This window comes from Megascapheus bottae, chromosome 4 (genome assembly GCF_031878675.1).
Source record: "Megascapheus bottae isolate mThoBot1 chromosome 4, mThoBot2.hap1, whole genome shotgun sequence".
NCBI lineage: Eukaryota > Metazoa > Chordata > Mammalia > Rodentia > Geomyidae > Megascapheus > Megascapheus bottae.
Genome location: NC_143512.1, coordinates 32,881,643 through 32,942,590, shown reverse-complemented (window position 1 = coordinate 32,942,590; position 60,948 = coordinate 32,881,643). Strand labels below are relative to the sequence as shown.

Here is a 60,948-nt window from a genome sequence, read left to right as displayed (position 1 = left end):
TAGGAGAAGGTGGGCACTGGGAAGCTAGCCAATAGGAAGAGGGCCTCTGTGCTACCACTAAGGGTCTGGGTGGGGCTTTCAGGTACTGGGCAGGACAGGTGCAGGAAAGCTCGCAAGACTTTCGCTGCTGCGAGACCCGCGAAACTGCGAGGGGTTCAATCGAGTCACGTACACAGAGATGCCTTAAGAGAGGTATGCAAAAGACCAAATGCCTGGACAAAGCCCTTCAATTGCAGCTGAGCCAGAATCAGGCCTCAGAGATGGAGGTCAGGCCCCAACAGATACCCTTTCTCATGTCTTGGTCCCCATTCCCCCCTCCCCCACTCCCACCCTCATCTTGCTTTCCCCCCTTTCCTATCCAGTTTCAAATAAGCAAATACGCATATATCCAATATATCAGATAACAAAGTGAAATACTGTAACAATATGAGATAACCAAGGGAAAGCAAAAGAGTTGAGAGATAACATAGTACATTAAGGACAACAATCACTCATTATATGGCTTTTGTTTCTAGATCCTAGAGGTCCTTTCATTTAGCGTCATACTGTATGGCCTTATGTAGCTAGGTTTTGCTCTATTGCAAATCTCTGCTAGAAGTGTCCACGGTTTCTACTGATTATGGCAAATGAGGGAAACCATTGAGTCTTTGTTCCTTTGAGTCTGGCTTACTTCACTTAATATGATTTTTTCTAAATCTTTCCATTTCCTTACAAATGGGCGATGTCGTTCTTTCTTACCCCAGCATGGAATTCCATTGTGTATAAATACCACATCTTGTTGATCCACTCATCAACTGAGGGACATCTGGGTTGGTTCCATATCTGTGCTATGGTAATACTAAATCCTCTGTCTTACTTCTTAATTGGCAATGGAGACTCCTAAATCGTGACTGAAGTCACTTAGGAAAGACAGGTATTGGGTTCATATCATTTGGGAATGTTAGAGATTGTTGGGAGCCAGAGTGGAATCAAACTGTACTTTGATTTGCATCAGATAATTGCTTGATTGTCTTATTGTTTTTTGGCCTTCTCCTGTTCAATTGATCTGAGATTTACCATATGAATGTAACCCCCAACAGTTCCCTGATTAACCATCTGGATGTAACACCTGGCAGTGCCCTGGTCTCAAGAAGGGATATAAGCTTTGAGTTGAGAATAAATGGCACGGCAGTTTTTGCCTGGGCTGCAGACCTCCCGGACCCGATGTGTTTGTCTCTTTTCTATTTTTTCCAGTCCCTGCCCCCTATTTCAGGAACTCCAATTTGCTGCCGGTAAGCCCCGGCAAGAGATAGTGATAGTCATTGTTTACATCCACACACTGCATAGAAATTGCAAAAAAAGTAATATAATAATTCAATTTCTGCTTTATTTATTAGCAGATATACTTTTATCGAGATAAACTAACTTTTTCACTTTGAGTTCCAATTTACAAAAGAAAGTCAAGAGAAATGCCTAATTTGCTTCATTTATTAATGTATGGCTTCTTAGGATTCTCAAATGTAACCAGTAATTTTTTTTTTAGGATATGGAAACAAGAGGTTTATCTTGTGTGATGGTTGTTCTTAGTGTACTATGATATTTTTCTTCTCTTTTGTTGCCTTAATGGTTAATCTCATATTGTTACTGTATCTGACTTTGTCACCTGGTATATTGTATATATGTTTATTTGAAGGGAAGTGAGGAAAACAAGATGATTGGGAGGGATTGGGGGAGGGAAATGGGGACAAAAACATGAGAAGGGGTATTAATGGGTGAGAAGTTATGCACCCACTACCTGACAAATGTAACTATAACCCCCTCTATACATTATCCCAACAATAACAAAAACACACAAAAAAAGTCAGCTAAGGACTAGAGGTTATACTTGCAATCTAGCTACTTGGTAAGTGCGGATTTGTAGGATCATTGTTTGAAGTCATATAAACAGAAAGTTTGCAAGAGTCTATCTCAACTAGGGCACAGAAAATCATCCTGTCTTGCCAGCTAAATGTGGGGAAGATCAAGGCTCCAATAACCTGGGCGAAAGAATTGTAGAGATCTCATAGCAACAGCCACAGCTGGGCATGGTGGCATGCTATATGGGAAGCATATAAATAAAGACAAATACAATGCAACCTAACTTCAGAAGATAGGTTGAGGTCCTATCTCAAAAATAACCAAGAGACCTGATCAAGGAGTAGTACATGTGCCTAGCAAGTGGGAGGCCTTTAAAAATGTCATTTCAAATATTGATGCATTTCAATCCACTGCAATTCTTTTTTTCATATATTTTTATTGTAATTAATAGAAAGGTTACATTATATTTGCCAGATAGAAAGTACATTAATTCACGTACATTGATACCCTTTCTCATGTCTTGGTCCCCATTTCCCTCACCTTCCACTGCAATTCTTAAGTTCATGGATGTTCAACTTTTCTCTGTTTTGTTACTTAATTTAATCAATTAGATTTTATGTGTTTTTGAAAGAATCTCACAGTTTAAAGCTTAATTAATATGAAAAAGTCTACCAGGACTATCTTGAATAATTCCCTTCTAAATCTGTAAACAGGCAATATTTTAAACAAGTTTTGATCTTTGGTCTTGAAATATTGTTTATAATCACATTTCTGAACTTACTTGAACTTTTGATATGGGCATGCTTCTTAATCTAGATGCCTTCAGAGAAAATAAAGCTAGAATATATGTCCATTATTTTGGAAGACCAAATGCATCAGAAACAATACATCCTTAAGGCATACTCAGGCTAACAGGTTTTAGTTTAATCACACAAACCTTATTTCTGTACATTATTTCCTCCAAACTGACAACTCCAGTTCTTAACGATATTAGCATACTTATATGCTTTACATTGGTCCTTATCTCTGATTACTAAGACAATGAACATGAGTAGACTTGTGTATCTTTTGTGTATGCCTGTGTACAAACTTTTTCCTCATAAAGGGAATTTTGAAACTATCACCTAGGATTGTTCCTTTAATGTAATTATGTGACCAGTTGTATATGCAGTTATATTTGTTTTGCTCTTTAGGTCTTCAGTTGGTAAAAATTAAAATGTTAAGACTAGAGAAGCATATAATTAAGGCAAAATTATTTCCCACCATTGAGATTTTATCTAATAACAATAAAAGTTCTGAAAAATGTCCATTCTGACAGATGAGGAAAAAGTATATTACCAGCAGCGTGGTCATGCCAGGAACTCCTCATTCTGTAGTCCTTTCAAAAGTTTCTTTCTCTAGCTTGGTAGTTTCTTTATGTATCTATATCCATCTCTATACCTTTATAGAGAGATAGATATAGATCTAAGCATACATTCACATACACACACATATATGCATGTATGTATGCATGGATGCATGCATGTCTAGAACAGTGAATGCACTGCAAAATTCCCAAAGGGACTTTGCAGATATCAGGGACTCTCTCCTGCAAGCTTTAATCATTTTAATCTGCCACAATTTCAGCTCTGGCCTTAACTCAAAGACTTTGCCTTTCTTCAGTGAGTGGCCCTTCCGATTGCACTGTTACCAACATGGATTAGCTAACCTTTTTCTCTGACTTCTTGAGAAATAGCCTTTGTAGCCCGATGCCAGCAGCTCAGACCTGTCATCCTAGCTAATCAGGAGACCACCCCAGGTAGGAAAATCTTCAGGACTCTTATTTTCATTAACAACCAAAAAAAGCTGGAAGTAGAACTTTGGTTCAAGAAATGGAGTATCAGCATTGAGTGAAAAAATCTAAGGGACAATACTCAGACCCTAAATTCAAGTTTCAGAAATAAAATAATAATCATAATAGTGACAATAATAAAAATAAAATAATAATATAATAATGACAATAAAAATAAAAAATAAGAAGAAGGATTGGAACTGGAATTTGTGAAAATGAACGCATAGGTTCAATGTGATATATTGTATTGTCACTTCTTACTGCATCTTGTTTAAATTTGTTGACAGATTGTCAAGTAATTGTAGTTTCTTCAAGTTATAAAGTATTTTTTGTAGAAACTTAGTAGAAAGTATATTATTTCAGAATGCTGGGAGAAGTCTGTATTTTACTTTTGTTGATATTAGAAGGCACTGGAAAAAACTACTCACCATGGATTTATGCTCTTGTCAAATTTTGACAACTTTGGAGTCTTAAAATTTTTATTAGATTGTTTCTAAATTTCATAAAGCCATAAATACGTGAGATTATAACATGTAGTTACAAGTATTTTCTCTCTCTCTCTGTCTCTCTCTTTCTCTCTCTGTCTCTCTTTCTGTCTCTGTCTCTGTCTCTATCTCTCTCTCTCTCTCACTCTCTCTCTCTCTCTCTCATCTTTTCTCCTCTTAATGTCAGGGAAAATTTCTGAGGGATTCTATTGGGCTGAGAAGGATTCCATATCCTTCTACTGTGCTACTGGAATATTCTAGAAGAAATTCTTGAGGGTTTTAAACTGCTCTGAGTCTCTCTGAAAGAGGATTGCAATATGTGATCATAGGCAACTTTAGTGTGTAGCTTTTACTTTGTGCTAAACAATGTAAATCTACTTTGTGGAATTCTCCATTTAACTTTGTCTTCTGACTCTATTTACTTATTTTAACTGATGGTACCGGGAACCATTTTTAAAACTTTGGTACTTGAATTTCTTTTAATATAATTTTACTGTCAAGGAGATGTACAGGGAGTTACAGTTACATATGGAAGGTAGTTGAGTACATTCCTTGCCAAACAAATTTTCCCTACCCCTTAATCTCTCTCCCCCAAGTTGTAAATAACTTTCATTCCCAACATACTGACTTCTGAGAAGTTTTTCTTTGTGGTTGTTGTTTTTAGTGTACTATGTGAAGTTACTTCTTTTTTCTTTTGTCCCCCTCCCCCCATGTTTCATTCCCTGTTGTCACTGTATTTGATTTTGGTAACCTGTGTATTGTTTATACCTTTATCTAAATTAAGGAAGGGAAGGAGAACAGCAAAAGGTGATATAAAGGACAAAAGGCAAACCAATGCAACATTGTAACTACAATTTTTACAGATTATTATTGGCTAATCATTAGACTGTTTTTTTTTTTTTTGGCCATTCCAGAGCTTGAGCCCAGGGCCTGAGCACTGTCCTTGGACTTTCTCAAGGCTAGAGCTCTACCCCTTGAGCCACAGCACCACTTCTGGCTTTTTTTCTATGTATGTGGTACTGAGGAATTGAACCTGGGTCTTCGTGCATGCTAGGCAAGCACTCTACCACTAGGCCAAATTCCCAGCCCAGATTGTTCTTTTTTTTTTTTTTTTTTTTTTGCCAGTCCTGGGCTTGAGCTCAGGGCTTGAGCACTGTCCTTGGACTTTCTCAAGGCTAGAGCTCTACCACTTGAGCCTCACCACCACTTCCGGCTTTTTTCTATGTATGTGGTACCAAGGAATCAAACCCGGGTCTTCGTGCATGCTAGGCAGGCACTTTAACCACTAGGCCAAACTCCCGGTCCCAGATTGTTCTTTTTTTTTTTAAATTGTGTTCACTACTTTCTACTTTAAATTTGACTTTTGTGAATTACAACTGTTTTGTTTGCTTTTATTCTTATGCTGGGGCTAGAACTCAGGGCCATGTACTCTTTTTTATATTTTTTAATTTAATTTTTTTTTATTATTGTCATATGGTGATGTTTGGAGGGGTTACCGTTGCATAAGTCAGGTAATAAGTACATATTGTATTTGACAGTTCTGGGCTTGATCTCAGGGCCTGAGCACTGTCTTTGGAAATTCTCAAGGCCAGAGCTCTACCACTTGAGTCTCAGCATCATTTCTGGCTTTTTTCTATGTGTTGGTACCTGAGGAATCGAACCCAGGTCTTTGTGCATGCTAGGCAAGCACTCTGCCACTAGGCCAAACTCCCAGCCAATAAGTACAATTGTCTTAGAACAGTGTCACCTCTTGTTTCTTCCCAGTTTTTCCCTCCGAGCCTCTCCTGTCCCCCAGTTATATAATTCATTTTCAACATAGTGTCTAGTGTGTATCATTACTTCATTTGGTCACTCAGTGTTCCACCATATTTGTGCCCTCCCCCAAACAGATAAATTTACATATAAGACAAAAGGTACAGGGGCCGGGAGTTTGGCCTAGTGGTAGAGTGCTTGCCTAGCATGCACGACGACCCGGGTTCGATTCCTCAGTACCACATGCATAGAAAAAAGCCAGAACTAGTGCTGAGGCTCAAGTGGTAGAGCTCTAGCCTTGAGAAAGTGCAAGGTCATGGCTCAGGCCCTGAGCTCAAGCCCAGGACTGGCCAAAAAACAAAAACAAAAACGGACAAAGACAAAAGGTACAGAAAACAAAAACAGCAATAAAGAAAAAAAATAGCAAACTAACCTCTTGCATTTCTTGGTGTTCACTACAGTAAACATCATTTTTTTATGATTATATGCACATAGCTATTGAGCTTTGGGATCCTCTCTTAAGAATCTCCTCATTGGGTCTTACTGTGTGACTTTAGAGTCCTGTACATAATGTCCAAATTTAACTTTTTGTCTTCTACCATCCAGTGTGCTTATTTGTAGACTTAAAGACTAAAATAACGGAAATTATGCAACCTATGTTTCCTAGCGTCAGGCTTACTTCACTTAATATAATTTTTCAAGTTTTTCCATTTACTTATGAATGCTATAATATTAATTCTGATGGAGTCATAAAATTCTATTATGTATATATACCACATGTCCTTGATCCATTTGTCCACCTAGGGGCATCTGGGTTGATTTTATATCTTGGCTACAGTAAACAATGCTACAATGAATATGAAGAAAACTTTAATGTGGCCTTGTCTGTGATCTATTGGATAAATGTCAGGGCTGTGTAAATTGGTTGTTTGTATATTGTATCTTTGAAAACAATTCTAAGAAATCAATCCAGAGTATAATAACATTATAAATGACTTTGACTCTTTCTTGCATTATGTGTAGTTATGAAATTTATATGGCTATGGTCATTTTTGTGTCCTCTCCATTCTCTGTCCCTGTGTCTAAGAAAATTAAAGTTACTAATTTTTGAAAATTAGTAACTGTTTTTAAATTCTTATTTTTCTTGTAAGGATGAAAACCAGTCTTGAAATGTGAAATCACGTATTCTATGCTTTTCTTATTATGGATCTAGTTGATTGTCAAATAATATTATGAACAATTTTTTAGAGGAATAAGAATACAAAGGAATCAAATTATCTTTTTTAGCCTAGAAATTTTGTATTTTTAACTTTTCTAAATATGCTGAAAATACTAATTTTGAATAGGAATTATATAGCCTTCACTATGATCACTTCAGTTTATAAAGACGTAGGCAAAAGCCCTTTTTGTCCTGGTGTCTACCTGGGAAAAACTGAGCTGAATCTACCACCTGCAACCCTTCCCATTAGTTCTGGACTACACCCAGTGGAAACAGGAAGCATGTTTAGAGTCTTTCACTTTCTCTTCCTCATTGGTTACACAAAGTGTTCCAGCTACCATGACTGGACCTCACATTATTGTTTTTCTTCAAATGGAGTTTGTGTCAGTCACTGGATCTGGGAGAACATGAGCAAGCTAAGACCAGGAGCCTGTGTGACTCCATACATATAGAATTGCCCCCTTCTCTACATTCAGGGGAAGGCGTGTGCTAGGTTTCCTTGAGTCTTTGGATTCCCAGCTATGTCCTCATTCCATGTTATAGTGTTTTAAAATATAGGATTGGATCTGGTAAAGCCACATCTGGTGAATTGCTAGGATTTGGTGATAGTTACTCATACTTCTCTGCCTGATTGGATGACTTCAGAAGATCTCTTGCCATTTTGATTTTGTGCACATTTAACTCATGGAAAATGGCAGCTCTGTATTGTGATGTCAGATGTATATTATTTGATATTCATCAGGCCTCGTACAAAGGTGCTCAGAAAAATGATCCTTCTCAAGATCTGAAAGTTCACTTTCTATTTAGCTCTGTCTAATTCCAGAAAAGCATTACATTTTGAATATGTTAAAGCCAGGCCACTTTAATGAGGAGTCAAACAAAGACACATAATGAAAAATGAAATAGTAAAACTGAACTAGAATATCAAGACCCTTCCCCCAAATCTAGCATTGAGTAAAATTTTGGGCATATACTTCTTGCCAGTCACAAAGAAATAAAGGAAATGAGCAGGAGGTGGCAGTTTGTCAGGAGCTCTCAGTTTACTTAACTTTAAGACAACATGAATTGGATGGCTCTTTATGTGAAAGTCTGTGTCAGAGAATCTTAATAAAATACCAGCACTTGTTGCAGAATGTTAACCTCCGTGTCCTCACAGGGCCCTTAGACTAGCACTGACCTAGAAAAATGCAATGTGAGCCATAAACATGGTTTAAAATCTAATAGTTTTATTAAAATGTAAAATAGTTGAAAAATTAGTAACACTTGTACTTGAATTGATACACCAAAAATCATTGAATCAATACCTAATCAATATAAAACCCCTTCAAACATTTTGCATTCAATGTTATGACTCTTCAAAGTCAAGTCTATACAGTATCATTCAAGGAACACCAGTCACATTTCATGTTCTCATTTGCTGCTCTCTACTGTGAAGAATTGCTAACAGTGATGGCAGAAGATGAGAAAGGTAATTTCTTTAATCTAATGTTTGTTCTTGGACCACTTTCAGTTCCAAGTCTGCTCAGCTACAATTACCATCAGGAATCATGTAAGAAAATTCTTCACTTTTCAATATATTGTGTGGTCACTTATTCATTATCATTATTTAATGTCACCAAAACAAATTTGATGAAAAAACAAAAAGAGTAAGCTATTTTCAAGAAAACAAGTACCTTATTTGGAAAACTTTTTTTTGTTTGTTTCTTGGTTTCAATTCCCACATCACTAGTGAATGGGCAGATTGGTGTTGTCTCTGAAATTCTCCAGCTGTTTTGATGATACCTGCTTCCCTGAGTCTTCTATCTTTTCAGTGACATTTCCTCCTGAGGTTCCAGTGGGAACTAGTTTGCAATTTTTCAGTGATAGTCACAACTTTCTGCTTGATATACTGCCACTCATTAATTTCTTTGTTAGCCCCTTGTTGAGAGCTGAGATTTGTCTGCCTTCCTCTTTAGTGCCTTGCAGGGAGTTGAGTAGTCAGTAATGCTTGTTGGATGGTTATGTGCAGGTTTTCTTTTCTAGGTTAAGTTCTGTGAGGCAAAGGCATGTTTTTGACTCTTTTGGTATACTTTTAATTGCTGGTGTAATGTGGGTTAATTCAGTTGGCACACTGAATTTTTACTGATTGTGATCAAGACTTACTAGTCTCAGTACAAAACTATGGCCATCAAACTGCTATCAGAGATGAAGAGCTATATGAAGATACATATTGTATTCATAAAGTGTTCTGTTAAACAGTAACTCTTTTGTACAATTACCTAAAGGTAATATTAACAAATAAATGAGAAAACCAGGCAAAATTTCTGCCCTTAAGGAAAGTAACTTACACATTTTAAAAAGTAGCATTGTTTTCATCTGAAGGAACATATACAAACACACCTAAGAACTTAACCTTGCTGATTCCTAAATGGTTTTGTGAGAAAACAAAATAATTAATGAATGCAATGCCACACATATAACACATATTTTCTTTGTCAGAAGAAAAAGTATGACAACCATTGTACATCCTGAACTCTGATGAATGAAACTACTTTATGGATCTTTGAGTCAGTTAATTTCTTTTTTCCCCTTTTGTTATTATCATCTTTAAGTAGGTATACAAAGGAATTGCCATTTGACAAAGTAGTTTGTCAGAATCATAGATCTTGATCAATGTTAGGCGTTTCAACATTCTCACCAATCTCTCCCTCCTTCCTTCTCTCTTGTTAATTTTGTAAACTATACATTGACATCAAAAAATTGAAATTTATGAGGACATTGCTTGCACACAAAGGATTACAAACCATGTCTGACCCTCAAGTTGCTCATTTTCCTAGAAAATCAGATTATGGAAAGGCCCTTGTGAGACATTGGTAAGTTTAGATCAAGTGACTGATGGGAAGAAGTTCAGAGAAGTCCCATTTTATTATATTTTCTTGTTATGATGATGTTAGTACTTTTAGAATAAGTATTGGTTTGTTTTAAAGGCAGTTATGCTGTTGGGCATTTACTATATTTTATTTATTTCCTTGATTGATTAATTACAGTTAAATTACCTTAACATGCAAAAATGAATCTTGACACAAGATTAAGCAGCATAAAGCATAACTGTTGTTCAGTTAGTGGCATGGTGTGTGTTAAAGCATGACATTTAAACACATACTTCATTGGGATTTTTGCAGTTATAGTGAAGTAGAGAGATTCAAATACTAGAACTACTCTCACCTCCTATATTAGGGAGAGGTACAATTTTTATAATTGAGATTATTATGGAAAAATGTCCTGACATAACTGATTGACTTTAGTGATGTGCCTTGAAAGTTCAAATTCAAGGTGTGCACTTATTTTAGTCAGCTTATTCTGAATGTTTAAATATGAAATACTATTTCTGGATATTCTGAATAACTCGTTGTACATTTATTCCTAATAGTGAGCATTTGGACTAATGATGGATTACTAATGAGCATGTAAATGTACCACCTGATTACATTAATATATGATCTTTCATGACGAGGTCTGAAATGAACATTTCTAATATGTATTTCTTTTCCCCAAATGACACTGTGGTGTATACTGAGCAGGACTGAAACAAGGGTGTTTTTCTGAAGAGCCACTGATTTAGTCAATTATCAAAAATTACATTATAATAAATGCTGTTCCAAGAATTTTGATTAACCTTTAAATAAATGTTACTTTGCAAAAAAATCTGCCAAATGTGTTAATGATAAATTGTGAAGTGGTAGTAATTGTAAGTATGGCTTTAAAGATAATATAGTTAATTGACACCACCCTCTCAAAACATATATAGCATGTCAGCTGCCATGTGCCTGGAAGATAGTAATGGTGTCTGTGGCAGTTTTGATGCATTGATGATGACATGAGGAAAATGGAAAGTTAGAGTGCCCCACCAGGATCATTCTCTCATGGACATCTGATGTCCATGGCCAAGTAAATTTTTAATGACATGGAGTCACTACACACCTTTCAGCCTTTGGGAGAGGTAAGTGTACATTGATCTGTTCTAATTAGCCTTGCAGAGTACTTTAGACATCCTTGCAGAAACAGTATTATTTAATAAAATGGAAGCTTTTTTTTCCCACCAGCTCAGCACTTTCTCCTTGGATGACTATATTGTTTGCTTCTACTTTTCATTGTTTTAAACTTAAGATCTCATGTCTTGTGTTCATCCTTGTCTTTGTCTGATGATGTAGTATTAATGAAGCTGTATAAAAATGGTAAGCAAAATTAAAGAATGAGTCTGATTATGAAGATTCATCGCTATTAGAAGAAACCCATAGGGCACACATCCATTCTTTCTCTAATGCACAGGGTGCTGACTACATGAAGTATCTTGGAGAGACATTAAGTTTATACAGGCAGTTCTGTGGAGGTGTGCATGCTTTTATGATTAGAAAAGGAAGCTCTGACATATCTGCTTTGCAAAAACGAAACAAAAAATACGAAAAGTAGAAGAAACGCTTATGAATATTTGAAAATGAAGCACAGACACAGGACATCTTTTCTTTTGGAGAGTTTAGTTTTCATCTGTGTTTGGGGTGTAGAACAATAAATCTTAACTTTTCTTATCTTCCTAACAAACAAGTGGTTGTTTATAACTTGCGGGTAGATTTTTGAAGATAGAGGCATTTATAATAGAAGCTTATTTTAGTTGCAAAGTTACTCACTTCCAAATGGAAACAGACTGGATGCTGTTAAATCCTATCCTGCAAATAAAATCTCAAGCCAAACTTCTTAGACATGAATATATCTTTGGTGGCTGTGGTTCACGGGTTAATATATGTAGTTGCCCTTAAGCAAACTGGCAAGGGTAGCTGAATGATTAATAATTGATTTATTGACATTAGTCTGAAATTATGTGCTCTGTTCCATAAGCCTTAGATTCTAGATCTCAAAAGTAGGGAGATTCAGCTATTGCACATATTCCATTTAATATTTTTGATCAGGTATCACATATTGAAATAGAAATTTTTCTCTAGTGCTGACCATGGAAAAGAAGGTTTGGAGTTTGCAAATCTTGAGAAGTTTCCAAACTGTGAGAAGTCAGACATCTTTTCCTGCCATTTTTTTTCTGCCAAAATGATGTGTGTCCTCTCCACAAATTCCGCTCTACCTGCTTGCTGATACCTGAAGCTAGAGATTTAAGTCTTTGGCTTTTGCAAATGTTTCTGGAAATTTTAACATTGGGTTCATGTTACATTGGTGTGAATTGGCTTATCAGCCCTCATGAAACATTTATTTTTCTTCCTTTTTATTATTACCTTTAGATAGTTAACAGAGGAATTGCCTTTTAACAAAGCAGTTTAGGAATACAATATATCTTGATCCATGTCAACCCTTTCAACATTTCTTAAGCAATTATTCCTTGCTAAGTAGGATGGTGGCTACTGAAAGAAAAAGAGCTGCTTTCAATCTCCATTTTTTTAAATCAATATGGGATTTCTGCAAGTAGCAAAACACAACTCCAAATGGCTCTAGTCAGAATGAAATTTGTTGTTTCACTGCATTGAAAATTCAGAGGTAGAATTCATGATCATTTTCACTCTGTAATTTGACACTTGTGTTACTTGTATTATTTGCCCTTGCTGAAGATAATTCTTCCCATTGGAAGGTGGTTACCAAGTGAAAAGGAACGTTTTTTTAAAGGATTTCCAGAAAAGCTAAAAGAAGGTTCAAAGAACTCATTCATTGAATTTTTTTCAGTTCAAGAGACTGATGAAAAGGAAGTTACAGAACCTGTGGTTGTAGCTGTTTGTGAGTTTTGTGAGTTCTATGGGTAACAAGGTAACAATCCACTCCAGATTAATGAAATGGAGCACTGAGATAGAGATTTCTCACAGAGCTGCTATCAATACTGAATCCAAGAGGATGAGAAGGATTAAGGAGGGAGGAAAGTGGCAGGGGACATAGAAGGTACATTGCACAGAAGTATCTGCCTTCTTCAGCCTAACTTTCAATCCTGTAATGGCAAGAATATGGACCTGATTAGATTTCTTATAGTCATTAAAACCAGGGGAGTAGAACAACTTGAAGATTTTCTGACATGATCAACTCTTTTGAACAGAATGTTCACAAGCACAATGACATATTTCCCTACACTGTGCAATTCCCAAAACATACCGAAACTTGAAAATTTATCACAATGGTTGGATGAAGTAGCCTCAATGTCTAAGGGGACTGAGTGTTTTCTCTCAGCACATTCTTTAAAAGATCAATGCCTTTATACATAAAGCTCTAACTCAGGTTACTTTAGGAGGATTTTATCCAGTGTTATGACTTTTTTTTTTTTTTTGCCAGTCCTGGGCTTGAGCTCAGGGCCTGAGCACTGTCCTTGGACTTTCTCAAGGCTAGAGCTCTGCCACTTGAGCCTCAGCACCACTTCCGGCTTTTTTCTATATATGTGGTACCGAGGAATCGAACCCGGGTCTTCATGCATGCTAGGCAAGCACTTTAACCACTAGGCCAAACTCCCGGCCCCGAGTGTTATGACTTTTTGAAAAACTTAACTGAATAATCAATAACTGATTTCTTGACTTTAGTCCGAAGTCATCTACTCTGTTCATAAGTCTCTTAGATCCTAGATCTCAAGAGTAGGGAGATGTGGCAGATATGCACTTTCAGGTATCACATACTGAAATAAATTTGTAAAAAAGATACTTTAGTTAGAGGTACATAGGAGAGCTGCTCTTTATCTTACAGTAATGTTTTAAAACTTGATCGCCTGATACAGGGTGACAAAGAAGGATCCAGCTTTAGTTTTCTTCAGGTGCTTAACCAGTTCTGCCAGCACCACTTGTTGAAGAGGCTGTCTTTCTTCCATTCTATTTTTTGGCTCCCTTGTCAAAAATTAGGTGGCCATAGGTCTGTGGTTTAATATCTGGGTCTTCATTTCTATTTCATTGGTCTTCAGGCCTGTTCTTGTGCCAGTACCAAGCTGTTTTGATAATTATAGCTCTGTAATAGAGTCTAAAGTTTGGTATTGAAATTCTTCCTCCGCTGTTCTTTCTGCTAAGAAGTGTTTTTGCTATACAGGGTCTTTTATTATTCCATATGAAATTCTGGATTGCCTCTTCTATTTCTTTAAAGAATGACATTGGGATATTGATGGGTATTGCATTGAATTTGTAGATAGCCCTTGGCAAGATTGTCATTTTTACGATATTGATTCTTCCAATCCAGGAGCATGGGAAGCTTTTCCATTTCCTCAGTTCTGCTTTAATTTCCTTTTTTAGGGTTTTAAAGTTTTCATCAAAAAGGTCCTTTACATTCTTAGTTAAGGTAATTCCTAGGTACTTTTTTTCTTTGAGGCTATTGAAAAAGGAGTTGCTTTCTTGATTGTTGCCTCATTCCTTTCACTGTTGGCATAGAGGAAGGCAGTTGATTTTTGAGGGTTAATTTTATATCCTGCTACCCTTCCAAAGTTTTGAATCAGCTCAAGGAGCTTGGGAGTGTCACCCTGTACTAGAATTAACTCCAAATGGATCAAAGACCTGGAGGTAAAAGCTGACACACTGAAAACTCTACAGGAAGGAATAGGAGATACACTAGGCCTCCTGGGCACAGGTCGAAACTTCCTTAATAAGGACCAAGAATCACAACAAATCAGAGAAAGGCTGGATAAGTGGGACTGTATTAAACTGCAGAGCTTTTGTATGGCAAAGGACATAGCTAGTAAACTAATCAGGAAGCCTACAGCGTGGGAGAAGATCTTCACCAACCATACAACAAAGGCTTCATATCTAAAATATATCAACAGCTCAAAAACTTGAATCAATCCAAAACTAATCTCCAAAGTAACAACTAACCCATTAAAAGATGGGCCAAAGACTTAAAGAGAGTCTTCTCTGAAGAAGAAACAAAAATGGCCTATAGACACATGAAGAAATGCTGAACATCTCTGGTCATAAAAGAAATGCAAATCAAAACAACTCTAAGATTCCACCTCACTCCAGTTAGAATGGCCAGGATCAAGAAAACTAATAACAACAGATGCTGGAGGACATGTGGCCAGGAGGGATCACTACTACATTGTTGGTGGGAGCGCAAACTCGTTCAACCACTATGGAAAGAAGTATGGCAGTTCCTCAAAAGACTAAACATAGAGCTCCCCTATGACCCAGCAATTCCACTACTTGGCATTTACCCAATCATCCAGAAACAAAGACATACTAAATCCACCAGCACAACAATGTTCACTGCAGCACTATTTACCATAGCAAAGATATGGAACCAACCAAGATGTCCCTCAGTTGATGAGTGGATCAACAAGATGTGGTATTTGTACACAATGGAATTCCATGGTGCTGTCAGAAAGAATGACATTGCCCCATTTGTTAGGAAATGGAAAGACTTAGAAAAGATCATATTAAGTGAAGCAAGCCAGACTCAAAGGAACTTAGGCTCAATGGTTTCCCTCATTTGTCATAATCGGTAGAAACCTTGGGCTCTCATAGCAGAGATTTGCAATAGAGCAAAACTTTGATACAAAAGGCCATATAGTAGGAAGCTAAATGAAAGGATCTCTAGGATATAGAAACCTAAGCCATATAATGAATGATTATTGTTCTTAAGGTACTATGTTATCTCTCATCTCTTTTGCTGTCCCTTGGTTATCTCATATTGTTACAGTATCTCACTTTGTTACCTGATATATTGGATATATTTGTATTTGGTTATTTGAAATTGGATAGGGAAGGGGGGAAAACAAGATAAGGGGTGGAAGTGGGGCGGAGGGAAATGGAGACCAAGACATATGAAAGGGTATCAATGTATGGGAATTAATGCACCATCTATCTGGCAAATATCACGCAACCCTTCTATTAATTTCAATAAAAAATATATGAAAAAAACTTGATCACCTGAAACATACAACTGAAAAAATACAAGGAAGGGAGAACATACAGCAATATCTCCTGGTCTCTTATAAATTTGAAGGTACTTTGGGAGCAGTGCCATGGTTGGCTCTGTGCTTTTTCCCTCTCAGAATTATAGCTGAGTTCCCACCTGCATAATATGTCCTAAGTCTATCATTCCCAATCCTTTAAATTTATTTACTTCTGTCAGTTTTTACAATCCTTTTGACAGAGAAGCTTTTGTTTCAAGGCTTCACTTTTAGTTTATCTCACCTCTATCAGTATAAAAATGATCTTAAGGGCCAGCAGTTTAGCCTAGTAGTAGAGTGTTTGCCTAGCATGCACGAAGACCTGGGTTCAATTCCTTGGTACCACATACATAGAAAAAGCCAGAAGTGGTGCTGTGGCTCAAGTGGTAGAACACTAGCCTTGAGGAATGCCCAAGGATAGTGCTCAGGCCCTGAGTTGAGCCCCCAGGACTGGCAGAAAAATGATCTTAAGATGGAAATCATTTTCATAATCACTAAAATATTGTTTACACTATTTCTTCTTGGTTCTGAGGCTTGAACTCAGAGCCCGGGACAGTCTCTGAGCCTTTTTGCTCAAGGCTAGCACTCTATTACTTGAGCTACAGCTCCAATTCTTGCTTTAGATGGTTAACTGGAGACAAGAATCTCATGGACTTTCTTTCCCAGGCTGGTTTCAAACCTTGATCCTCAGATCTCATGAACCATTGGCACCTGGCATGATTACACTTGCTAAAGTCTCACCTGTAATGGACTTGTGACCTTTGCCATGAAAAGTATTTTATGAGTAGTTCATGTGGCATCATACAGATTATAATAAAAACATTTCTATCTCCTTGAAAAAGTTATGTATATATCTGCAAAAATGTAACCACTTAACTTTTCATTTAGTATCATCACCAAGGAAAGCATGTTTTTAAGGTTGTGATTATGTAATTGTACATGAATAAATGAAATATCTTTAGAATTAATCGATACCGTGTGTAAATTTATATTTCCCTTGTAATCATCTTACATAGTGTTTAGGAGGTATATTTCTTTAAGTGAACAAAAAAGATGAATGACTTGAACCATTGCACATTCTGTTTATTTGGAACATCTCCAGCTTTACAATCCCTGAAATGAAAAGAAGTAATCTTTATGGAGAAGCTTTTTGGAGCTTCTGCTTTTTCAAGTAGGATCATTGGGTTGTTAACAAATCATTAGAAAATATTTGGTCTAGACATCTACAAGGAAGCAGAGCTGGGCTTTGTAAAGCTGACGGATTTGCCCAGAGCCATGCATGATTAATGAGCCTGCGTGAGGTTCAGTTAGTACTAGTGTCTTCTGATTCTCAGAACTTTGGATGAAAGTGCAGCACACACAGTGATGCAGTTCTCTCAGCCTCCATGATCTGAAAGAAACTCAACCTGAAGTGAGAAGAGAACTGAATTCATTCACTACAACAAAAAATAGTGTCTTGGTTTTGCAGTTATAGAGGGTGAAAAAATATTGACTTTAATATTAAGGAGTTTAGTTGGTCTCTCAACATAGAAGGCAAAACATATTTGTAGTTTAAAGAAACAAACAACAAACTTGTACAGGAACTTCTCCTATCTAAGATCACCAAAGCCCAGGCTCCCCTCATTAAGAAAGCAGGTTGAGGCTGCTCCATCAGACTGTGCCTGGTGATTTTCTTCTCTGAGGGCTCAGGAGATTGGCATTACTCCGCAGCAGTGTCACAGCCTGCAGTTATTGAATGCTTCTTCTTGTGAGGCCAGGATTCCACGCCCAAGTGCATTTAGTAGGTCAGTACAGTAATTTTAAATGTCTTTCTTTCAATCTTTTGCCATCTTCAATTATACCTTTCCACCCTACTATTTGTGTAATTTTCTTCTGTCTGAAGTCTCTTTACTGTTGTTCTCTATTGCACAGCATGACAAATTACCCATCAAGCCATATCTTTTCAGCCCAGAAATGCGCAATAACACGGAGTCATGGCATTATCGCATGTTGTGCACTTTATTTCCTCACAGTTCATTCAAGTGTGTCACTTTATTTTCCTGGCTTCCTTTTGTCATCATGGAGATTAACCATTTTATCTTTCCTCAACTTTTAGAAACAATTAGAATTTCATTAGAGTGGGAGCTGAGAGTGAATGCTTGCTCAGTACTATATGAAATGCACTTTTTATATATCAGTGGCAAAATTAAAGCCATGAATTCTGGGTCCTTTGCGAAGGAGAAACTTCAGAGTTTATTATACAGCTGAGTAGCCCTGGCTCTGGACAAGAGAATTATACAAGGCTCTGGTCACCAAACACATTAACTCCGAGAAACCATTTAGTCTGCCAGTGAGTACCTGATTCTTGCACTTTTCTGAGAATGAGGATGCTTGGAGGCTTATGTATTCTATATATAACTCCCCACCCCCCCACACACTTTTCTTAGCTTTGGCTAAATACCAGTAGTGTGCAGTATGCAATGAGATACAATAGACATTATATCAATTGGTAGTGATGTTCTCATCAGCAGGGTTGCAGCTGGCATGTAGCCCTACCACTGGAAATGGTCATTTAGATCATATTTAAAGGCATTTAACTCCTCTACCCTGATGAACTTTTAGATCATAGCTTAGATAGATTCTTATTCTGCCAGGATACTAAATGAGTTGTATAACCACTAATACGTCTAGATTCTTCCAGATTAATTGATAAGATATTTTATGATGGGATATTTTGCATGTAAAATTTATAATTTTTAAAAATAAATTATATAATTATAGTATACAGAATAATGATTATTGTTAAAGAAAAATTCAATACTCTTTTGCCACAGGCAACTTTTTCCCTAAAGTGGATGCAAGATGAATATAAAAAAAGAAAACATAGTGAAATTAAAGGGGTATGGTTATAGCTGCACTTGATGAAGAGGTTAAGAAAACAAAGCAACTACAAGATAAAGAGAACATGATGGGAGAAAGAAAAAGAGGCTATGATTTTGAAATAATCAGTAATCAAGAAAACACAATATTGTCAAAATTATTGTATGACTCATCTCTATATAAAGCAGATTTCTTTCATTCATTCATTCATTTTTTTTTTTTTGCCAATTCTGGGGTTTGAAGTCAGGACTCTGCTGCTTTTACTTTACTTGTACTCTACTTATATGAGCCATGCTTCCAGTTCAACTTATTGCTGGTTATTTTAGAGATAGAGCCAAGAAGGATTTTTCTACCTAATCTGGGCTTGAATCTCCATCTTTCAGATCTCAAACTTCTGAGTAGATAGGATTACAGGTGTGAGCCACTGGCAACAGGTTCTGACAATAGATATTTTAAAAATGAATAGATCTAGATTTTCTAGATATGATTTTAATCAGCATTTATTAATTTAAAAACAGAAAAGTATAGAAATTTGGGGCACTAAAAGGCACTCACCACAGAAATTTTAAACATCAGAGAATATCTTCCTTCAGTGTATTTTTCTTTTTATTTTTCTTCATATATTTTTTTATTGTAATTAATAGAAGGGTTACGTTATATTCAGCAGATAGAAGGTGCATTACTTCGCATACATTGATATCCTTTCTCATGTCTTGGTCCCTATTTTCTCTGTAAATTAAAAGAAATCACACAAGAGTCAAGATCTAGCACAAAGGAAAAGGAATATAAAATGTGTCATTATAAATTTTTGATATTGATTATATTATGCCTATATGATGTATCTTTTGTGTAAAATAAAAAAATAGCATTGAAATTAACTTCAGCTTTACCTTTAAATTTTTACCCTACTTCTGTGGCTTACTGTAGCTTGCATTATATTTCTATGGTGACTCTGGACTTTCTAATGCTTTTTCCAAAAAACCAAAAGAAAAAAAATGCAGAGAACCATGTGTTATACAGCTGAAGGTATAGCATTTGGCCTATCATCGTACAAGTGTCTGCTTTGTCTATCATTTTTCAATTAAGTTAATAGAAAAGCACCAAGTATCTAGTACTTAAGAAGGTGGTTCTAGGTGTTAGGTTGAGCATATTTTTGTGGACAGAGGAAATGGCTCAGTGTGGAAGGAGTTCCCTAACTAGATGTACAGGAACAGAATCATTAAAAAAAGAAAACTCAGCTGGGCAATGTGGCTCATACCTGTAATCCTAGCTAATCAGGAGACTGAGATCTGAGGATCAAGGTTCAAAGCCAGCCTGGGCACAAAAGGACCTGAGACTCTTATCTCCAATTAACTTCTAGAAAACGGGAAGTGGGGCTTGGCTCAAGGGTAGGGCAGTAGCCTTGATCTGAAGAGCTCAGGGATAATCCAAGCTCCGTGACCCACAAAAATAATAAATAGAGAGAAAAAAGAAAACTCTCATTCAATTTTTTTTAAAGCAAATCTGTTCTTAAAGAACCATAACTCAGATATATGTGAAGAACCTGAAATTTCTTGATGAGGCTGGTGTCCTGGTAGAAAAGGCATGTTGGCATGTGCACACAGTGTGTAACTGGAGAGCGTATGCAGGTGGCTCAGCTTCACCCAGGGATACCTTGGCTGAGGATAGAGGAATGAAGCACACTGAGAAATAGCTGTATGGAAATGCAATGTACATCGGAGTAGGAATAGGAAAATGTTGAAAAGGTAATGAATCATGAGATACCTGCCATCACTTCTTAGTAGAAACACTTTAAAAAAAAACACTGATAGGCACTAGGTTAGATATAACTTAATACAGTGATTTTTTAATAAGCTTTGTAGCCTTGGACACTTAATTTTTAAGCAAAAGAATATAACTACTATTCTCACTTAGGAAATACTCTATTGATTACTGTTGAAGACTTAAGCCTGAAGAAATATATAGTTTTTACAATGGCGGTATGGCAGATTTTTCAAGATGTGAGCTAGTGTGTGTGTGTGTGTTTGTGTGTGTGTGTGTGTGGGTGTGGGTGTGGGTGTGTGTTTAGGGATACATTTGTGAGGCATTTGAAATGAAATTCGGTGATTCCAGCTCTATTTGAAATCTGTCATTTTGAAATTAATAAGTGTTTTCCTTTAATGCAGTCTGTGTAAGGAAACCTGATCCACTTCTGAACGGTTCTCCTTCCTTCCCAGATCCATGGAAATTCACTACTGTTGCTGACAAACAAAATGCCACAAGATTTGTCATACAAATCACATTAGAAGAGGTTCCAAAAACTTGACAACGTTGACAGTTGTTTTCAGCAAATGGCTGCTTTACTCTGTACTGTCAATGTTGATGTCCTTGTGCACATGTAAAAGAGCAATGTGATTAAGGCAAGCTTGTCCACGCTACATCTGAGCCAAGTTTTCCGTCTCCGCGTGGCACTGAAAGATTGCTCAGCTGTTGCAGATAAGGCAGGAATAGCTAGCAGATTTCTGCCATTTAAAAAAAAAAGACAACATTCTCTGGGCATGCATTTCTGCAGGAATTTACTAACATCTGCTGCTGACCCAAAGTTTTCTGTAGAAGTAGCATATTTAATTTATATAAGTGAATCATAATGATATTAGTCAAATCTCATTTCCTCACAAAACAATGAAGTATGTTCACTAACAGGAGAGAGGTGGAAGTCAAATAACGTTTATATTCTCTAAGTTGTCACTAGAGGAGCTTCAGGCCTCATACTTTTTGGCCCATCCTAAATTTATTTTCTGCATGTTCTTGAAAATATATTTCGCAAGAGAAACTTTTTAGAAAGAAGAATAAAGAGCTAAGAGATTTTGGCGATTCCACAGAAGGCCTACAATTCACACTTATCTTTTTTTTATAGGCTCTCTGAAAATGTTTGATTTTTGGAAGCTAATTTATTCTGGAAGAATTCTGTAGTTGAATTTCAGTGTGATTTAAAATTGTCATATGTGCTATACTTAAAAGAACATACAGAATTTAGGTATTCTTTGTTGTCAAGGTAACTGATAACCCCTCATTCTTTTGATTTTTGGACAACCGCTCAGCTTTCACTTTATTTACCACTGCCCATTTCTGAAATTTAATCTCTTCATTGCTCTTTACTTTTCTTGAAATATGTGTATTCTTCATGTAAAAATATAGTCTTAAGTACCCCAACTTGATTTGTGGAAATGTATTTGTTATTTGACTCATCTATTCTTATTCCTCATCACCTTCTACTACTACAGCTGCATGCATTAACTCTCTGACTTGCCTTTGAAAATCTTAAGCCACATTCTTGGGAACAGTTGCTTCATGTTGGTTGAAATTCTTGGTGGCACTTTTTTTCCATTCCCAGGAGCCAACAGCCTCCATAGCTGACACATAGTTTCCAAGAACTTAGTTATGGTTCAAGTTTCCTGAATCTCAAAAATTTCCTACAGGAATTGCAATACCATGTACAGCATCTGAAACCTTTATACTACAAAGTTAAAATAAAATTGGGTAAACATTACTCAACTGGTCATCAGCATGTTATTAGTAAAAATTAAGGATGAAAAGATTTGTGCAATATAAACATGGTTGCTATAAGAAAGCATCTCTACATTGCATAATCTGGATTCATCCTTTCTTGTGAACACCTTTATTTTATACTAATAATTATAGCAACTGCAAGTTAAAATTTTAGGTCTCAAATTATTGCCTTTCAGATCCATTGAGACATCTAAAATATGGGTCAAAGTAACAGTGCATAATTTGATAACGAAAAGTTGCTAATAGAAGTAAAATGAAAATTAGTGCAATTGTGATAACTTTTGACACCTGTTTTATTTCTGTTACAAAATATCATTTTAGGAAAACAAAGTCCTTATGATTTGTAACAGCTCACATGTTTATTTTCATGTACCAGAAGAAAGGAGAATTTTTTTCCATACATGGTTCAGATCCTCTTATTAAGCAAATGGCTATACAAACATGGGGAATTTATAGTGACAAGCACAGGGACAGGAAAAACAGACACACTCTTTCATATTGCTAATTTTTATTTCATCAAGTAAAAATTATTTTGTAAAGTTTCAATGGGGTTCTAATGGCAAATAACACTTTTTTCCTTTTGATTAATAAAAGGGTTACATTATATTCACCAGATAGAAGGTGCATAACTTCACAAACATTGATACCCTTTCTCATGACATGGTCCCCATTTCCCTCCCACCCTCCCCCCTTCCCTATCCAATTTCAAATAACCAATTAAGCACATATAAAATATATCTGATAACAATGTGAAATATTGTAACAATATGAGATAACCAATGGATGGCAAAAGAGATGAGAGATAACATAGTACATTTTGCACCTACTAACAGACTATTGCTTGGAAAGAAGATGATAAATGTTTCACCTCTGGGATTTTTGAAGTGATAGATGTTCTCTTAACTTTGGTATTTGTTTTATTTTCAATGTCAGAAGTTTATAAACAGTATAGAACTCCATCTGGACAAAAGTAAAGAGAATGAGGAAAATAAAGCCAGTATCTGTGTATATAGTTTTAAAAGAAAAGCCCCTTTCCAAAGATCCACTTATATTAATCATGTTCTTCAATGGTGAAAAAGCAGAATGAGTAAGCTGTCACTTATGAACTTCTTTTAAATACCAGAAACATAACATAGACTAGTTCAAACAATTGCACTCCCCATTACCCTATCAGTCCTCAAGGCCATTAAACATCACTTTCCAAGGAGACCGGAATAAGTAGAGGGACTGAAGAAGTCTCATTTGCTTTTGAACTTTTTTTTCTTATGACGCTGAGGATTCCACGAGACAAAAGTGATCAGTCATACTATAAATACTTTCCTTTTGTGGTACTGGAGGTTGAAAAGGCCTTGCGCTTGCTAGGTAGTATCTCTATCTCTTGAGCCCTGCCTTCTTTTTTTAATTCAAATAAGATATTATGTTTATTTCTAGGCCAGCCTAGACCATGTTCTGTGTGTTTGGCTTCTCACAGGGCTGGGATAACAGGCATGTACCACTTCATCTTGAACAGCGGCAACAACAATCTTTTCTAGTTTGATCTAGTAGTTTATTTGATCCTTCCTAGATTGAACAGCTTGTATTATAACTATGAGTCACAAGGACTTGTTTTCCATCATGCTATACATTCCTATATGAAAATTTTGTTATGTTTTTTCTGCAATGCTCAAGATGAAATCTCTTTTGCTGACTATTTGGGAAATGTTATTTCTGGTGAGTTAATTTCTGTGTTGTTTAGGTATCCTGCCCCAAACCAGCCATGTTTTGGAAATCAAATTAGGTATAAAATAAGTGACTTTCTCTGGAGTAGTATATCTTTCTCTCCAGTATCCAAATCTTGCATGAACAGTCTAGGTTCACCAGGCAATGATTTTATTTCTGGAAAATGAGTCTGTTCAGGGACAGAGGAAAGAGTGTAATTATGAATACCCAATGACCTGAAATTGCCAATCTAGTTTTGTTTGTTGGTTGGTTGGCTTGCACAAGACAGTCAAACATGAATAGAAAACTACAAGGGCTTGCTGTCCAACTATATTCTAACCTTTTGATCCCTCAGTGCGATGCACTGAATTTTTAATACCATTTACTTTTCTGATACTCTACATTATACTCTTTATGGTTACATCAAGTTATAAACTATCTAACATTAATCTTGCTCTTCTTATCATAGCTAGAATGTCTTCTGACAGGAAAACATTATACTTTTATTTAACTCAGGTATGAGAATCCAGACTTCAAGACAGATCTGAATGATGTGTTGGAGAAATAACTTCTGGCTGTCAAGAAAGTTAAGTCCTTCACTGGATTCCATTTTTTGGTACTTATTCATATTTGAAAGTAAGTTGATCTCACATTCATTTTGTCTTTTCATTTATTAGAGCTTCTATTATGTCAGACTGTTGAGAACTGCTTGGTGGATATTTGCTGAAGGTGACATTACTTTGTGTAATACGTATGTCCTGTACTTGGATTATTAGTGAGAGTAGTGAGTTTATATATCATTAGAAGATTTGAGTAAGCATATTAGGAAATCTTTCTTTAAATGAAATGCTCTCCATGAATATCATTGACATTCAAGAGTCCTTACAAGGTTCATTGACCTTAAATATGTGTTTGCTTTCATGTTCAGCTTCCTTTGAGGAGCTAACATTATTGCTTTGCTGTTAGGATATACTTCATATAGAAAAATGAATTCAGATTCATTGTAACTCATAAAAAAGCTGACATTAATCAAGATGTATGTACAAACTGACATCTTGAGTGAAAACTGTTTTGTACAACTACTTACAGATAATATTAGGAAATAAAAATATAAAGAAGTTGAAAACAATGTGTACACCATTTTTATTTGAAAGTATGAGTTGTAATTCAGAAAGGAAGTTGGCAGAAAAAAAGTAAAAAAAACCTTGAAATAAGAATGTTTCATATGAAATACTGGTCAGTATTTCAAACATTCAGATCATAGCTACCAGTCAAGAAATAATCAAAATGGGCTGGGCTTAGTGGCTCAGCACACCTAGCTACTCAGGAGGCTGAGATCTAAGAATTGTGGTTCAAAGTCAGCCTGGGCACTAAAGTAAGTGAGACTCTTATTTCCAATTGACTACTAGAAAACCAGAAGTGGAGCTGTGGCTCAGTGGACTAGGGTGGTTGCCTTGAGCTGAAGAGTTAGGAACAATGCATAGGCCCAGAGTTCAAGTCCTATGACCACCAAAATAAAATCAAAATGCTTAGAAAAAGAAAAAATAAAGTATATAATATCAGTAAAAGCGTCCTGTATCCTTCTTTGCAGGCAAAGAATTGATATTCCAAAATAATCAGAATACATTATGAATAAATACATACTAGTTTTTAAAATATTAATAAAAGTTTTCTATAGGCCTCAGAGCACTTCAAAAAATTTCTGCCCAACCTAAAATTACCTTTGAATTAAGGGCTCATTGTATCATATCTTCTTTGCCCCTCTCTTCTACTCTCTCAGATAACTTCTCATTTCTCCCCGATCATGCTGTGAAATGTATACTATGCTATTTCTCAAGACATTAATGGGGCTTTTAGACATACATTCATAAAGACTAAGCACAGGCCCAACAGAATTCTCTCAGAGTACTTCAATCTCTCAGTCTCCCAAACCACTCCTCCCTCCATGCCACAAATAAATGCTGCTTTAGAATCCCTGGAGTTCTCAAGAGCTTCCCAAGAAACCTCCAGATATGACCCATGTTTACATGACTTCTCATTGTGCTTACTGCTTATAAACTTCAATACTTGTCTTGCTAGACTGCTGGGTCTGCCTGATGTGCTGACATTGGAATTTCTACACAGGATCTTACAATGCTGGTGGGTTCTAGACAGCCAAGCTATGGACATTCAGGGTGACAACTACTAACACTTGTGGAATCTGTAGCTGGTTTACTGTAAGCCTCCAGTGAAATTCTTCAAGTAGCAATGGCTTTAGAAGTTCAGGGAAACAACAAGATTACCATAGAAATTAGAATTTTCACAAGCGCATTGCCATGTAAAATATGAACGATGGCCACAATTTCCACTATCCAAAGAATGACTCTTCGCTTTAAAAACGCCATGCTGTGGCTTTCATTTGTTTGTCGTAATTCTCCACAGACAGAATTCTTCAGTGTGGATGGAGTATGTGGCTCCACGCAGCTCTGCCACCCAAGTGAAGACTATGCCTGGGGCTGTGGTTGGTGTTGCATTGTTTTGCTGACTGTGTATTTTGAACTACTGGTGTTACCACCTTCTATTTAGTGATAATTTAGTATCTTATTCCATGCTTGTGTTTTAGGTCAAGCTCTTATGCTACAATTTATGCACTGTTATGTGCATTCTTGCTTGTTTAGAAAAAAAATTACAGTACAAAGCTTAATTAGTAAGATGTGTATACTCAGGAAGGAAGAATAACTTTCCACTTTTTCCCCCTTATTCACCCAAAAATTTGCTTTATGAGAATGTTGCCTTAGTGTCATTTCAAAAATAGCATTTATTATAACTTAGAGGCTTCATAAACTGTTTATAGTTAAGCCACTCCAATGAATTTCTACCATCATTTTGTCTGTAACTTTGGTTGCAAGTGTTATCTCTACTATTATCTCTAGCAGTAATTTCTACCATTAGGGTTGACACAAATATGTGTCATCCTTAGGAAGTCATCCTTAAGGACAAATTTGAAGCTCATTGGGAACTAAATATTGTCATTATTTAACAACTGTTTGAAATTCTATAAATATTATTGGTATTACTTATTCACTGTTACTTAAATCCTTTCTATGGAGTCTTAATGGTTTTAGTCTCCAATGAAAATACCTAAAGGAAGGATAACATGCTAAACTGCCACAATTAATACTTTAAATCCAAGGAAGTGGACTCATGGAAACTGAAGATAGTAGTGCCACTTAAGAGTTACCAGAAAAGGTAGAGAGAGAAGTTTTGAAACCCTGAGCTAGATACTCTAAAGTTTAATATTCATTTTATTGAAGTTATAAAAATGTCTAAAATAATAGGTACAAAAAAATCTCATAAAACTAGCTGAAGATGGGAAAGAAATCTACAATGAAAACTATAAAACCACGATGAAAGAAACTGGAAAAGACTTGAGACAATGGAATCGTTCTTTTGTTCATGGTTAGGAAGAAATAATATTGTTAACAGGTCTGTGTTGTGTAAGTGATTTATAGATTCTGTGGAACCTCTACCAAAATAATAATGACATTCTTCAGAGAATGTATTTGGTTTGGAACAAGTGAACACAAAAGTTCCTAGAGCAAAAAGAACAAAGCACAAAGTACAATGATACCTGGCTTCAAGATAGAAAATTTCATCATGGAAGCAGCATGGTTTTGACATAAAAATAGACTCATACGCCAATGGAACAGAGAGCATCAAATATGTTTCCACATCTACTGATTTTCTACAAAGATATTAAGAACATGCCCCCCAAAAAAGGACAGTTTTTTAACCAAACAGTACTAGGAAAGTAGGATATCCATATGCAGAAAAATAAAACTAGAAAATGCAGTTCACCTTATGCATGGTATACTATTCAGCCATAAGGAGGAAGGAGTCTTAATGAGCATGATAATAACCTCCTGTAATCTAAGCTATATAGACACATAGTGTGAAGGATTGAGGCCCAAAATCTGCATGAGCAAAATTGAGATACTATCTGAAAACCCAAAACTGAAGCAAAAATTTTCAGGGTGTGGCTTAACTGATAGCATCCTAACCTAGCAAGCACAAAGGCCTTGACTTCAAGCCTTAGTACAGCCCCCCCACCCTAAAAAATCAGTTGATATTACTTTATAGTTGGGAGTAAATGTTTCAGATGTGCTAATATTGCCCAGGAGAGTAACTATATGTAATAGTTAAGGCACTGCCCATAAGAGAAACAAAACTAGAGGAATATATTTAGAAAGTTTTGACCATAGGCAATGACACCTTTTTGATGAGATAAATAAGTTTCAATGTATTAAAATCTTATGGTACAACAAATGCATAATCAAAACCTCACCAGGAACCCCGTGAATATGCACCATTTTTGTGCTCTGTATGAGAGCCGTGTAAAGAGACAGAGCTCTTGTCTGCCATTTGAAAGCCCCTGGGTCCAGTTCTTAGTGCCTTAAAGGAAATTGTGACATTTCTTCTGTTTTAAAATTCCTTCTCTAAAAGTAGGTTCTTTTAAAACATTATTATTACCAAAGACCTCTAGCTTCCCATCAGTCCTAAATTCCTGTGGCTCTTATTTGTAGATTTCTCCTTCAAAACTTAGGATGTTTGATTGTGTTACTCATTAGAATAGTGGTGTTGAGGTGGACAGTTTATCTATCTCTGGTTGGTATTTGGGTTTAGTCTTGATGAGAGTGGCAGATAACATAAAATAGCAATCCGAATTTTTTTTGTCATGAGCTGTCATGGCTCAATATATGGCACTGTACACATTTTTGTGCCTTTTATCTCTATTGGATTTTTAAGTTTTTACAGATAATGGGAAGCACTGATACTTTTAGGCAGAACTTGCTGTCATTCCTACTTCCTAACCTATTTCTGAAAACCCATAGAAAGCATCAATTTCTCTAATGCCTGTGCCACTTCTAAAAACCTGGATAACATAAGAATTTCTATGTTTAAGATGAATTAAAAAATCGATAGCTTGGCCGGGAGTTTGGCCTAGTGATAGAGTGTTTGCCTAACATGCACAAAGACCAGGGTTTGATTCCTCGGTACCACATACATAGAAAAAAGCTGGAAGTGGTGCTGAGGCTCAAGTGGTAGTGCTCTAGTGTTGAGAAAGTCCAAAGACAGTGCTCAGGCCCTGAGTTCAAGCCCAAGACTGGCAAAAAAATCGGTAGCAAAAATGGGCTAACCCTTTAATGAAGTTATAAGTTCAGTGACATAAAGCAAGACACATATTGTGTCTCCTTGATTTGAATATGATATACATGGTTTCAAAAGTTAATTATTGTATTAATCACCTATGAGGTACTTTTTAGAACTTGTATCTCTTAAAAATTTAGTGCAGTGGAATGGTTAAGAAATAGGCATTAATAAAAGGTTGTATCATGTATGAAATTACTGAAAAGAATTGTAGATTCTAATCAGTAACATCTTCATAATGTATTTTCAGCAAATGAACATTTCTTAATTAGTTAAAAAGATTGACATAATCAAATGTGTAATTATTATTATTTTCTTTTCTTGCTGATTTGGAGTTTGAACTCAGTGCCTTACATTTGCCCTGCTGTCATTCTACCACTTGATGTACATCTGCAGCCTAGCTTTCTATTGATTGTGTGTGTGTGTGTGTGTGTGTGTATGTGTGTGTGTGTGTGTCCTAGGCTTTGAACTCAGGGCTGAGTTCTGTCCCTGAGCTTTTCTGCTCAAGGCTAGTGCATTACTATTTGAGCTCCTCTTCTGATATTGTGGAAGTTAATTGAAGATAAGATCCTCATGAACTTTCCTCCCCAGACAGGCTTTGAACTGTGATAATCAGATTTCGGTCTTCTGAGTAGCATAGATTAGAGGTATAAGGCACCATGCCTGGCTATTTACTGATTATTTTAAAGATGAAGTGGCTCGGATCTTTCTGTCCAGGCTGACTTAAAACTGTGATTCTCTAGATCTCAGCTTCCTAAGCAGCAAAGATTACAAGTGTGAGATATTGGCACCTATGTATAGTGTAACTTCTGAGATACATATTAATAGTACACATAAGAAATAGTTGTATTTTATTTTGTATAATAAGAGTGCTCTCCATAGGTGCATAAAATCAGCTTCACTACTTTGTAGAATTAATAGTTACATATTAAAATACAGTCACAAAAACTTCCATTATGGAAGATATTGAAACTCTTCACTGGGGTTAAAAAGATTTTAGGATAAAATCTTTCTTATATAGTACAGCTTTAAGTCTTTGATGAAAATTAGTCATGCTTAAGTGCCACCTTTAAAATGGAATTTCTCAGACTCTGTCTGTGCACAGAGTGATGTAAAATGGTGTATTTTCTAGTCCAATACCCCCCCAGTTCAATTTCCCTAGAAAGAGGAGAGGGAGTGAGTTTTCGAATGTGGAAGCTTTTGCTTGAAGTTGCTTCGATGAGTCACACATGGTACAGAGGATAATTTCCTTGCAACCATTGAGATTTTTGTTATTTTCCTCCTGGGAGAAGGAATAGATGGGTCTATTTTAAGTACAAAGCAAAGGGATAGTTAGTGGGAATTCTACAAGAAACTATCCAAGACATGTGTTGGATAGGAATCATTCATCTCAAGATAACGTACTTTGAAATATGAGTAAAATTATCCTTGAAATGTTACTTAGAATTTTTCTTCTCTCTCTCTCTCTCTCTCTCTCTCTCTCTCTCTCTCTCTCTCTCTCTCTCTCTCTCTCTCTCTCTCTCTCTCTCTCTGTTTTCCTTGAGAATGAAGGAAACACTTAAAGTAATGACTGGGCATAGTGATATTTATAGACTAGAATTGTCTGGCAGTCTCTCTTTTCATCTTAAAATAAACAAATGACCATATATAAAGTCCCCATTATACACTCTTGAGTATTTTAGGTCTGTATTTTTTTTTATTTGGAATGACCCTGCTTTCATCTGCAAAGATCAGAGTTGCTTGCTTTAAGTTCCTGCCCAAGTCCATTGAATGTACCAAAACTTAGATTATATTATATGCTCCTGGCTTCCCATCACGAACCACACCTCTGGGTGAATGCAAGCAAAGGCAGATCTGTACTGTGAAAGGGCTGCCTGAAAACTGTATGAGATCATTTGGGGCCACACTGGTAACTCTGAGAACATGCCTGGTTTACAGCTCCCTCAATCGCTCTGACCTGTTGTGGAGAGTCAAGCTACTCTATCAAAAGAAGACCTCATTTTCACAGTCTATAAACTGTGCAGAGAAAGTGGCCACTGGTCCTCCTTTGCTATAACCACAGTGCTGCTTGAGTTTGCTTTCCAGAGGAACATATTGATATATTTGTACATGGGGAGGGCCCTGCTTTATTACCCACTGTGGAATGCATGCCAAATAAAAACCATGATGATTTGAAATCAGCAATGGACATGCTTTCCAGGTTACTCCAATGTGCAAACATGCATAACCAGCCAGCACTATAACAAATCTTTCTCTAAGCTCTCAGTGTATTACAAACCTGTGACTTTTCAACTCAGGAATGATACTCATTTCTCTCTCTGTCCCATTCAGAACAAACTCTCCTTTATTGCATTTAGAATGGTATAACTGAAAGGCAATAAGGAAAGGCAATATCATAGAATGGTTCACATTACGCTGAATTTTATTGTAGTCTGACATTGTGAGTGAACCTTTGGAATCCTTGAAAGCAGCATAAAGGCAAAGCCTGCTTTTTAATGGACTAAAGAAAAATATTCTGACACAGTGATAAGTGGGGTGACTCCTAGAAATCATGACTTGAAAACATTTTCAGAACAAGTGCTATTTCTGTTGTCCCAATTCACAGAATGATATTAAAACAGCCAGCTACAGGCCCACAACTCCTAAATTCTTCTCCCTTATGGGAAGGAATTTCTTTTTAAAGACAAAGAGGATTCACAACTTCTCCAGATTCTAGCTTAAAAACCTTGTAGTCATTTTCACAAATACTTCCCTCCAAAATGCTGCTTCATAGGTTTGAGAATGTAGGTGGTGTGATAATATTTACTTTGATCTGCTTATTTTCGGATACTAAAATGGACAAATAGGTGGTCTTATAATTATATTTGCCATTTTCCATAAAAAGCAACATATATTTTACTGTATCCATAATTCTGTACTCTTAAAATACACAGTTTCTATATTCTTTAGTTCCAAATCATTTCAAAGAATTAGTGTGAGTGTATTTTTTCAGCTAGTATGACAATTTGGGATAGGATGATAAAAGGCTTACAAACAGGTTAGGCCTCTCTCACAAATTTAATATGAATGAGAACACACAGAGTAGGAACCAAATTTTCAGAGGATGTCAGAAAAAGAATCTTAAAAAAAGTGAATACAAACATAAACTATTTTTTCTCTGTCTTACCTTCTTTACCACTTCTGTGTCCTTGCTCTGCATGTTTCCTTAACTAACCTCTTCTGCTGTTGTGCCTGGCACATAGTAGGTGCAGAGTCAATATTTATTTGTGAATGAATGAAGGACTTTAAGGACACAAGAACCTCTTGGTTCACTTGAGTGCTCTGAGGAGCGTTCTGAGTATAAACTGGATGCGTTGTTGACAACTTTCTCTGTTCTTTGTGTGCATAAGCTAAGAATAAACAGCACTGAAGGGAAGGGAATGCTTCACTCATTGGGAGAATTACACCATCATAAACTCACCAAAGTGCACCACACAGAGCCAGTGATCACAGAAGACAGGCCATCCAGGCCCTGTCATTAAACATAGAAGCCTGTCTTCACTGTTTTTGTCTAAACAGACTCTGTATTTTGGAAATTTCCACTATGCTTTCTTTTGAATTTCTCTCCCTCTCTCTCTCTCTCCCCCCGCCCCCCCCTCTCTCCTCTTTCTTCTAGGTGCCAATGTTAGCACTCTACAAAAGTATACCTGGTAAGAGAACCTAGTAAAACAATGGTTGTATAGTTCCTTACTTCCTAAAGAAGCTGTGGTATTAAAGCTTGCCTTTGAGAGTTTTCTCCTGTCTCATCACCCATTTTATTTTTGGTTGGAGATTTTTGGATGTGATGTCTACAAAAATCACCATGCCCTGAGTGAAAATACCTTATCTGTTTGAATATATATATATATATATATATTTGTATGTATGTATTTAGTTTGTAATCATGATTGCAGGGAGACTAGAAACTAGAAATTATTAAGTAATTCTTCTTTGCTTAAATGAATAAAACCAATGGCCTTTCGAAAATGTTGCTATGTCTAATTTACCAAAAAGTATGGAAACAAGTAAAATAGATGAAAATCTTTGTGGATTACCAGAAATATTTCACATTAAAGAGGTTGTTACTTCCATTGTGGAATCATTCTCTCTGTGTATATTTTTATATGTGTATCTATTTATAACATTATAGTTTTAAAATACAGTTATATACTACATAATGGTATGTTGATCAGCAACAGATGACATAAATTGTGGCAATCATGTGAGAATGTATTTCTGAAGGGCATTGAATCCATCCTACTTTGTTTAAATTTACTTGGTGGTTCTTAAAATAACACATTGACCTAATGACATATTTTTTAGAACATGTCTATCATAAAGTAATGTATGACTTTGTTTTCATATTTAATGTGAAATTTTTAATTAAACTAAAAGCATGTTTCAAAAGCTAAGGATATTTTAAATACTAGAAATTATTTTATAAGGCATTTTTCATATTTCTAAAAACATACCAGTGAGAATTATGATGAGGCCTCCATACAGATGGAAATGTGCCAGTGCTGCTGAGATGAGAGTGCCGCCCAAGCGGGAGGCCTCACTCAAGGCTCTCTCTGTCTGTTACACTTACCATAGTGGTATTTGTACCCTATAATGCCTAGCAGTCAACTTACAGTAAGTAGAATGAATGTGCTTCAATTTCTTGTTACCTGAAAAGCCAATACACACACGTTGAAAAGGTAAAATGGAATCAGTTATTATGGAGAAGTTAACTGACACTGTGAAACATCGTTTGAGTTTGAGGTAAGAGAGGCTTTAGAGGTGGTCAGGTTTGGTACATTAAAATAACTCTTCACCTATGTTAGTGCTCTCTTATTTTGGCTATTTGAATTTTTGGGGAGGGAATGTCATTACCAAAATTCCTATGTATGCTTTCATCTGGAGATATTTTTTACTATTTAGCATAAATTATTAGCTAATTTTGATATCCAGTTCATTTTATTCTCTCTCAAAACAGCTTGGAAGAAAGCATGTGAAATGTGATTAGACACAGAGTAGCACTAGAGGACTTGAAATGGAATGAGAAAATGCTTCACCTTATTTGGCAGATAGGTCAGAGTTATACTGCATAATCATGGCTATTTGCAATGAGGATCTCACACAGGAAATATATATTTATTATCTATAGGTCTATGGAAGTACATAGGACATGTATAAAGGATTTCAGAAACCGAGAAAATAGTTAAAACAGTTTATTAGTTTTTGTGCTCAACAAATAAATATTTGGAGAATATATGTCTGGGCACATCTCATTAATGAGGTAGTGTTATATTTAGAATTGAAGGCCATCTTCATCCATTCTCTTGAAAGCTGACCTTTCTAACTCTATGGCATTTTTATACTTAATTCTAAGAAGTTTTGGTATATTTCCTTACACTAAAACACTTATTAAAGGTAGAAGGATTGAGCCAGGTGGTAACTCAGTTCTAAACTAGATAGGGGTCTGAGATTAAGAAGATCAAGATTCCAGGTAAATCTAGGCCTGAGACTCTATGTATGCTACTTTGACCCAGACTAGAACAGGCAAATTGTGGCTTAGGTTTGTGTCCAGACACACTTGGGGCCCACCAAAATAAAGAAAACTGCAAAAAGCAGGGCTGGAGATGTGTTCAAGTGGATAAAGTTTCAGGCTAACAAGTGTGATGCTCTGAGTTTCTTTTTTAAAAAAAGAAAGCCATACTGCCTAAGTAAAAGAATTGATGCTTGATAGAAATGTATAACAAAATATTTCTTCTCCTCTTTTGGTGCTGATATGTTCACTAACAAAGTAACAATAAAACCTATTTAAGTTAAAGTCAATTAAATCCGTGCTCCAACTCCCCCCACCAAAAAAAAAATCACATCTGAAGAGTGTCTGAGGTCCTTGTGAAAGTGACAAAAAAAATCAAGAGGTTTGATGTTTACTTAAAAATTGTATGCATTATAATAACTCATTCATTTTATTATTTTTACATGACAAATTCCCTCGCTATTAAATTGCTCTCTTGTTGGTTCAAGGTAAGAAGAAAGAGACTCTTGGCTGCCCATAAGGCTAAATTTTAACCATGGGTCATCCTCACTTTCTGCTCTTCTCTCAATCTTTTATTGTTGAGAAGCAGCAAATCAGCCTTAAAAGATAACTCTACCACATCCTCGGCCAATAGAAAGCTAAGACACTATGTTGAGCAGTATGGACACAGATGTCTGTCCAGATCCATGTCTGGTACAAGTCATCAATAACCAGTGAAGAGGTCTAATTTATATGATTTCACCTCCGTCTTCCCGACTGGGATTTTGTCTAGTGTCAATGTCATCGATATAACAGACCTCACTTGTCTTAGAGCAAAATCTGTGTGCTAAAGAAAGTTGTGAGTGGTATCTACCCAGGATCTGAAAATGACTAGATCATTACATATTCAATTCTTCGATTTGGTCATCTTTATAGGCTCTTTAAAGTGCCAAATCTCCAACCTCACGGACTATACAGAACCTGGCCTATCTCCAACACACTGATGACATTTTGTTCATGTTATCCAATTTGAACTGAGAGAATGAATGCCAAAAACATGCAATTTTTATGGTTTTAAAAAAGTGCATCAGGAGGGCAAGTACATACCAAGTTACCCTCTCAGTTTGACCCTGTCTTTAGGTTTTTATTGCATGAACTGGCACCAAAGAAACTTCTTGAAAATAACACATTCCTTGTCCATTCAGTGGTTAATGATGCTTAAAAAAAGTCACAGTTGTGACTGTGACCTAAATTATGCCAAAAGCTATAAAAACATGGTTTCTTTAAATTCACATCCTTTAAAACTACTACACTGACCCTATAGTACATGCTGAGTATGCATGTATATACACACAAACACACACACACACACACACACACACACACACACACACATACACGAGCGTGCACAGCTTTTCAATGACATGATAGGAGAAGTGGTGTTCTTCCATGCAAAAGACAAGGTTCATGAAAGAGATGTAAGGGAGTTTTAAGCCAAACATTTGTTTGGCTTTTCTGCAGCAAGCTTCAGGAATGTAAACTTTTTTTTTCAATGACTTCAGCTCCTAATTTGAAAGCTAAGATTTTTAGGAGTGAGCGAGAGACTATATTTGGCCAAAAAATTCTGCTGGCTTTACTTAGCCAATCTGCACATACAAAACAATACTCCTTTATCAAAAAAAAAAACAATAGTCTGTTTTATTCACAGCACATGTAGAAGTTGGAACATTGACTAAATTCCACTTTCTTCTCTTGCAGTGTGTCTGTAACCAGCTAATGAGCTGCAACAGAGCCTGGCCTTCATTTTCAGCAAATTAAGTTCCTCCCCACAGGAATTGTGGTCTGGCTGTGGCACCGCTGCTAGGTATGGGTGGGATTTGTTTCTTCTACCAGTTGTAGGTTAGCCACATGGGTACGTGCTGTCGCACCACACAACAAAATTTTCTCTATAATAACCAGTCTAAGTAGCCTTTTACCCCACAAAAGTAGATCCCATTTAATTTACTTTGTGTTTATGGCACTCCCTCTCAAACCACATCATTGGCACAGACTGATATTTATACAACTTTTTATTTTAAACTATTTATTTAGAGTTGAGACTTCAGTAGCACTCTCTGTCAGATTCATTGAGCATGCTTCAATTCAGGATACTGAAAAGTAAGTTGGGAAGAGTGATGTGTGTTCTTAGGGATTCTCCTTGCCAGTGCCTGGATACTCCTACAGCTCTCACAGAATGAAAGGGAGGCTAAACATGCAACACAGACAGCTGATAGGAAATTGAATGCTCATGGGTGACTAAAAATAAACGCTCTGCCTGTTGTGTCTCCACATTTCTTTAACCAAATATTTGATCAAGTCAGTTATGAATCACTGACCTGAACTTTTAATTTAGGGCTAATAGTACTGTCTGGGGCCTCTCTATACACAGTGAGATAATTCTATCACTCAACTTTGCTAGTGGAATCTTCAGTCCAATAGACATTTGCTGGAGAAATACAGGAAAATGTTCATAACTTTATATTTGAACTCTACTTTGAGCCTTCTTCCAAGTTTGTTTTTCTTCAAAGAGCTCAGTTTTCAGACGTTTCTTTTTTGGTCATAGGGCTTGAACTCAGGGCCTAGGCACTCTCCTTGAGCAATTTTGCTCAAGGCACGCTCTCTATCACTTTGAGCCAAGGCTCTAACTCCATGTTTTTAAACTTTTACAATGAAGGAAAGGTAATACATTTTAAGTATATCCTTAATCATATAAAATAAAATGTTAGTTCTTTTTCTTTTCATAGTGGACAGTTCATTTTGTTAATGATAGTAAACTCTCCTTTTGTGCTAATTTTGTATTTTGTTCTATGTTATTTTATGACCTGAAAGTGTGTTGGGTTACTTTTTTGCTTCTCAGTAAAACCTGTTCAGATCTTTAATCTTGATTTCTCTCCTGCTTCTCTTCTCTTGGTTGATCATGGGGCTTGAACTCTGGACCTGGACATTGTCCTTGAGCTCTTCAGCTCAAGGCTAGCACTCTACTACTTCAGCCACAGTGCCATTTCCTGTATTTACTTTTTCTTTTGATGAGCACTTATCTATTTTTCAGGATCTACCTTAAAAATCTCTCCCTACATCCCTCCTGATTTCTATATCTGTCTCTGTCTCTTTCTTCTCTTTTCAAGTTATTGTGATTTGAACTCAGGAACTTAACACTTGCCAGTCAGCCAGTCTCCCACTTGAACCACATACCCATTCTCTTCCTCTGCATTCAGGAAGGCTGGAAACCTCAAGGATGGAAAAACAAAGAAAGCCAAATAACATCAGAGAGCTTGATGTCTTTGTTTTTGCAATCCAAAGTCAAATTATAAGACAGATTTGAAAGAATATCAGGTTGTTTTCTGTTTCGCCTTCTCCAGCCAACAGTCAGAAAAAGATTTCTCCATAGCCCAGAAAGGAGAAGAGTTAAGAAAGAAAAAAAGAACATTTAGACACCGAAGAGAAACTGACTGTGGGTCTAAATAACTCCTGAAATGGAAAAACAAATAAATACCTGAGAGGGTGAAACCATGATGTGAGAGCCAGACCTAGGGGATCTTGCTTTTGTTTTCCAGTGAGGAGGACAGATAGGACAGCACAGAAGGGGTGGCAGGCTCTCCATAGTGTACAGAGGTAAGGGTGACAAGAAGACTTGACATTTTAAGGCCCTGAAGTTAGAAGCAGCCAGGTATGTAAGACCTCATTACTGCCATTATATAAGGAGAAATATCAAATATAAAATAAGTTGTTACAGAAAATGTCAGATATATATGCATGTGTATAAAATATATTTACATATATATATATGTTTATACATCTGAGTAAATCAAAAGAAAGAATTACAGGGCCGGGAGTTTGGCCTAGTGGTAAAAGTGCTTGCCTAGCATGCATGAAGACCCGGGTTCGATTCCTCGGTACCACATACATATAAAAAAGCTGGAAGTGGTGCTGAGGCTCAAGTGGTAGAGCTCTAGCCTTGAGAAAACCCAAGGACAGTGCTCAGGCCCTGAGCTCAAGCCCAGGACTGGCAAAAAAAAAAAAAAAAAGAAAGAAAGAATTACACCATTACACCTTTATTACTGGCCAGGCTGTGAGGTCAGTGTGTGATACATGGTAGATATACAATAAAAAATAGTTAACACAAGATAGTTTATGAGTATATATTTATCAATGTCATCCCTCCCAGCCCTCCCCTCCCCACCTTTTCCCTCACTCTTCTTAAATCTGTAGGATATATTGGATTCTCTGTCTCTCTCTCTCTCTGTCTCTCTCTGTCTCTCTCTCTCTGTGTCTCTGTCTCTGTCTCTGTCTCTCTCTCTCTCTGTCTCTCTCTCTCTGTCTCTCTCTCTGTCTCTGTCTCTCTCTCTTTCTCTCTCTGTCATGGGGCTTGAACTCTGGGCCTGGGTGCTGTACTTACGCTCTTCAGCTCAAGGCTAGTGCTATACTACTTGAGCCACAGCACCACTTCTGGTTTTTTGGTGGATTCTTAAAGGTAAGAGTCCTTCTATCTGGTGAATATAATGTAACCCTTCTATTAATTACAATAAAAATATATGAAAAAAATTGTTAACACGATGACACTATATGGTAGGATTGTAGTTTTACGCCAACTGTTCCAGATCTTTGATCTGATTTCTCTGTTGGGTCAGAAAAAAAAGAAAGAAAGAAAGAAAAGGAAAGGAAAGAAAAGAAAAGACAGAAAGAAAGAAAAAAGAAAGGAAAATCTTGCCTTATTTCTGTCTGTTGTAAGCCAGCTAGGCCTGTTTACTCCTGTGGTTTCCCACATTCCCAAACAATACGGCATTGCTTGAAATTACACTTCAGCGTTTTCTGCAGCATTTCTTGGGCCCACCCTACTTGCAAGAGACTCTGCTGCAGTTCCATGTTCCCCAGCTGCTGCAATAGCTTGCTGTCACTAAGCTTCTACATGTGTCCACCCCAGAGGAGTTAAGTGGGACCACATCAATGCTAGGGAACTGGCTCTCTTCCAGAACTGCACTGTGGGTCATTCTGTCTTGTGCTTTGCTGAAAGCTATTTTTCCCATTGCCTTTCGGGGTAGGAGATTGGAGGAAGGGAGAAGGAGGCCAGGAATAGGGTATAGCCTCACAAAATAGAAACAGAATGCTCAATATGTGGGTGGAAAACTTCCCATTTCCCTCTTGAGTACAGAAGATCCATCCAGAGGCTATTCTACTTACTTGTTGTCTTCTAGTCTCATTTCCCCCTCTGTGTTCTGTTTCTGGCACCTGTAAGCCAGATGGGATACCCATAGGCACTCAGGAGTTTATTCTCTTTCCTTCTTCAGCTCTTGCAAAGGAATCTATTTCAACTGTTAAGAACTTGGTACATATTTCTTGGAAGTCATATTTGAATAAGCCTCATGGTTCTTGTACATATTTAAACTTTATTAAATGAAATCTAGTTCCTTTTCAGTGACTTTACAAATAAAGGAGAAATATTGGAGAAAATGTGAAATACTCCCCTCTTAACATCCTCTTTTCTACCAAGTTATCAGTTAATATATTTTGGTATTAATAGCAGAAAACCCAGTTGAAACTGACTTTATACCATGCAAAAAGTTGCATCATGAACAGGTGGTTTAACATAGGTAGCTTCAATCTGTCAACAACCCTGGGCTTGGTTTTGCTCTCTCTACCCTGTCTTCCGATGATTTCCTCACAGTCACAAGTTCTTGTTCATGTCCTGCAGGCACATGTTAACTATGGAGGGACCTTCTTTTCCAGAGCCATAAGAAAATCTATGCTTAAATTTCATCCATCAGATTTTGAAACACTCATCTTGTTTATGTGGTATGTCTTTCTCTTCTTTGCAATTTGTCACTCCTCTTATCCATTGGACAAAGTAGCAAAAGAAAAATAAGGATGACATATCAGATAAAAATGGGCCTATGAAAAATTCAAACCAGAGTCGCATGGGCTCCAGCTGCTTATAACTAATTTTTTTTTTACTAAATCAATCAACAAGCTGATTAGAGCTATGAAGTAAAGTCTTGTTCTAGCTTTCATGTTGCTGTTTGCTTGATGTGCAATTCTACTTTGATTAACTTCTCAGGGGCTGAGTTTTATTTTCCTCACATACACAAATAAAGGTCAGGTCTGAATTTGAACTCTGGACCCTTTCCTTGCTAGGATATCACGTCTCTAGCCATGCTTTTTGTTGCTTATTTTGCCTGACCTGATTTCACTGTGAGTCCTGGCTTCTTGATTAGCTAGAATTACATGTGTGAGATACTGACTCCTTGCTGGAAATCTGGTTGTCTTATATGATCAAGTGAAATATTTAGAGATCATGCTGCGAATTTCTCTAAATTCCAGGAATTATACTTATCCTTGCAGCTTTAAGTAAAATAAGCAAGTTGGCCTTCACTGTGAGTCATTGTCAGATCTATAAGAAAATGTTTCATAGTATATTGGAATGTCCATTCACTTAAAAATAAAAGCTTATGTGAAATTTGAAGAGGGCAGGTTATACATTTCACATCAGTTTGTATATATATATTTATTGTAATTATTAGAAGGGTTACATTATATTCATCAGATAGAAGGTGCATTACTTCACAAACATGTCTTCATCCCCCTTTTAATCTCATCTTTACCACTAGAATGAAAAGATGAAACTTCAGTTCCCTAAAAGTACAACTCAATTATATCTCAATTAACTGAGGTTCTGGCACACTGTAGTACTACATGCATGGTGAAAAACCATCCTGATATGGCTAATGTGACTCCTATTATGTTGAGGATAAGAGGTTTGTGTAGCATATCCAATTGTCAGTTGAGGAAAGGGCCTTTTGCATTTTTTCTGGCCTTATAGCACAATCCTCTCAAGCTCAGCCTCCCAAACAGTCAGTATTACAGGACTGAACCACTTGCTAGCTGATATAGGTTGTTTTAGAGTCTTTATGGAAGTTAGTATAAAGAAAAATGAATACATGGAGGAATGGAGACATGCAAGGATAGAGGAAAGAAAAACGAAGAGTATATTGGAGAAGAAATGACCCACTCAGAAATGAGCAGTAGTTATAACCAAAACGGAAACATTTGAAAACAAGCTATTGTTTTGAGGATACTTATCTGGTGCCAGAGAAAGAAGAACCATGTGGACTGAAAGGCAGCCACTGTGAAGAAGGACGAGAGAGAGCACATTTAAACACTTTTCAGGTGGGTACAGGACTTGGAAGTGCAGTGCTCAGCCTTGGAATAATAATTATGGAAAATAGTCTATCATTTATGCCCAAGTTTTCATTCTGCCATAACTGACCAAGGGAAATGGATAAAGAGAGGTGGGGGAAAGGACAGAGATTAAAAAACAGTAGGTATACAAAACAAGAGCTTTATCTTGTGTGGCTGTTGTTTTTAATTGTTATTTCTCTCCTCTTTTTGCCCTTTGGTTAATTTCATATTGAAACTATATCTGACTTTGTTACCTGTTGTATTGTATATACATTTATTTGTTTATTTGAAATGGGAAAGGGAAGGGGGAAAACAAGATGATTGGGAGGGGGTGGGGGAGGGAAATGGGGACAAAAACATGAGAAGGGGTATCAATGTGTGAGAAGTAATGCACTACTACCTGGCAAATGTAACGGTAACCCCTCTATACATTACCCCGACAATAAAATATATATATATATATTTGTCTTCCATTTTGAAAAAAGAAAACAATAGGTTTAATGTGTGTGTATGTATGTGTGTGTGTGTATGTATGTGTGTGTGTGTGTGTGTACATGCACGCACACAGGTGATCCAGCTTTCCATCACCGGAACAAGATACATTAAATAAGTGGCTTAGGAGGGATCACTACTACACTTTTGGTGGGAATGTAAACTCATTCAACCACTATGGAAAGCAGTATGGCAGTTCCTCTAAAGAGTAAACATAGAGCTTCCCTATGACCCAGCAATTCCACTACTTGGCATTTACCCAATCATCCAGAAACAGGGACATACTTAAGCCACTAGCACAACGATGTTCATTGCAGCACTATTTACCATAGCAAAGATATGGAACCAACCCAGATGCCCCTCAGTTGATGAGTGGACCAACAAGATGTGATATTTATATACAAGGGAATTCTCTGTTGCCATCAGAAAGAACGACATCACCCCATTTGTAAGGAAATGGAAAGACTTGTAAAAAATCATATTAAATAAAGTAAGCCAGACCCAAAATAACATAGGCTCAATGGTTTCCCTCATTTGTAATAATTAGTACAAACTGTGGACTCTCCTAGCAGAGGATTTCAATAGCTCAAAACCTAAGTACCTAAGTCCATATAGGATGAGGCTATATGAAAGGACCTCCAGGATATGGAAACAAGAGCTATATAATGTGTGATTGTTGTTCTTAATATAGTATGTTATTTCTCATCTCTTTTGTTGTCCCTTGGTTATTCTCATCTTGTTACAGTGTCTTACCTTTTTATCTGGTACATTTTATATACGTTTATTTGTTTATTTGAAATAGGTTAGGGAAGAGGGGGAAAACAAGTTGAGGGAAGGGGGTGGTGGGAGGAAGATGGAGTCAAAAACATAAGAAGGAGTATAAAGGTTTGTGAAGTAATGCATCTTCTGTCTAGTAAATATAACTGTAACGCTTCTATTAATTACAGCAAAAATGGTTAAAAAATAAAATAAGTGGTTTACAAGCAAAAAGGGTTATTGTGGATTAGGGTTTCAGAGATTTTAGTTTATTATCATTTGGCAATTAAACCTTGAAGGGACAAGGGGCACTCTAAAGCCAGTGCACACATTGTATTGAATAGCTTATGGAAAGCCCTTAACTCTACATAAAGCATTTCCTTTTTCCAAATAACCCTGGGAAGTATTTTTTATTCCTCCTCGCAGACAAGAAACCAAGAAAGTGAAAGCTTGGTATTGTTTTTATTAATTGGAGTTACACATATGGAAAAAGCCAAAGAGGAAATCCAAGAGGTTATTTGGCCTGTTTAATTAGCAGTCATTTCTTTCAGACAATTTGGGTCAAACCCAGCTGCCATTCTTTCCTCACAAACTACCATTCTGATTTTGAATGTGTGTTAGAATATGTGTATGGTTGTTAGCCTTGAACTCGGCCTGGGCACTGTCCCTGAGCTCTTCAGCCCAATGCTACCACCCTGCCCCTTGAGCCACAGTGCCACTTTGGGTTTTCTATTGGTTAATTGGAGATAAGAGTCTCCCAGACTTTGAATAGCTACCCTCAGATCTCAGCCTATTGAGTAGCCATTGGGCCTGGCTTGAAACTTTTTTTGTGTGGGTTGCTTATATTGTCTCCATGCACACAGGAACTTGGATAGGCCTCGAAATCAACTCCGTTATTTTGTTTGTGACTATTTTGGTTTTCTTATAAATTTAGAGCCCTATGCATTTTAAATTTAGTTCAAGCAAATAATTAAAGCCATTCTTTTAAGTAATATTGTTTATTTAGGAAAACATGCTTAGTTCCCCAGATTTCTCAGCCTTCTGTCCACTTCTGAGAACCCCTTCAAGTTAGTGTCTAGATGTTTGCAAAGTATAATAGTGGTAGGGAATAGTGGTGGGGAGTTCTACTTATCTTCTGGTATTCCTGAAAATGTACATTTGTCGATTAGTCTTGTAGATATAACAGCTGATGTGAACTGTGGACACTTCTTATTTGTTGGCTGGTTGTCTAGCATGTGACTGACTTGCCATGGCAAGATGCTGCAGAAACTCAATCTCTGCTCTTTTGCTTATTTATTTTGTTTTGGATCTCCCAATTACATTTTTATAATATTTAAGTAGAGGTACAGAGGAATTATCATTCCAAAAATCAGGGTCATCTTGATTGGTGACAATCTTAATTCCTTCCAAGCCAGCCGCTGGCCCCCCATTTTCTTAATTTTACTTATCCCTTACAAAGAATTATATTACATCATTTGCAAAGAAATGGATGGACTTGGGAAAATTGTATTAAATGAATTAAGTCAGGCCCAGAGAGACAAAGAATTCCTGGAATGGTCTTGTATGCATATATACACCATATATCAACAGAACTATGGTATTTACAGGTGAGAATTTAAGTGGTATAATTCTGTAGAAAACCACACAAGTCTATAAAATGAACACCAAGAAACTGGCACTTCAGAGGTGGAATGGGGGTTTGAGGGGAGGAAGATAAATGAATGAAAAGAAGAAGGGACAATGAGAATGCAGTCATATGCTTCAATCTCTGTTTTAGTTCCATGTAATTCTTTGGTGGGAAATTCAAATTAGATCTTTGCTATGCAGGCACTTTGTGTTAGCCTCTGATTAGGATTCTTTGTCAATTGCCTTTGAATTTGCAGCTGGATTACTGTGAGAACTCCTGGTTTTATCTGAATTCCATGGAAACCAGAGGGAATGTAGGAAAGCCATTGGTCAAAGCCAAGAGATGAGTTCTCATAAGATTGGTATGGGTGCATTCTAAAAAATATTCCAGAGTCAAATATAGATTTCAAGGTTGCACTTCCTTTGGCTTTCCCACACCCAACCACTAAGAAGTGTGAAAACTGGAGAGAGATTTAGATGCAGGCCTAGGTGTCTTTCCACTCTTTCCAATTTGTATCCCTCAGAAACAGAAGAATGACTTCTTCTTCTTCTTTTTCTCCTCCTCCTCCTCCTCCTCCTCCTCCTCCTCCTCCTCCTCCTCCTCCTCCTCCTCCTTCTCCTCCTCCTACTCCTTCTTCTCCTTCTCGTTCTCCTCCTCCTCCTCCTTCTTCTCCTTCTCATTCTCCTCCTCCTTCTTCTCCTTCTCGTTCTCCTCCTCCTTTCCTCCTTCTCCTTCTCCTTCTCCTTCTTCTCCTTCCTTCCTTTCTTCCTTCCTTCCTCCCTCCCCCTCCCTCCCCCTCCCTCCCCCTCCCTCCCTCCCTCTCCCCTTCCTTCCTTCTTTCCTTCCTTCCTTCCTCCCTCTCACACCCTCCCTCCCCATCCCTCCCTCCCTCTCTCCTTCCTCCCTGCCACCCCCTCCCTCCCCCTCCCTCCCTCTCTCCTTCCTTCCTTCCTTCCTTCCTTCCTTCCTTCCTTCCTTCCTTCCTTCCTTCCTTCCTTCCTCTATACTAAGTTCTTTTACTAGGGAACAATAGCCTTGTGTTCCAGAGAGCAAAATATTTCTTTAAAAAGAGTTCTATACATGAGTTCTCCAGGCTAAATCCTTGAAATGGGAAGTAGGTTCTCAAGAAATTTAGCCAACCTATTTGCACTGTATAAATTCTTGCTTTTTTGCTAAACACTCATCCTTCCCTAATATAGGGCCATACGGTTTCTGAGTTGACATTAGACAAAGAATCGTGATTTAAGGAATACTCCAAAATATATTGCTTAGATTCATAACTGCAAAGATTCAAAATTCCATTCCTTGTGCAGGTATGTAGGTATAGTTAAAAGTCTAGCAATCCTTGTGGCTTAATGTGTAATTTGTACACTACTTCCTGGCCATCTAAACAAAAAGAATCACTCTCTAATTCATTTTGTCTAGCAAGTAGAAAAGGTAAAGATCTGATTTTATTGTGAACTAAAAGTAAATAAGGATTAGAAGGTTATATTTAGTATGTAGCACTTAAAAAGAAAGAAGTAATTACAGTGACAATGAGGCAAACACTTCTTTTATCAATAATTGAGCTAACAACAAGAAAATGACTTTCATAGTACAAAATTCTTGACTTTTTAACCTGCCATTTTAAGTATTTTGTCAGTAAAACTTATTTGTGATTGTTAAAGTGTAGGTTTCTGTTTGGCATGGTGGTAAGATGAACACACACCTTTTATATTTTTCTTCCATAAGATTTCACTATTTGGAGAATGTCATCTTGGATCAAGATGAAAATTAAAGTATGTATAGACACATGAAGAAATGCTCAACATCTCTGGTCATAAAAGAAATGCAAATCAAAACAACTCTAAGATTCCACTTCACTCCAGTTAGAATGGCCAGGATCAAGAAAACTAATAACAACAGATGCTGGAGGGCATGTGGCCAGGAGGAGGGATCACTACTACACTGTTGGTGGGAGTGCAAACTAGTTCAACCACTATGGAAAGCAGTATGGCAGTTCCTCAAAAGACTAAACATAGAGCTCCCTTATGACCCAGCAATTCCACTACTTGGCATTTACCCAATCATCCAGAAAGAAGGACATACTAAATCCACCAGCACAACAATGTTCACTGCAGCACTATTTACCATAGCAAAGATATGGAACCAACCAAGATGTCCCTCAGTTGATGAGTGGATCAACAAGATGTGGTATTTGTACACAATGGAATTCCATGGTGCTGTCAGAAAGAATGACATTGTCCCATTTGTTAGGAAATGGAAAGACTTAGAAAAAATCATATTAAGTGAAGCAAGCCAGACTCAAAGGAACTTAGGCTCAATGGTTTCCCTCATTTCTCATAATCAGTAGAAACCTTGGGCTCTCCTAGCAGAGATTTGCAATAGAGCAAAACCTTGATACATAAGGCCATATAGTAGGACGCTAAATGAAAGGACCTCTAGGATATAGAAACAAAAGCCATATAATGAATGATTGTTGTCCTTAAGGTACTATGTTATCTCTCATCTCTTTTGCTGTCTCTTAGTTATCTCGTATTGTTACAGTATCTCACTTTGTTACCTGATATATCTGATATATTTGTATTTGGTTATTTGAAATTGGATAGGGAACGGGGTAAAACAAGATGAGGGGTGGGGACCAAGACATGTGAAAGGGTATCAATGTATGGGAATTAATGCATCTTCTATCTGGCAAATATCATGTAACCCTTCTATTAATTACAATAAAAATATATGAAAACAAAAGTAAATTAAAGTATGATAATATGGAAAATATACCTAGAAAAATCATTCAATTCCTTCACAAAAGCTCTGCATTTTTTTGCATGAAGTATTGTGGTGCAAGTTGATAATTAAAAGCACAGAATTGAATATTTGAAAGAAAAAATATATAGTGAATTATCCACTATTGCCTGACAGTTTATCTCTCACTCTTAGTGTTCTTTTCTAATTATGAGCCAAAATTTATCCTAAATTCAAAATTCATTATAAAAAGAAACACTCATAATGACCACAGTTCCTAAAATAGTCTGAAATTATGGGCACATTTATTCGTGTTAACGTGAGGTTTGCATTTTAATTTATAGGATGGCGCTGTGGATTGCTTTGTGAATAATTTTATTTAAGGACAGTTTGTATGAACAGATAAAACCAAAGCCAATTATAACATGAACTCTTCCCTTTTTCTCTCCTGTGCGCATAGAACACCATACATCTAGAAGAAGTTTTCTTTGTTGCATGTGTGAAATTTAATGTGTGAAAGTTTTTACTCAAATATATATTTATGCATATATAAAAGTAGACGGAAAAACTAGCAGTACTGTTTACTCTGCCTCTTCAATAATTATATATATATAATTTACACGAAAGTTATACATCTATAAATGTTTCAGTTGTGTTTCTGAGAGAAATAACAATTTCTTTTTTTCCTTATGAACCTAGAAATCGAGAGGTAATTGCAGAAATTTCTTCTGTTGCCTTTAATGACTTAATCATAAAAATAAAAAATTAAGACATCTAAAGAAAATTTCTTCCATCATGTAGGTATAAGCAGTACTTTTGGAAGGCAGTTTGACTTAAAAATTTTGTAGATGATTGGGAGGGAGTAAGGGAGGGAGACAACACAAAAACCTGAAAAGGAGTATCAATGTGTGAGAAGTAATGCACCTACTACCTGATGAATGCAACTGTAATCACTCTATACATTATCCTAACAATAAAATAAAATACTTGAACAACTAATGGTATTTGTGCAGAAAAAAATTTGTATGTTTTTGAACAGTGGTCAGAGTTTATTAAAGTTATAGTTAGGCATACTTATAATCCTTTTAATATCAGAACTGTACTTTGTCATGATTTCTGGGAATTTTCATTCTTGGAAGAGAATTTTGTTAATTTGTGCACATCATAGCAATCACTTTAAAAATTGCATTTTATTATCTTTAAGCAATTGTACAAAGAGATTATGATTCAACAAATCAGTGATGATTTCTTTGAATGGAAAACATGATGTATACTTAGATTTCTTGTATGTAACCATGGTATTTTATTCTCCTTTCGCTGGGTGAATACAATTTAGTACATAAAACTATAAATACAGTATACTAATGTTTTTCTTAAATATATGTAAATAATACATTTTCAAGTACTTGTGACTCTACTTTGTAAACTTGTCTCCTTTTTAAATAGCACTATCCTTTAAAGAGCCCAATTGTAAATTAGTTAGCATGATTTTAAATTTATCTCAAGGCCTGTGGAAAGAAACTGGCTTTCTAGAATGTACATGGTTGAGCATCATACAGAAATATATAGCTCCTCCTTGGAACTCAGATTGTATCTAGTAGTACTATTTTTATGCCTCTTACTAGGAAGAAATACCTCTAAATTTAGTGCTTTGGAATTTTATTTCCACTAGAAATTTCTTCAGATATATGAGCACCATAATAACAGCTTTTTGAGCTGATTCTTCATTACAGTTTCCCGATAAGATTTTCACTCAAGACAGTTCCTTTGGGATAACTGAGACTAAAAATCAATTCTGATAATATTAGAACAAATTTAAAGACCATAAAGAAAAAAAATAGAGGAAGCATGCCATGGATAAATAGCACTTCCTTCTTAAGAACGTTCCCCTACCCTTCATTTTTAGTCAGAAACGAAAAAGCATTTTTAAAAAACTTTTAAATTTTTTGTGTTACTTCATGTTTTGGTAGGTCCCCCTTCCCCCAATATGAGAGAAAGAAACCATCTAGCAGATATATGAAAAACTCACTTGAATTTGTTTCTTAGAAGACCTTGGGTGAAGGTTTTCTGAAGTCTTTACAATGTGTTACAAATCTTAGGAGTAAGTGTTATGAGTGTGAAAAGATAAGTACAGTGAATCTATTTTAGTAAAAGTTAATAATCAATTCATTATTTTCAAGAAAATCATTACATTTTGAAAAAAAAGAAAACTGTAGTACACTAAACTGAGCTCTGATCATCTTAGAAAGAAGCCTGTCAAAATAAATCAGGTTGATAACTGATTAGCAGAACGTGTAGTCTGTCATTTTTAAATATGTGCCCAATTTCTTCACATAAATCTTACCTTTAAAATCTTCAAGGGGAATATTTATTTTGGGCACATTGGCCATGAATATCAGTTGACATTTATACAGTGCACAGAATTTATACTGTGGGTTAGGATGTCAGCCATAATTCCAGGCTGATAGTTTGTAAAGGGAAGATTCCATTTTGTACTGTTTATAAAATGTTACTCTGCAGTTTCAAGCTCCAAGACTAACAAAGTCTATCCAAGTATAGTCAAGTACTTCAGTTTAACTTATTGCATTCATTAAACTAGGCTTAGATTGTCCTAATTACATGTTATCAACAATTAAGAAATGGATCACTTGCCACAGGCTGGCTAAAACATTCTGTATTCTTGGCTGGTTGCCAAGGGAGGTGTCAAGTTCTATTCTACCTTGTCATCATCTGCACCTCTGCTTTTGCAGTACAAGCAGCAGCTGTGCTAGACAAAATAATCTAAATTCTCACATGTACTTTTCCTTTAGAAAACAACTCACACTGAATTGCATTTCTGGTGTGAATAGTGCTATACCTGAATGATTCTGTGCTGAAAATGCATTTTATGCTAATATAATTTTTCACTGCTACCATCTTTCATGACTTTCAAATGGATTTGTCCTATCAAAATAATGGTCTTACTTTTCATGTTGAAATGATTACCAAATGGATTCTGTGTGCAGCCATGTACTCTGCTTGTTTGGGAATGATTTTCTTATACCTCAAATTACATAATTTTATAGGTCCTCTGTTTCAAAAGAAAACAATCTTCATTGAGCCAAGAAGTCAGATTTAATCGTGGATTTCTGATCTCAAACCTTCTAGCAAAATCCTTTTTTTTTCTTCAGAACATCCATATGCCAGACATGCAACAGTTCACAAATCCTTGTGGGATGATGGGTTTTTCAAACAGTCTGATGGTTCAATCTACTGTGGCTTCTGAAAGCAGAGGTTTAGCAAGGCTTTTCCTTGAACAGAGACAGACTGAGCCAACTTCATGAAAAGATAAATGTGACCTGGCTTTTGCTTCGAATTATTATCTTTGTTCTTGCTAAAGTACAAAATGGGTTTTAGAAGTTGTCCTTTATTCCATCTGTTTGTCTGAGAGAAGACCCAGGAGCAGGTGAGCTGCCGCAGGATGGTGGTGACATGCTGCTTTCATAAGTCCTGTCCTTTTCAGGTAGATCCCATAATACACCATCATGATAAGCCTATCCTTGCTAGAATGAATGACCATATGGTTCTCCACAAAGTGTCTACTTTTCCTAACACTTTCCCAGGGCCATTTTGTTATGGCCTCTCCTGAGACCATTTCTTATAGAGTCACGATCTTCACATTTTGCTTTACACTGGGATATTTTTGCCATCTTTCACAGCTTCCAGAAATAAGTCAAGAAATTAACTCTCCAAAATCAGTTTCCTAAAGTAATAATTTCCTTTGACCTTTACAAAAGACTTTTTTTTTGGTCCTTGGGTATATGATTCCTCTAGGGAGTCCGGCAAGTGTTCTCAAGTGACAACCTATTCTATCTGTTTAAAGTAACATGCCAATTCCTCCTCTGCTGAAGAATCAGCCAGACAGACCAATTATGCATCTCTCCATCTCTCCCTCTATCTCTCCCTACCAACATACACATATTCCTGGGTTTAGTACTATGCATCTGGCTACTGGGAGATATGCTATTCAAAGCAATCATTTCCACTGGCCTTCGTGTAATACATTTTGGGAGAAAGCAAAGCATTACCTAGAACCTGGAGCAAGGTCTGTCCTCAAGGTTACTTAGTGACAAACAAGTCTCATTTCACTTCTTTTTAAGGACCTATTTATCTAGGTGCATCTTTTACTCTGCTTCTGATTTTTTTCTTTGTACTTTTTTATGAGTCTCTCAAAATTTGTTCAGCATTTTTTGTTTATTTTTGTTTGTTTTGTGATTTAAAGTCTTGCCTTCCTTCTGAATATTTTTCTTCTTATCTTGTTTGTCATTTAATTTTCCCTTACAATGATTTTTATTTTAATTTATTACTGTTTTCCTTAAGTCTTTTCCCTTGGAAACTGACAAGCTTGCTTTTCTTGTCAGCTTTTCTCTCCTTTTATGCTCTTTGATGTTTACATTTAGGTTTGGGCTGAGTTGCTGGGACAGCTGCTTTCTTTGACCTTCTCTGGACTTTGCTACTGAATCACCAACTGGCAGGGTGTGGTGCCTTAAGATCTTCTAAGAGACTTCCAGTGGATAGAGTGGAGTAACATTGCAAGTTATAATACATAAAGAGAATCTGGACAATTTTAAACATTTTAAGGCACATTCCTCATATCAGTGAAATGATTATTAAATTCTGCATCTTGAAATCAGCCAATTCCCTGTTGAAGCTGCATTTAGAATCAAGAAAAATATATAGTGATGGTCACTAGTTAATAAGAACATGGAAAAGAAGCTCTAGGCAAAAATTCAGCACGTATCTCCTTTTCTGGGCATTAATAAACTAACATTGTTCTTGGTCTTGTCTTTTGTCTTAAAGAAAATTAGTGAAAAGCATTTTTATTATATTCCTGCCTATTGTTTTGTAACTTTTATAGTTTATGACTTTTTTGAGCCAAGCTTACTCTTTCATTAGCCCCTCCCTTCTCAAATAGATATCCATTATAAATAATGCACTCTCAACAGAGTAGAAAGTAGGTATTTAGTTTACTTGTGTTATTGGGAGAACAATTATAGTTTTAACCATAGTAGTTAGAAGTGAATTTATTTTTGTTTCAAAATATTTAGCACTACAACCAAAGTAGAATTTGCTGTGCTGAGGAATGTTTCTAGTTTTTATTTAGGAGTCCAAAGAGCCTGTTTGATCACTTAGATTCTTCTCCATTTCATCAGCAACTTTTTCTACAGCTTCTATGCAGTAAAAATGTTCATAGATAATGCCAAGCACTTCAGTGGGGTGTGCCTAACTACTTAGAGGAAATGAATGCAGACAGAGAGAGGCCCTTTTACACTTGGTAGCTAGCAAGACAAATTGCTGAAATCCTCTTACATTAGAGGGGAAGATCCTGAGCTATCTTGCAATCTCCAAAGGACTAACAAAGTTCTTTCTATTTGTCATTGAAATTTGACAGTGATGTAAAACAAAACCTTTCCACCATGGGGGCTGGCTGTACCGAATTCCTTTTGCAACTAGGAAATTAGGTCAGGAAAAATTTAGGTCAACACCTTACAGAGATACCCCCATGCCTGAAAAGAGCCAGAGAACTTTAAAAAAATATGATACATACTGAAAGGTTATTGTTTTTGTTTTTGATTTGAAAAGTGGTACCTTCCAAATCCTAGTGTGATATAAATGTAGCTATGATTCAGCAAAGAAAATTACCTCTTACATCACTGGCATGTCTCTTGATCAATTCAGGAGTGATCCTATGGTTCTAACCAAACCTGACTGACCCAGTTAAATCATGCAATTCAAGAAATAGGTATCAAACCTTCATTATATGCAATGAGTGCTTTAGTAATGTAAAAGCTAAAAAGATTACTAAGAAATAGTCTCTTGCCACTGAGCCTGTCCTCTTTAGCCCAGAAGAGCTTATACACTCAGAAAGAAAGTAATACTCCTAGTAGAGTCTATTCCTTCATTACACATTGATGCCTACTGGGTATCAAATGCTATGAGAAGTGAACTAAACCAAAGGGGTCTCTGACCAAGAGAAGAAAACTGTTAGGTCCATATGGGATGGTCAAAAAGAAAAAGAAAAGATTATTAAAAGATAAAGAACAATATAGAATGAGACTACATGAAAGAAACTTTAAAATATGGAAACAAGAGCTTTATCTAGTGTGATTGTTGTTCTTAATGTTATTTCTCTTCTCTTTTTTTGCTCTTATGGCTAATCTCATATTGTTATTCTATCTGACTTTGTTACCTGGTATGTTGTATATACATTTATTTGTTTATTTGAAATAGGAAAGAGCAGGGGGAAAACAAGATGATTGGGAGGGGGTGGGGGAAGGGATGGGGACAAAACCACGAGAAGGGGTATCCTATGAGAAGTAATCCACCTACTACCTGGTGAATGAAACTGTAATGCCTGTATATATTACCCAGACAATAAAAAAGTAAATAAAATTTAAAAAAATCCCAGCAACTTAAATGAACATGAAAAAAGATAATTTCTTTTAATTTAAATTTTTTATTGTAAGGGTGATGTGCAGAGTGCTACAGTTACATAAGTAAGGTAATGAGCTGGTGGTGACAAGAGTATTCAAGTAGGGGTGACCGAAAGAAGAGCACAATGGGTCCCTGGAAGAGAGGAAGCAAGTGGAAGTGAAGTCTGCCTGAGAACTTGAGAGAATAAATCAATATTTGCAAAGATAAAGGGACAGAGAAATGTGTATTATATTTGAGCAAATCTCAAGGTCCACTTTTGCTGCCTTAAGCAAAGGACACAGAAATTAACTTATAGATGCTTCTTGGTTGCAATGAGATTAGGTCTTGATAAATTTAAGTTGAAAATGTCCTCACATTGAAAAATGCATCTGGGCCCTGTGTGGTGACTTGTGCCTGTAAACCTGGCTACTCAAGAGGCTGAGATCTGAGGACTATGGTTCAAAGCAAGCCCAGCACAAAAGAATTCAAGATTCTTATGTCCAGTTAATTACTGGAAAACTGGAAGTGGCTCAAGGGATAGGGTGGTAGCCTTGAGCTGAAGAGCTCAGGGATAGTTCCCAGACCCAGAGTTCAAGACCCATGACCCACAAAAAGAAAGAAAGAAAGAAAAGAGATGCATCTAGCTAGCTTATCAAACAAGCTAGATTGACTACAATGTTATGTGGAGTAGAGTTGATGTATGCTTATAGTTCTGGGATAACAGGGAACTTCTAGCTTTGCAGGTGGCTCTCCTGGCTCTCCACAGAATATCTGCTGAATCTGCCCAAACTGAGGAGAAGGCTGAAACTGTAAATTCAGTGTTTTCAAACAATCATGAAGTTGAAAATTGTAAATTAGAATTTTACTGAACGATACCTTGAGTGTCACCCTGAGAAGTGCCACATAGTAGGACCAGCAGAACGAACTGTGGTGTGGTGACTTGGATGGCTCCTCTGACTAATTAGGCCTGTTGAATCAAGTCTAGAAATGCTAAACTGTAGATTACTATTTTTCTAGCATATCTCTAGACATATTTTTTATTTGACATCAATACTATAAATGCATTTTCTATAAGAAACAAGTGGAATTTTATTAAATACAATTTTAATGTATTCTAAGCTGCAGTCTAATTTGATGTTTGGCCAGTTTAAACAAAATGAAATGAATGAGAAACAGTAACAAATGAGCATGATTTATTTTCTTTAGTGATGTGACCACCTTCTCACTACATACATCAGTTAGCAGAGTTTGCTTTCAGCAGTGGAAATTTCATTATCACATCTAATTCTGGTTTGGTAGCACATTAAACTTTCAAACAGTTAATGACTCTAGCTTTCTTTCTATTCAGCTTTACCTTTCTTAAAAGCACTGGCAAGAGGAAAGAAATGACAGTAAGACTGAATTATGAACTTTAAAAAGTTGAGAACAAGTAACTACTTGTACCTTGAAAGCTGCTCTTTCTGCTCTTGATTAACTGTCTGCAATAGGTCAGTGGTGAGCCCTGTGTACTGTAGCTGTGATGGTTGCAGCAGACTGGCACGAGATTGGTGTGGGATCCAAAGGCAGCATATTTCTTTTAACACACTGGGATCAACTCAAGTCTGTTTGAATGAAATGGCTCATGTCCTATATTTCTTTTCAGTGCATTCTATCATAATTGGTTAAAACAACACTTGGGTAGGAGATGGATTAATTTTTCTTCTGCTCATGGTGAAAGTCTTTGAAAATTAATGATTGGCAACTGTCTGAGTTTCTGTATCCTAGAAATAAGCTTGATGTGGGTGTGCATATGTGCACACGTGAATTGTATTCATGTGTGCTTCTTTGTATTTGTTAGGCATCCAGATGAACTGTTTCATAGACAATTCATCTGTGAGTCTATGCAAGGGTGTGTCTATTAAGAATTTGTTCTATGTCTTTCTCTTAAATTGACTGTCATCACTGCTTGTCATAATTGTGATTGTTGCAAATGTAAAAACTTTGCTATATATATTTGCAAATGGTGATTATTGTTCAATTCTATATGATTTACATCTAGACCTTTGCACACTCTGGAATGGGAACACTCATAATCACAAATGAGTGCCTTCTCATGTTTTTCTTTGATGAGGTGACTCACAGAGGTGTGTTTTAAAAGGAGTTACAAACACCTGCTGTAGTGAGCAGAACATGAGCTTGCAAGGCCTGACAGTGGTTCTAAAAGTTCTCAGGCTTTTTTCTTGTTTGTTAATGAAAGACTAAACTTCTGGTTCATATTTTTGGTTGTGTATGATAGTATTCCAAGAGAACGCTTGATTGCTTTCTCTCTTGTCAGCACTGATGTATTTACTCAATAGGGAGTCATAATTATAGAAATGCTTGCCTTTCTTTGCTAAATCTAATTTAATAAAAACCTGCCACTTGTAAAAACATACCAAAATGAATTGCACTGGCTTGATTTGTTTTTATAGAAACACTGTCAATTCAGAAGAATAGAAAAAGGCATCAAAATATACATCTATTCTCCATTTAATGTTCTCTAGTAAATCAGAAAATGAGAATCTATAAAACCACTAAGCAATGTAGGTCATAGATATCTAAGGTGGCAATTAAAATGACAGTATCAATTATTTGCTTAAGTTATTTCCTAATATTTCACTCTGTAGGATCCATTATATAAGATCACCATTCTAGACTCTATTATAAAAACTATTTTTAACATGAAAACTATTTATAGAATCATTTAAAATATGATGAATGGAAAACAGCATTCATTAGAAAAGGGATGGGGAGGGGATGAAGAGAGCTCTAATTTCAAAGCATCTTCCACTAAAGTGTTATTCCTGAAAATTTACAAAACTTTATTTTCCTTTATCTTTGTGATAAGTAATATACTTCCTCCAAATGGATGTCCTGTTAAATTTTATTTAATGTCATATTGTTATTATTTTACCATTGTTGTATCATTCTTTCTTAAGCCTAGATTAACCTACAAATTTTACAGTATCTTTCTATAGTATGCAAGGAAACCAAGCCATAAGCAACTAGAGATTGTACAAATTATGCCAATGCAGTATATTCTGTTTATTCATATTTCTTGTCACTGAGTATATCTTATACCTACCCCAACTAAGACAATATACTTTTTATTGTTTGGATTGTACCTGATTTTTTTAATGCTACATTCTTGGTACGAACAGAAATTTGCAGATAATCCAAGACATCATGCAAAAGGCAATGACCAATGTGAATTAAAAGAAAATGGAGATATCATGAGAAAACCACACATAGGTGAAAGAAAAAGAAAAACAATATAATAAGTACTTGCAGAAAAACTCAAGAATGTTACAAAAATGAAAGGAAATCATTATTTTTGAAATATATAGGAGAAAACTTATTCAATGCTAAGAAAATAAAACAACCCCTCTGAAAGTAAAGCTTCTTTGAGATATTTCCAAACATCTTAAATACATTGGCAAACATGAAATACATTGTATTCATACACTTTGTGAAATGTCAACTTCTTTGTACAATTACTGAAAGATAATAATAAAAAGAAACAAAAGAACTTTAGGTAAACACTGAACAAAGTAGTAATCCTCTCATGATGTAAAATAAACTATTCTTTGAAGAAAAAATTCTTAGTTCTATTTTCTGGGGTTCTTTTCAGTAAGTGCTATTTTATACAATAAGATGCACATAGGTCTTACGCCTTGATATTCCTCTTCTAAGAATATGTTCTTTTGGTATCAGCTTGTGTGCAAGCCTGGAGTCTTGGATAATTTATCATGTCCCAGTGTATTTTTGATCTAGCATCTACATATGAGAGAAAACATGTACTGTTCATCTCTTTGAGCTAACTGTTTAACATGATTTGCTTTAGGTCCATCCATTTCCCTGCAAATTCCATATTATTTTTCTAATGGTTGTATAAAGTTCCATTGTGTATAAGTACTTAACATTTTTTGTACTTAAATTTTTAAATTCAAACCAACAACATACTTTTTTAAATTGTGTTTTATTGTTGGGATAACATATAGAAAGGTTATTGCTACATTCCTCAGGTAGTGGGTGCACCTTTTCTCATGTTTTCATCCCACTTTTCCTTCCTCAACCCTCCCATTCATCTTGTTTTCCCTCTTCCCTTCCCTATTTCAAATAAACAAATATATATATATATACATATATATATATATATACACACACACACACAATATACCAGGTAGCAAAATCAGACACAGTAACAACATGAAATAAATTACAAGAGGAAAAATGAGTAAAGAAATAATTTCACATAGAATGTTAAGAACATCTATCACAAAGATTAACTCTTGTTTCCATATCCTGGAGTTCATTTCACTTAGCCTCCTCCAATATGACCATATGTATATAGCTTTTGGCTATTGTGATCCTCTGCTAGGGGAGTCCTAGATGTGTATGAACTATTACAAATGAGGGAAACCATGGAGTCTATATTTCTTTGGGTATGGATTGCTTCATTTAATGTGATTTTTTTTCCAAGTCTTTCCATTTCCTCATGAATGAAGCATGTCATTCTTTCTGATAGCAGCATAGATTTTCATTGTGTGAATGGAATTCCATTCCATATCTTCTTGATCCATTCATCTACTGAGGGTCATCTGGGTTGGTTCCATACCTTAGCTATGATAAATAATGTTGTAATGAACATTATTATGCTAGTAGGTTTAGTATGTCCTTGTTTCTGAACATTTGGGTAAATGTGAAGGAGTGGGATTTCTGGGTCATAGGGGAGCTCTTTGTTTAGTCTTTTGAGGAATTGCCATACTGCTTTCCAGAATGGTTGAACAAGTTTACACTCCCACCAACAGTGTAATAGTGTTCCCTCCTGGCCACATCCCCACCAGCATCTGTTGTTATTAGATTTCTTTATAATGGCCACTTAAACTGGAGTGAGGTGGAATCTCAAAGTTGTTTTGATTTGCATTTCTTTTATGGCCAGAGCTGTCGAGATTTCTTCATGTGTCTATTGACTATTCATATGTCCTCTTCAGAGAAGTTTCTAAGTCTTTAGCCCAAGTTTTAATGGGATGGTTCTTTCTTTGAGAATTTGTTTTTGAGAGATTCAATTTTTTTGAGCTGTAGGTATGTTTTAGATATGAGACCCTTGTCTGTTGTATAGCTACTGAAGATCTTCTCCCATGCTGTGGGTTTCTATATATCTTTCTAGCTATATACTTTGCCATACCGATGCTCTGCAGTTTAATGAAGCCCAATTGTCCAAGCTTTCTTTAATTTGTTGTGTTTCTGGGCCTTTGTCAAGAAGTTTTGACCTTTGCCAAGAAGCCCTAGTGTATCTCCTATTCCTTCCTGTAAAGTTTTCAGTGTATTTGTTTTACCTCAAGGTCTTTGATCCTTTTGGAAATAATTCTGATGCAGGGTGTTATATATATAAGAATCCAACTTTACCTTTCTACAGGTACTTAACCAATTCTGCCAGCACTATTTGTTGAAGAGGCTGTCTTTCTTCCATCCTATATTTTTGGCTCCTTTATAGAAGATTAGGTGGCCATAGTTTTGTGGGTTGATTTCTGGGTCCTCAGTTCTATTCCATCGGTCCTCAGGTCTGTTTTTGTGCCAATACCAACCTGTTAAGTAATACTTAACTATATGGTTTGGGATCAAAGTGCTTCAGGTAGGACACAATAAAAGGCAGAAAACTAACAAAATCCAATAGTTCCAGATTTGTGTGTTATTTTCATGTTGTCACAAAACATAATATCCGGGTGACAAAAGCAATTCTAAGTAAAATATGACTTCTTTTTTCTTTGTTTGTTTGTTTGTTTCTTTCTTTCTTTCTTTCTTTCTTTCTCTCTCTCTTTCTTTCTTTCCTTCCTCTCTCTCTCTCTCTCTCTCTCTCTCTCTCTCTCTCTCTCTCTCTCTTTCTTTCTCTCTTTCTTTCTTTTGGTAAAAATCTAAAGAGAGAAAAGGAGTAATTATATGTGTCAGCTGAATCAGCTTATCCAAAAGCTTCTGTTTAAATTTTATTTTTGTGGAATTCAGTAGTACTAGGGCCAGCCACTTTCCAGAAGGGCGGGCAAATACGTTATTTAGCTGAACACATTGAAAACCCCAACTAAACTGGAGTGTATTGGGAAGGAAAAAAGTATAAATGACTATCATCTGCTAGAAGTTTTGAAATAAGAAAAAAAGAAAGAAATTTAGCTTAGAGTCTCCAAATTAAATAATTAAAATTCCATGTTGACAAAAGAATGGAATGTCACAGAAAATTTTAGGTTCATTGACTGACAGCAATAAAATGTCAGTTTTTTTTCCCCCATACTTAACAGCTCATTTGAACTCAATAGATGAATAAAACCCAGATCAGCACTTAGGGAAAAGAAGTTCTACTCTCATATCTGCTGTTTTATTACTTGTGGCAAATTTATCTAAGTTCTAGACTTATTTAGCAGCTTTTAAAATTTTTCTTAATGCTATGCATCACTTTGATATAAAACAGATAGTACTTGTAAGACACACAGTCCTGCTAAACAGAAACTAGTAGAAACTGAACGTAATAGTGATATCTTAGAAATCTTTCTTGGTCCTGCTCTCAAACTTCCACTAAAAGAAGAGTTTCTAAGCCTCTTCCCAATGCTAAGAGTTTCTTAGCATTCCATGTGCCATCCACGCGGTGACCAAATTCTAGTTGTTCAAAGAAGCCATGTGGTAGCACTTAGAATACTCCTAGGCATTTCTGGAACTATATATGCAATGCTTTCAAACCATTTTCCTTCCTTCCTTCCTTCCTTTATTTATTTATTTATTTATTTGTTTCACCAAATAAATTCCAATTCCATTTTCTTTCTATTAGTTATTTGCATCAG

At 36.3% G+C, this 60,948-nt stretch overlaps 1 long non-coding RNA gene across 1 annotated transcript; it reads left to right on the top strand.

The window, feature by feature from the left end:
• The first annotated feature begins 24,639 nt into the window (after positions 1-24,639).
• Positions 24,640-46,721, top strand: LOC150064242 (uncharacterized). The gene is made up of 3 exons (XR_016535142.1): positions 24,640-24,743; positions 36,577-36,682; positions 46,637-46,721. It is a non-coding gene; the product is annotated as an uncharacterized LOC150064242 (long non-coding RNA).
• The last annotated feature ends 14,227 nt before the right edge of the window (positions 46,722-60,948 follow it).